The sequence below is a fragment of the Lactuca saligna genome, chromosome 6 (assembly GCF_052625555.1).
Source record: "Lactuca saligna cultivar CGN05327 chromosome 6, ASM5262555v1, whole genome shotgun sequence".
In the NCBI taxonomy this organism is placed as follows: Eukaryota; Viridiplantae; Streptophyta; class Magnoliopsida; order Asterales; family Asteraceae; genus Lactuca; species Lactuca saligna.
In genome coordinates, this window is record NC_136422.1 from 62,681,166 (window position 1) to 62,753,254 (window position 72,089).

The following is a 72,089-nucleotide window of genomic DNA, read 5'->3' on the forward strand; positions in this document are numbered from 1 at the left end:
TTAAAACGGGGTAAAAACGAGAAAAATAGACATTAGGAACCGAAACCTCTCGAGAAGAGAGAAGCTTCTTAGGACCCGAAGGTCCTCTTAGGGACTGAGAGCAAGGAGGAGCCGAACCCTCCTGAGCCGAACCGAACCTCGCCCTGGAAGAACCGAAACCGAACCCTGCTTAAGAGGAACCGAACCGAACCTCGCCCTGGAAGAACCGAAACCGAACCCTGCTTAAGAGGAACCGAACCCGAACCCTGCTTAAGAGGAACCGAACCGAACCTCGCCCTGGAAGAACCGAAACCGAACCCTGCTTAAGAGGAACCGAACCCGAACCCCGCTTAAGAGGAACCGAACCTCGCCCTGGAAGAACCGAACCCGAAGGTACTGTTCACCACTGTTCATTCGGCACCTTTCGGTCGGACGCGTCGCCTCTTATCTCCGGACCGAACCCCCTCTCGCCTTCGCCTCTCGCTTCCTCGCCCCTTTCGCTTCCCTCTGTTCGTTTCGTTTCCGGCTACAGCCCCCAGCAAGGACCGAACCTCGGCCTAGGGACCGAGAGGTCTCGCTGGGAATGCCTTTCTCCCCGGTTTTCGCGTAGTTTTGCATTTAAGGCCCGTTTTTAATTATTTTAACGCGGGATTGTCACCCAAAATCATATTTTAACATAATAAACTCTAAATATTCATAATTTAAACATATTTTTATGAAAATCATTATCTAAATAATAAAGATCTAATGGGGAATTTATTTAAGGTGGAGTGTTGACTTTGCCTTAACTTATGACACAAGCAACCACCCCACACCCACTCTATGACCAGCCATACCTCCCCACCTTACCTATGTCACTTCAATGTCCCCTTACACTTAAATTTCACTCACTCCCACGTTTTTTTGAGCTGGAACAAACAACCACACTCCTCATTTTCTCTCATTTCTCTCATTCCACAAAGTAACAAACACCACTTTTCTCTCAAACTTTTTCTACACAAATTTTCGAGATTCAAGGCTGATTTCAAGTGTTCTTCCACTCTTAGTAAGTAAAAATTCATCCTCCCTATTATTATTTCACTTCCTTCTACTCAAATCTTTGATTGCTTACACAAACTCCATAACTATAATGTTAGATTCTCGAAAACCTTCAAGGCATCTCCAAGTGTTCTTGAATTAAACACTTCCATTCTTCAACAATCATCTACTGAAATCACTTAAGGTGAGTTCATACCCCTACATTTTCATGTTTTCTCAAGTTTTCAGGGGGGGAATACAAGTTAAAACATCAAGAACATAACTAAATATTTCTAACAGCCTTCATCAGAAAAGTTCAACTCCATTCACGGACTGTTTTGGGCATCTTAAGCATTTTTGTTTTCAAAACTGTACAAGGTGCAAATAGTTCAAGTTTGTAGCTTTAAAATGACTACTTGCACATCTCTATACGATTTTTCTACAATTTATGGTGATTTTTACAAAACTGCCTATCATTTCAAACAACAATCCGGACCAGTCTGTGATTATGGACTTTTTCACCCAAGTTGGAGGTCATTAAAAATCGTGATAAAAATTATGAGTAAACTAGACACATTTTGTGAACTCTCAGAATTTACAGATCTAGTTTTCGACTTCGTATGATTTTTCTATGAGTTTTCCAAAACAGGGCAGAATGGCTAAAGTTAGCCAACAGCATGTAAATATCATAACACTTTGTATTATGTTGAGCAAAGTGTATAATCATAAGTTCTAATATTTGAGTGTGTTTCCTTGTTAGTTTATCATTATGAACTGAAACTAAGTCATTCATATTAAATATTATTCATTCATTTTAGAACACGTATTATGTAACTATAAAAAGTATAGTTTGATAAATTCACAACGCTAATACATTTCCATAAACGAATTCATACATATTACATACATTTTTGATAAACTATAATAGGTATAGTTTATGATACATCACTCAACACACTCGTACAAAAAGGGTACATTCATACAAGAAAGATTTATATCCACACACATTCCACGTAAACTTGTTAACCTATGTTGTGAGACTCTCTCTCTCCCCGTACGTCCGAGTGCGGGATATAATTCCTGGTAGTTATAATCAGAATCTCCTTGAGGGAGAACGTGATACTTGTATATAGATCTATATTGGGTTTGACACCCCACACCTTGCTGCTAGCTACAGTGGGACCTGCAGGTCTACGGGTGACAAATGTCATTTCATTTTCGCGATGCCTGAGAAACGTTGTGGCAGGTTTACATAGTCACAGTATGATTATAGCGACTCACCTAGGGAGTTAACAATTCATAAAGTTTACGGGATTTCATAAAACCGAAGTAGGTTTTAGGTTGATTAAAAATTTACTTTCCATATCATTTTAAACTCACTACATTTCTACTAAGTAATGATGATTTCTTATACATTTTGGTCTTTGGTTATAAGGCTACATTTTACAGATTTCAAGGAAAATATCGGATTTTTCTGAAACAAACGCGACATTTACATGTGAAAGACTTCTACTAAGTTTATTAATAAAAGCTTATGAACTCACCAACCTTTGTGTTGACACTTTTCAAACAACTTGTATTCTCAGGAAAACACTAAACAGGTAATCAAGTGCTTTTGAGGATGGGACGTTAAGGCGTCAAACTTTTCATATTTTGTCAACATATTGTAATTGATTTTGAAACATGTAATTCATACAAGTGATGTAACTTTTTCAATTATATATATGTTGGTTGTGTTTGCTTAAATTACTATTGAAATTGTGGTTATGATACTATACATGAAGTCCTACACCCCCGGACGTTTCCGCCATCCTTGGTTTGGGGGTGTGACAGTCGCCTACCTGGAATTCCAACGGTTTCCTTCGTTTATCAGCGTATCTTTTCTGTCGGTCTCTGGAGGCTTTCAATCGTTCGCGGATCTGAAGGATCTTCTCCATCGTTTCCCGTATGATTTCCGGACCGGTGAGAGTGCTGTCAAGAACTCATCCTTTAGCTAACTGGGTATCACCCACCTCAGCCCAGCACAGAGGGGATCTGCACTTTCGGCCATAGAGGGCCTCGAATGGAGTAGCCTTTATGCTCGTGTGATAACTGTTGTTGTAGGAGAATTTGACAAGGGGTAAATGAGTATCCCATGCTTTCCCAAAGTCGATCACACAGTCTCGCAACATATCTTCCAAGGTTTGGATAGTTCTCTCACTTTGCCCGTCGGTCTGTGGATGGTAGGTTGTACTCATGTCTAGCCTAGTTCCTAAGGAACTTTGTAGCGACTGCCAGAACCTAGAAGTGAACCTATTATCTCTATCGAAGATAATGGATAAGGGAACACCGTGTAGTAGTACAATCTCCCTAATGTAAGTTCTTGTAAGTTTCTCCATCTTGTCTATTTCCTTGATCGGCAGGAAGTGTGCAGACTTGGTCAATCTGTCGACGATGACCCATATGGTATCAAGTCCACCCGTTGTCTTGGGCAACTTGGTTACGAAGTCCATAGTGATCCGCTCCCACTTCCATTCCGGGATCTCAGGTTGTTGCAGTAAACCGGAGGGTTTCTGGTATTCGACCTTGACCTTTGCGCAAGTAAGGCATTTACTCACGAAGGTAGCAATCTCTGCTTTCATGTTAGGCCACCAGTATAGCTTTTTAAGATCCAGATACATCTTATCTGAACCTGGGTGTACAGAATAACGAGTGTTGTGCGCCTCGTTCATGACCAAGTCTCTGAAACCACCAAGTTTCAGGGTCTAGATCCGATCCATGAAATAATAAGCTCTGCCACCCTTAACCTCCAAGTTCTTATCCATTCCTCTCAGGAATTCACCCACCACATTTTCAGGCTTCAAAGCGTCGAGCTGAGCCACCTTAATTTGTGTGGACAAGTGTGAATGGATAGTCATAGTCAATGATTTGACTCTACAACCAGAATATTCCTTCCAACTTAGGGCGTCAGCTACTACGTTGGCTTTACCCAGATGATAACGAATTCCGCATTCGTAATCACTGAGTAGCTCGACCCACCGTCATTGTCTCATGTTGAGCTCCTTCTGATCGAATATGTGTTGCAGGCTTTTGTGGTCTGTAAAGATAGTGCTCTTCGTACCATATAGGTAGTGTCTCCATATCTTCAGAGCAAACACAACTGCTCCTAGTTCAAGATCGTGGGTCGTGTAGTTGACCTCATGTATCTTCAGTTGTCTCGAGGCATAGGCGATGACCTTACCTCGCTGCATCCGAACACATCCGAGCCCTTGATTCGATGCATCGCAATAGACTACGAAGTCTTCTATCCCTTCTGGGAGGGATAGTATTAGTGCGGTGCACAAGGCTCGTTTGAGCGTTTAGAACGCTCTCTCCTGCTTCTCTTCCCAGTCAAAGGCCACGTCCTTCTGGGTCAGTGTTGTAAGAGTTTTCGCTATGCGGGAGAAGTTCTGAATGAACCTGTGATAGTAGCTAGCGAGGCCTAGAAATTGACGAATTTATGTAGGCGTCTTCGGTGCTGACCAGTTCTCAATGACTTTGATTTTGGAAGGGTTCACGTGTAATCCCTCTTCATTAACCACGTACCCTAAGAATTCGACTTGTCGAATCCAAAATTCGCATTTCGAGAACTTCGCGTAGAGTTTCTTCGAACGTAATGTTTCCAGAACTTGTTGCAGATGTTGACTATGCTCCTCCTTACTACGAGAGTATATCAGTATGTCATCAATGAAAACGATGACGAACTGATCCAAGTAAGGACGATACAACCGATTCATTAAGTCCATGAATATTGCGGGCATGTTTGTTAATGCGAACGGCATCACTACGAATTCGTAGTGCCCATAACGAGTTCGGAAGGTTGTCTTCGGAACATCCTCCCCTGGCACTTGTAGTTGTGATATCCGGATCTTAAGCCGATCTTTGAAAAGAAGTTCTCCCCTTGAGGTTGATCAAATAAGTCTTCGATTCGAGGCGACGGATAACGATTTTTGATGGTAAGTTTGTTGAGCTCCTTGTAGTCGATGCACATACGAAACGATCCGTCTTTTTTCTTGACGAACAAGACTGGAGCTCCCCAGGGTGAGAAGCTTGGTCTTATAAAGCCCTTGCTGATCAGTTCGTTGAGTTGACAGGATAATTCTTACATCTCTGTAGGTGCTAGACGATAGGACGATTTGGCTACTGGGGTAGCCCCTGGAACTAAGTTGATTCGGAACTCGACTTGACATTGAGGAGGTAATCCTGGGAGTTCTTCTGGAAAGATGTCGGGAAAGTCGCGTACTACTGGAATGTGTTGAATGTCTTTCGTTTCTTGGCTCACATCGACCACATGAGCAAGGAATGCTCGACATTCCTTTCGCAAGAATTTCTAAGCTTGAATGCTCGAGATGATATGAAGGTTCGTGTCGGGTTTGTCTCCATAAACTATTAGGGTTTCGCCAGACGGTAGATTTAGGCGAACAGCCTTTTCGTAACACATGATGTCGGCACGGTGAGAACTCAACCAATCCATGTTGATAATGACGTCGAAACTTTTAATTGAGATCGGCATGATATCGATCGAAAATGAATGGCTGTCTAAAGTTAGGGTACACCCTACGAATATACTGCTAGTGCTCTCTGTCTTGCCATTAGCCATTTCTACAGTGAACGGTTCTTTAAGTGCTCGTGATTTTTGCTTAAGTAAATGAGCAAAATTTTGGTTCACGAAACTTCTCTCCGCTCCACTATCAAATAGAATGCATGCATAAGCGTTATCGAGGAGAAACGTACCAGTGACCACTGTGGGGTCGGCTACTGCTTCCTCATGGCCTATGGCCAGAACTCTTGCCACTCCACCGGCAAACCTTGCCTTTGGGGAGTTCCTTTTGTAGTGGCCTACCTTGCCACATCCGTAGCAAGCTTGGCCCACTCCTGCGCCGGGGACTTGGTTGATTGGCTTTCGCCGGAGCTTTATAGAAACGGGCAGTGTGCCCCTTTCTGTTGCAGTTCAAACACTGCATTTCCCGGCAGGCACCGATGTGATGGAAGTTGCATTTGTTGCACTTGGGCAAACTTCCAGCATACTGCTTTACCGGAGCAGCAGCGGCAGGTGCTATCGCAGCATGTACTGCCACAACATGCAGCTTTTTTGGCAGCCTTAGCCTTCTTCTTGTCATCCCAAAACTTCCACTTGGAATCAGCGGTTCTTGTGGGTTCTGAGATGGCTAGGGTTGTTGTTGTTGCGGCCAGGGTACAAACCCCATGGTCCATGATCCGTTGTGCCAATCGTTTGGCACTATCAAATGTAGCGAGGTGTGATGCCAAGACATTTCCCTGGTACGGTGGCACCAGCCCGCATATATATTGATATGTGCATATTTAGTGTGTATTAAGTATAGTTTTTTATTCATATATTAGCTAAATTATCGCATATTATGGACAAAAGGTACTTAAAAGTGTTAAATTATGTTTTTCAGTCCAAAGATGAAGCTCGGAAGCAAAAGGAAGCAAGAGAAGCGATTAGGAGCTTGAGAGTGGAATGAAGAAGAAAAACACCTAAAAAAGGCTTCTACTCGGCGAGTCGAGCCTGGACTCGACGAGTCCGGTCGAGGAATCAGAAGGATAATGATTCGGAATTCCAGATAGTTATCGCAATACGGAGAATGTGAGAGGGACTCGACGAGTCACCACTTGACTCGACGAGTCGGATCGCTTATTTAAAGATAACTCCACAGATCGAGAGAAGAGAATTCTGGGAAGTTTTAGAAGTGCTTTGCTGCGATAAAGAAGCCAGAAGAGCCCTAGAAGTCGACAAAGAAAGCTAGAATTCAATTCCGGGAGTAATTAAGGCGCAATTTCATCATTCTACTTATTCTTTTGTTTTGTCAATATGATTAAGCAACTTGAACTTGTTTGTTTGCTGTTATTTACTTTGATTATGAACTAAAATCTTTAGACTTCTTCTTGGGGATACAAAGTTGACAATATGGTTTGATTGATTGGTAGGATTAATTCCAAGTTGGTGAATTTTTGTTATTTTAGCTTGCTAAAGAACCTTGTGTATGAATAATAATTAATTTTCTGTTAATAGGAAGATAATTGATTAGCATGAACATCTATTGATTATCAACCTCATATGATATGTGACCACTATACTATATGTCTAGGATTAATGAATATGAAACTAGAATTAATAAGGAAATTGAGTAAATTCATATGCAAGCTTGTAAGATGACCATCAAACAAGAGGTTAATTAAGAATAATAAATTAATTAGCTATTGCAAGTCTAACTTAACCCGAATAATTAATCTAGTAAATATAATTAAATTAAGCAATTGGCCACTGTTTGAGTTAGTTTATTTGCTAAGGATTAGGGAAGTGAACATGAACCTAATCACTTGAATCGATAACCAACGAAAGAATTAATCCATTGCACTATTACCTTGAAATCAACCATAGAGTTAACCGAGTTGAACTAAACAGAAGTTCCTTTCCAATTATTGAATCTAGTTAAATTGTTATTTTCTAGTCTTAAATTAGTTATAGTTAGTAAGTTTCTAGTCTTGTAAAACTAGAGAAAAACCCTTATTTCTTAATCAACTTAGATAGAATTAGTTTTTAATTTAATTTGTCGTTCCCTGTGTTCGATACCCTGCTTATTTAGCTATACCACAATTGATAGGTTCACTGCCTTTTGTGTGTTATTTGATAATTAAAGTAGGTTTAAAACTAAGTGAGTTTTACACACATCAATATCTTTCAATCTTCTTTCCCTCTGTATGAACCATGTTGGGACAGAGAGCCACCAGTTCGCAGAATCTGGCGCTATAGGCTGTTACGTTGGAGCCCTTCATGGTTAGGCTCCATAGTTCTTCTTCCAGCTTCTGTATCTCGCCCCTCGGGCAGTACTCCTCAATCATGAGGTCTTTCAAAGTATCCCAGCCCATAGCATAGCCGCTATGAGAGATAGTGATTTAACATGGCTATTCCACCATGTAAGGGCTTTTATTTCAAAGGTGCAAGCTGCAAACTTGACCTTGCTCTCCTCTGGACAGGACCAAATATCGAAAATCGATTCAGTTTTCTCGAACCATTGTGAGAGGGCAATGACTCCTTCAGTCCCCTTGAAGGACAATGGCTTACAGTTGGTGAAGTCCTTGTAGGAGCACTCTTTCAAGCGCACCGGGATTTCACCATGAGTTGAATGGACAGGGGTTCCTCCTCCAGTAGAACCAGATGAATGATATTGAGCCATGGTTGTAGCCACAGCTGCAGCTACAACAGCATTTAAGGTTGTCGTGTCGAACTGAGGAGTAGGTGGTTGAGGAGGTGGAGGAGGTGGTGTTTTGTTATTAGGGTTTCTCCTTGGATTTCTGCAAGGCGGCATCCTTGATCTAAAAATTTATGAAGATGAAAACATTGATAAGAATTTAATGGGAGAATTGATGAGAATGACTCATGGACCAACTCATCATAGCCCAACAATACGATTGAATGTAGATCTAGAACCAATAGATGATCACATTTGGATAATAATTCCCATAAGATTAGGTACCTGTCAATATTACTGGAATTACAGATGTAACAAGTTCAGCAAAAACGGCCAACAATAGGAGGCCTTACATCAACCAAAATGGGAAATTGTTGATAGAATTACAACCTAACCAAGACCTAACAGGCCTATGATTTACAAAGATATGGAATTAGACCAGAGTTTTACATAACTAGGTTATATCCAAAAGAGAGAAGTTGATGAGAATCTATCGGCAACGAGAACTACCAGAGTGAGTTCTTGATCCAGACAAGAGACGTTATATGTCCCTCATGCGCCCATCAGTTCTTGCTTGCTGAGCTCGAAGTTCTCTGACTTCAGCTCGGGTTTTAGCGAGTTCCCTCCGAAGAGCTGCATTGTGAACCAGAGCCCTTTCGTGAACAGACTCTAGTTGGAGAATGAGGACAATGTTAACGCCAGAGTTGGCGTCAATCTCCAAGACTCGATTGATAGTTGATACCTAGTATCGTGTTCGAGAAACCCTACGAACCATGACGGGTAGGACCTTGTCAGCAGAACCTCCCTCAGTGAGGTTGTAGAAACTTCTGTCCCCGTTATAGGGAATGGGCTGACCCTGTTCCTAGATCCATGTATTCAAGTTTGTGCCCCACAGAGCTGTGGGTCCTTGAAATATGGGTCAGGGGTTGTTATTCGGGGCTTGACCTACTTGAGGTAGGTTGTTGACTTCGGGCTCAGAGTCAGATCCATCCGAAATCCTTCTGCTTGGTGATCATCCAAAGGGATTTGATGCTCATCATCGGACTCTGCTTCAATCCATCCAGCATTTCCATTGGGTGGAAAGTACAGGTCGTCATGATGATGGAATCCAGCCATGATATCTACGCGAGAAAAGGGGTAAGGAATTAATTAATAGATGAACTAACTAGATAATTATAAGGTGATCTTTATCAATTACTCCAATACTTGTCTAGGGCATACCAGTTATACGTATTCTGAAACATGATAGACCTTCGAATAAGTGATCCTAAATCTAAGCCCACATCCCAACGAGGACATGAAATAAAGCAAAGATTCACAGATTCTTAGTCTATGACACCCTAGGTACATATAACCTTAGTGTATCCACTAGACAACCATTGACATACCAATAAAGACCTTTAGTTCTCAGATAAGTAATTATAGTATCACAAAATACTCCTATAGTATTTTAAGTTTAGTGTTATGTTCTACTGTTCTTATTGTCGTAGTGTTGGTAAGTTTTTAGACTTGTTGCAACCTCACAACCATCCTTAGGCACATGCTAGTCACTCCTTGGATAATGTAGTTGATCATGCTACATCTTCCCAGGGTTGACCATATGTCTCTAAGTCTACTTGTGTTGTCCAACAATCGTAATACTTTTGTTCTGTCCTAGTGACACTGATTTCAGTATGAATGCAGGTATGTATACTTAGTTAAATATTTTATTACTCTTAATCAGAGTATTTTAATCCCTCTTGTGTTTATAGTTCGTATATCTTTTATGGGTTGATACCCTCAGTTCACTATAAACAATGCTCTGATACCAATCTGTCACACCCCAAAACCTGAACAGCGGAATCGTTCGGGGGTGGAGGACGTCAAGTATCACAACAATGCAAAGTAGTAAACAAGCAACAACATCATCCATTGCATTAATAATATAATTTCATACAAGTGTGTTATGTCAAGTTAAATAGACACCAAAAAGTACATCAAAATAAAAGAGGAGTCTTGAACAAGCTCCATCTTCTCAAAAACCTAGCACCGGTACCTGTCTACTGGTGACCTGAGAATACAAGTTATTTTGAAAGCGAGTATCAGCTTTAAAGCTGGTGAGATCATAAGTATATTAGTGTCTGAGTTTGTATGAAAGCATTTGTAAGATATTTGTAATGTATAAGTTTTGTAAAGTTTGTATTTTTTTTGAACTATCCTAGAAAACCCTATGTTTCCTACTAAGAGTAGCCTTCTACCAAAGCATCTAGTGACTATGTGTGTGTCTCTTGAAAGAGTGTGTATTTTCCCAAATCCAACTATCATTAACCAAAAATATAGTTTTTACATTACTGTGCATCGTGTGCATGTTCACGAAGTGAATGTAATGGGAAAAATATTATAGTACTGTAGTGTTGTATTAAGTAGCTACTGTTGTACTAACTACCTTAAGCAATTGTAAATTTTAAGGTAACATGTGATCGGCATGTATCTTGCTAACGACTCAATAGTAAAACGACAATATAAGATGCCGTAAAAATGACGTTTGGCACCCGTAGACTCGCAAGTCCCACTGTAGCGAGCAGCAAGGTGTAGGATAGTCAATCCAGTATAGATCTATACTCAAACTCATACGCTCCCAATTTAAGGAGATTCTGATACAAAAATAGTCATGGCAGGTAGTGCCATGCCCTATTTAATGGCTCACATAACTGTGTTAATGTATATGTAATGTATATGTGTGCTAGCTGTATTATGTGTTCTTTCTCTATGTAGCATGTATGTTTGTTTCTCATCATAGTGCCTTTTGTTTGTTTCTCATCATAGTGTTAACATGTTTTTATACCCTTGCTACTCAAGGGTATTGTATCCTTTGACTCATGTATGAACTGACTCATTGTAGGTTTCATTGTTCTAGTACTAGTATTAGTATCATCTAAACTACTCCTATAGTAGTTTACTAGCAATGTATGATCATGTTTGAATACCCTTGCTACCCAAGGGCATGGAATGGTTATGAAGGAAATAACCTTTTATATCTATATACATATACATAATATATAACTAGGATTCAAACGACCTTCGGACAACTAACCTTGATACCTTAAGTCCACAACCAAACAAGGAACATGAAGCAGGGTAGGCTAGCAGTCCTAAGTCCTTTCAGTCCTACTTATATAACTATATCTATACAGATACACCGAATATAAGTGTAAAAGAGTTTAAGTAAAGTATTTGACAAGTAAAAGAGTTTGTAAAACAGTTTTGAAGTACAGCAGTTTGGTAAACAGTTTGAACAGTAAGAATCCACTAGTTTGGTAGTTATTAATCACATGTGATTGATATAATAACTATAAGTATTCAATTTGTATCCCCCCCCCCCCAAAATAAAACATTTAAAAGGTTAATTAAGGGGTATGAACTCACCTGTAGTGAGTGGTTTGGATGAACAGATTGTCTAGGATGATAGGTGTCAAGTGAAGGCTTGAACACACACGCAGATCCTATTTTACATATAATGATACATATATGAATAAAATTAGTGTTTAAAGCAACTAATTATTGAAGTGGGACCACCTTAGGGACTAGTAAACACTTATATTGTAGTGTTACAACCATATATGATTGTATGAAGGGGGCATGTGGCTTTACAAAGGAGTGTATGGTCAAAATACACACTATATGTATGTGTGCGGCCAGGTGTGCGGCCATACATGGTGTGTGCGGTTGGGTGTACGGCCGTACACCTAGTGTTCTTGGTGTTCTTGGTGTAAGATGTTACCTTTTATGAAGATCCTCAAGGAGATTTGGATGATACTTGAGAGGATTTTCGGGTCCTAGCTTTGTGGAAGTGTAGAAAGTGTTCCAAATGGCTAAGTGTTCTATATATAGGGCGAGTGTGCGGTTGGGATGGGTGTGTGGCCGCACACACCTTGTGTTGGTGTGATTGGCTCAAATGCAAGGCGATACACCCACAATACCTATCCCACGACTCCTACCCTGCTTATACTAGGCTTTAAACACTCTATTTGACTCCAAACAGTGCTAGAAAATAGCAAAAACGAGTTTAACTTTGATAAGAAATGAAGAATGTAAGCTAGAAATTTTTGGGTTGTCACAGAAAAGATAGATGGTAAAGGTTTCAGCTTTATACCTCAAATGAGTTGGAAATGTGCCAAAACCTATGGATCTTCTTGCTTCCTCTGAGTCTCTCATGCTTCCTTCTTCTTCTCTAACCTCAAGTACACATAAAACGCACCAAAAAGCTCAAGAACACTCAATAATTGATTAGGGTTTCGAGTTAGGGCTTCTCTGGACTGGGAGGGACGATAAAGGCTGGGTTGGGACAAGATAAGGTGTTTAAATAGGATGCAAACCCTAAATATTAGGATTTCATCCAGACAGTCCTACTCACCGAGTCGGGCTCTCCGACTCGTCGTGTCCCAGTGTAAAAACATACAATTAATTAAATTTAAATACGTATCGGGAACCGAGTGTTACATAGTTGATATGTGTAATTAACTAGTTGAATAAAGTAAAGAGCATTTGGATTTTGTCCCCCCTTGACCTTGTGGTCGAAAGTCAAGAGATATAGTCTTGAATTGTTTTTTCCTTTGTTTAATCTTTACTCCATGCTTGCAAGAAAGCTTACTCCTTTGACTTTATTGTCTTACCGTTTTTCTACATTAGAAGATATATCAAATAAGGACTTGAAAGCATTTTGTAGTTTGTACTTCTTGGCTTCTTTTCTTATTCTTTAAAGCAAAACCGAGAGCACATAGCTCTCTTTGGGGCTGCCATTTTTGAAGATTAAAACCTCTTTCTCCCTTCTTCCTTTCTTGTAAATGGAGCATGGAATAAAGACAAATAAATTTCTTTCTATTTAGACTTTTTAGACATGTCTTATAGCTTAAAAGTAACTTATTAACAAGTGTATACTAACATATTTTTATGGTTAATCTTGCTTGTGGATACTTCTAGAGAAGCTCTTCATTGATTTGTTTGTCATCTTTATCAACTTCCTAATTGCCAAAAGGAACCAAAGACTTCAAAGGTTGTAACTCTTCCCTTCTATGGTTGTTGTTTTCTTTCCAAACTTTGCAAATTGATCTTTTGGTGGGAATAAACTAGTTTTATTTTGTTCAAAATTAAAGTCTTTCATTGTCATCTTTGTGTTTTTGAAACAATTTTTGAATAAAAATCCCAAGTGGGTGGGGCGGGCTTCAGTGTTGGACTGTTGGCGTTGGCATAGGTATGGTGTAGGGTAGGTCTCGGGTGGGGTGGGGTGGGTGTGGATAAGTTGGCAGGTGAGATGGGGATATGATGATAATATGTTTTGATTTAGATAAAAATTAAGTGAGAGCAGATTTTTTTTCTTTATAATAAAATGTAATGAATGAAATCCAAAATCTTTGTCTTTAACCGAAACAATAACCAATTCCCATGGACATAGAATTTAATGTAACTTAAAAGAATTTAACTACTGATTTTGTCGATCAAATGCATTTTTTACTGGAGTTTACATTCCAATTCTTTCAAAATCTAATTCTTACAAAATCCATGAACAAAACACACCATTATTTATGTTTTATTAGGATTAATTATCTAATTCTCATTATTTAATATCATAAAATTGTTTTTAGATGTAATGTACAAACACTCGGACATTGCATCATGGCTCAATATAAACAATCCGTACAAATTTATAGATCAAATTAACAATACTACAATCTCGTAGTGATTTCTAACTAATAAAAGTATAACTCTAATAAAAACTCTATACAAAATATGAATCTTATGATTATTTTAAGACAAATCAAAATCCAAATTATTAGATCTACTGAATAGAGTATACTTTTGTTGCAGGAAAAAGAAAAAAAGAATTCTAGCCTTGCTTATTATCAAGTGGATCTTTCAATGACAAAAGTTCCTTTAACAAAAGGGCAAAACACCCCAAGGAAAAAGGAGAGAAAAGGTTAGAAAAACATGAGTCATGACAGTTACTTATGAGTAATGACACACATACTATATATATTCTTGTAAGTTAAAGAACAGTTAGAAAGATTAGAGAATGTGCTGAAACTAGATTTTGCCTATCAAAATAGCAAATTGATGACTTTTGTAGGTCTCCTTTTCCTAACTTTTGACTAATTCTATATAATTTATTTCGACAGCTCACACTCCCAATCATCTTCTCAATTTATTTATCCTTTGTTTGTCTCTTATGCTTCATTAATCCACCTCTATTTAATTGTATGTCGAGTTTCATGGCTTGATTTGGGCCATGACATCTTTACTTCAAAGTAATCTTTCCTTTGCTTTATCGAAATAGAAATCAGATTCTTGATCTTGTTGGAAGGAATTACTACTAGTTAACATGGTTTCTTGTGTTTTCCTAATATTCCTTATCTTGGAGGGCAGAATTGTCAATAAAGATTCATGAATGCTTCTTTCTTCCTGTCCCTATTTCTCTTTAAGAAGAAGATAAAGGTTACAAAAAAACTGTCTTGTCTTATTCCTTTCTCTTTTAAAATAGTAACTCAGGAAACAGAGATTTGTGGATAATAAATTCATGTCTTGAGAACAAATTCTTGTTTGGGAGGTATTCTTTTTCTTCCTTTCTTCATTCTTTGCAAAGCATCTGGTCTCAAATTTAGATTTCCTCTGCTTTTAGCAAGAAATCCGAGTTCTGGGTCATCATTATTTGCCTCGAATTCTTCTGGGTGATCTTTATTTTCTCCCAAGATTTCACCTTTTAATGAATCTTGCCACTTGATTTGTTAAAGATGAGTGCCAAATTGCCAATATCGAAATATTGAAAACAAAAAAAAAAAAATCCCAATTCTCTTTTAGGGATTTAAGATCGATGTTTGGGTTTTTGTTCTTGTTTCTTGATTAATGGGTTGAATTTGTGAGTTTTACAGATGAGTGATTAGTTAATGAAGAGTATTTTCATGAGGGTTTTGTTCTGCAAGATCCACTGTCCTTCATTCATATGTTTCTGCAAACCTTCAACTGCTACTCATCTTTACAATTCTGGCCCTTTGAAATTGGAAAATTCCCCTCATGTCCCTCCTTCATCTGTTGTAATCGATCCATGTGATCAAAATCATGTTGAAGAAGTTATTGAAGTCAATAAAGAGATTTCCGAAGATGAAAAGCAAGAACCAGAGATCGAAACTATTGTTCTCAGAAGTTGTATGAAGAACAAGTGTGACCCCGAATCAAGATCGCCAATTGAAAGAAAAAAAGTGCAATGGATGGATAGTTTAGGCAAACAACTTGTTGATATCAAAGAATTTGAATCCAGGTTAGTTTTCGTCATCAATTTACTTGTAGTCTATCGTGATTTTACATGAAATTCACTTCGATTATGATCTAATTTGTTACTTTTTATTACAGTGAAACAGGAGATACAGACAACGAAGACGATAATGGAGGTTGTTTTTGCACGATTCTTTGATGTTTTAAAACCATCACCATGTCGATAGAATAAGTAAAGATCGGCTGTAAGTTCGTCCATTCATTTACTCATTGAATTGGAGATAAAGATCGAGTGTCTTGCAAAGATCTGAGCTCCATTTTTAGATTTCATTTCCTAATTTATTTTCACTCTGGCTCTTCTGCTTTCTGATGTAAGAATTTATGTTATTAACGAGCTTCTTTATGTTCTTCATCTGATAATGAAAATCCCAGTAAAGTTTGTTGCTTTTTTATCATTTTATTGTACTTTTATTTCGGATTTCGCCTTTTTCTTGAGTTTCTCGATAACCCTTTTGACAAAAATGGGGATTTATGCAAGAACAGAAACGAAATCTTGATGATTAATACTATAAACTATAAAGATATAATCTTGTGTTTCTTTTTATTTTACAAATTACAACACATTTTCACCAGAATTTGAACAGATGTAGAAAATTCAGTGAGTAGCCCATGATCAAGATCGATGAAAAAAACCCAACTGGAAATCCGATCCAAGTTCCCTCCCACATAATCCATGAATCTTTCTTGTCTTCTTCATCTTCTCCTTCTGATGATGTAACATCCTCTGGACATATGATTCTAATCTGCATGCCACATAATCCACTGTTGTTTGCAAAATACTTCAACTCATTCATCGTGTTCATCTGTCCACCCACCGGAATCCTACCTGTCAGCCTGTTATTGCTCACATCAAGAATCGTAAGTTGATCAAGCTTTCCCAGTGATTGAGGAATCGAACCCGAGATTTTGTTATGTGATAAATCCAAGCTCTCTATTCCTTTCAGATTCCCAAAAGTCACCGGAATGTTCCCGGAGATTTCATTGTGTGAAATGTTGAGAAGTTTTAAGCCTTTGAGATTGCCTAACGATGCCGGAATTTCGCCGGAGATTCGGTTTTCTGACAAATCCAAGAATGAGTAGATGTCTAAGCTCCGACTTGATAGCCCTCGAAAAGAGTTCTTCCAGTTTAATATCAAGTCTTGAAACTCGATTAAGAAGTTGAAGATGTCATACGTTGGTAACAAGTCCGGAGTGTTCATCATTCTTGCTAGGTTTCCGATCTCCGGTGGGATGATTCCGGCGAGGTTGTTCCCGGAGACATCAAGAATCCGGAGAGAAGTGAGGTTGGAGATTGTTCTTGGGATAAATCCTTCAAGGGAATTGTTTCTTAAGCTTAGAACTTGCAAATTCGGGATTTGAGGAAGAACTTCGTGGAAATTTCCGGTGATATCGTTGTCATGAAGATCAAGATGTTCGAGGTTGACCAAGTTGGTCAAATTCCGGGGCAGATTGCCGGAAAATCTATTCCCGCCAAGAGATAGAATCTGAGTTTCTGTGGAAAAAGTCACCGGAATCTCGCCGGAGAATTCGTTGTATGACAAATCGATGAAAGCAAGAAGAGGGTTATCTCCAAACACTGGGAATTTGTCGCCGGAAAATCTATTTCTAGACAAATCCAGAAGTAGTAACCGGTAAATATTTGATATAGACATTGGAATTTGGCCGGAGAAATTATTTCCCGACAACATAAGAAGCATGATTGCTCTGGCGTTTCCTATATTCTCCGGTAACTCGCCGGAAAAATTATTCCGGGACAAAGCAAGAATTGATAAACTTAAAGATTCAAATAAGCGAGGCGGGAGTGATCCAGTAAGCTTGTTATCTGACAAGATTATGCTTCCGATGTCCATCTTAGCAAGCCAATCGGGAAATTCCCCCTCCAATTGATTCTGGCTCAAATCAAGAAGATTCAAGTCTTTCTGTGAAGAAATCCATTCAGGAATCTCACCGGAAAATCCACAGGAAGACATGGAGATCTGTTCTAGCTTACATTTTGGAACGATTTTTGTTTTATTATTCCAAATCAAGCGGTTACCTTTTCCTCCGATGAACAATTTCTTTAAACTTCTGATGTTGAATAACCATGTTGGGATTTCTCCGGCGAGCATGTTGTTCTTGAGCTGAAGGGTTTCTAACTTTCTTAAGTTTTGCATAGATGGTGGGATTGGACCCATGAACTGGTTCTTACTCAGATCAAGAGTCGTCATGTTGGGTAGTCTTCCTATGCCAGAAGGAATTTGGAGGGAGAACGAATTTCCAGACAAATCTAGGGATTCTAAATCCTTGAGATTTTCAACCGAAGAGGGGATTCCACCCGAAAACTGATTCTTTCCTACCCAAAGTTCCCTTAACTTCGTCAGATTTCCAATTTCCTCTGGGATACTTCCGGTAAGAAAATTCTCATTCAGTTTCAAGGATTCAAGATTCCGAAGGTTTCCAATTTCAGAACTTAAACCACCGGTGAGACTGTTGTTGCTTAGATCGAGAAAACGAAGAGATTCAAGTTTGAAAAGCGAAGGAGGAATCATACCCTGGAAACGATTCACACTCAACGATAATGTTGTCAAATTCCGAAGAGTAGCCAGTTCAGGCCCTAGTCCTCCTTCAAGGTAATTGGTGCTCATGTCCAAGTAACGTAAATTTGTTAACCGGAAAAGTTGGGCTGGAATGGAACCATTGAAGCTGTTCTGCATCATGTCAAGATGAACAAGTCCGGTGAGGTTACCAAACCCATCTCCGGGGATCTCACCTACCAACGAATTCATGGAGATATCGAGTACCTTCAGTGACCGGATTTCGAAAAGGGGATTCAGGATATCGGAGAACACCGGAACCAGGTCAACAAACAGGGGAACGACGGCGTCTAGGTGGAGCTCGGTGACGATTCTGGTTTTGTTTCTGGTTCTGGTGCAATTGACACGGTCCCAGGAGCAACAATCGGATTTTGGACTCCATGAATCTAGTTCTTCGAATGGTACATATTCATCGGAGTTGGGGTCGGAGTTGGAATCGATGATGGTGGTGATGGTGGATTTGAATCGAAGAAGAGCTTGTTTTTGATGAATCGGACAAGAGAATGATGGGATTGGAATGGAATTGAGTATGAACAAGAATGATAATATTGACAGTGATGTTGTCAAGGCAGCCATGGCGGTTTCCGGCTGGTCTTCCTTCGATTTATCTCTTTACAACGATGGCGAGATTATAAAGGGATTAAAATTCTGTGTTTTCATTTTTACTAAATCCAGAGTAATGTTGTGTGTTTATTGAATGATGTACAAGTTATATAGCATATTTAGTTTGAAGTTGGTGAATATGGGAGTGAAAAAGGGATTAAAGTCGTCGACTAATTCTAGTCAATGGGTAGTGTAGTAAACTAGTACTAGAGTTTGAATATCGAGATAAATGGGTCCCAGTACCAAATTAAGTCAACTTCACTTTATAAAATTCTCATTTTTTCTTTTTATATTCAAGAAAACCGTAAATGTTTAATTTCTTAGGGAAAATGATTTAAAAGCCCAACGAAGTTTTCAAACCGTTTAAAAAACTCTAATAATGTTTTGTTTGTTCAAAAAATCCCAACAAAATTAACATTTTATCTAAAAAACTCAACTAATTTACACTTTCTCGAAAGTCAAATAAGAGAAACAGATGGCGTGGCTTATTACCGTATCGGAAAAATGACTTGTTAGACCAACGAAGTTTTCAAAACGTTTAAAAAACTTCAATCACTTTTTGACTGTTCAAAAAAAAACCCAACGAACTTAAACAAAACAAAATTGGAATTTTCTGAACGGTTTGAAACTTTGTTGGACTTTTTAGACAAAATGTTAAGTTCGTTGAGTTTTTTTGAACAGACAAAACATGATTGGAGTTTTTTGAATAGTTTGAAAACTTTGTTGGGCTTTTAAGTCATTTTCCCAATTTCTTATAAAATAACGTTTTGATCAAATTCGTGGTATATTTGGCAACGAATTTATAAAAATAAATTTAAAAATCAGCTTTTAAGAAAAATGTTTCATAGCTATTTTAAGTACTTTTAAGAGTTGTGTTAACTTTTATATTTAATATTTATTATTATTTTATATCTTTCAAAAAGCTTACATTTATTTTTATCCAATAAAAGCTATTCTTTAGCTTTTCAACTACCAACTTAGAACATTAAATAATTAAACAAGTATCCTAACTGACTAAAAGACACATTTACACTAAAATGTTTCTAGTCCGACGGTATCTGGTGTTGGCATCCCTCCTTGAGGTTGGGGGTTCAAGTCTCGTGAAGAACATAGGTGGAGAATTAAGAGTAGTGTAGGAGTAGAATAGATTTACCGTTTAAAATTAAAAATTAAAAAAAAAAAAAAAAAAAAAAAAAAAAGACACATTTTCACGAGATATTATCAACATTAGGTGTGAGACCCATGTATTACATGGGTTTAATTAAAAAAATATATGAAATTTTAACAATTTGAAAAGTTTGAATTTATAAGAAAAATGAAAAAAAATTTGAATTATTAAAATTATTGAAACTTTAATGTATTGAATACATTACATACATAAACTCTTTCTAATAAATACTTTACATATATATTACATTACACATTAAATGTGGAATTTTAATTTAATAAAATGAAAAATATAATAAAATGATAAGTGGAAAATAAAAAATTTAAAATTTTTAGAAAATATCATGTGTTCAAATGAAGGAGAAAATGATATATAGCAAAAAAAACCTTCATTTATTATAGTAGATTCAATCCTTGCAAAAACATATTGTATGATTCAAAAGTCTCTATCACAAGACTAACCTATTATGTTTAGAGGATCGAGTCTATTAGAAAATAAAAAAACATTATCATTTGTTATTATTAAATAGTCATATATTAAAAATACATAATTCATTATTACATTATAATAAAAGTTATAAATTATACATTAATATTTTTAAAATGAACTTAAATTCTAAAATCTAGAATATATGATCGGTCTATTATTAGTATAATTATTATTAAATAAAAAAAAAAACCGTTTCTTCAAGTTTAAACTATAAATATAAATTTATAAAATATTATTTGATTTCATATATTAATATAAATATAACACATCAATATAATATAATTATAATGTTTACTTGGTACTACCACTACTATGTGCTATCCTAACTATTTGAAGAATTATCTTAATATTCTTTTTCAACTTATATATTTCAATAACTAATGCAAAATACGCATCGTTTACTTTGGTCAATCAAGTCAAGGATCAATGTTTTTGTACCTTTAATCTTTTTTGAAGTCCGTGATCGGTTAATTACTTTTGTGACTGTAAGTGTAAAACGTAATGTTCCCTTTTTTTCTATTGGAAATAGTGAAAAAAATATATTAAAAACAAACAAAACCACAGTTAATATGAAGCTAAAACCTAAGCAAAATAACAAAAATTCACATACAAGTTACATGAGCAAATGAAGAAACATTCTAGTCGACCCACCTACAAACATATATCCTACTTTTGTAATTGCACCAAACAATTGAAAAGGAAATAACATTATCAACAATTATGGTAGAGGAAGTTCCCGCTTTATCGAAAACATTGTTGTTTCGTGCCTTTCAAATACACCATAGTAGACAATAGAAGATTGCAATAGTTATCTTGTGTTTCCTTGGACAAGTAAAATGTAGCACTTTGATACGTAATTTAATTCAAGTAATTATCATGTTTTGACCTGGGATTCGGCGATTTGGAGGCCCAACTCGTCGAGTATAATCGACTTTGGACTCGGAGGTTTAGTGACCTACTCGACGAGTCGGGAGACCAACTCGACGAGTAGGAGTTGTCTGGACAAAACCCTAATTTTTAGGGTTTGCACCCTATTTAAACACTTTGTGAGGCCTCCACCCTAGCCTCCATCACCTCCAGACCCTATTCACAAAACCCTAGCTAACTTTTGAGTGTTCTTGAAGCTACTTGGTGTCATTCTTTGTGTTTGAAGATTAGAGAAGGAAGAAAATACTTGGGGGTTCAAGAGGAAGTCAGTAGATCCAGAGATTTGGTTGTATTTCCAGCTTGTTTGAGGTAAAAAGCTCCTACCTTGACTTCTTACTTGTTAGATCCACTTTAGGGCTTGAAACTTGACATCTTTGGGGAATTTCTAAGCCATTTCGGGTTTCAGAGTGTAATGAAGAGTAAGGGCTTCAGATCTTGAACCTTGGAGGATTCTCATGGCATAAAGGTGCCAACTCTATGGCCATGAGAGCCCCATGCAACTTGTAGACCTCATTTTTGGGTCTTTTGAGCTTAAAGACCCATGCATGGACGTAAAGTTCGTGACTTTACGTGTTATATTGTAACGCCCATGTTTCTAGACTAAGCACTAATTTAATGGTGTAATAGTTAGGGTCAACACTTATAACCTACTTTGAAATAATAAATAGGAATTATTTGAATATTATGTGATTTTATGTGCCTTATATTTAATTATAAGATATAATAAGTTAAGAATAAAAATAAGCGTCAAAAATAAAATAATAGATAGGTCCAATATCTATAAAGAAAGTTGTAGTTGTTGGGACAAGGATTCCGGAGATATAAAGTACGCCGAAATTCGAGTTATAATGAAGAAGATATGATCTGTCAAAGTTTCGCGTCAAAACCTGCACGACACTGGGAAACATAAAATTTAGTTTATGATAAGCTACTTTTTATCCTTAGGAGTCTAAATTAAAGTTGTAGAGTACGTCTCCACCTATGCGTGGATATAAAGAACGTCAAAAACGGAGTTTGTATGCAAAAGTTATGACCTTTCGAAGATACAGTTGTCTAAGAGCATGACATGTGTTAGAAACCCTAAATTGACTGCACTCACGATGTGAGCCTCTTTTCTCACGACGTGAGGAGTCAAAAAGCCACATTTCGAAGCTAGAAGTCTACGGGAACGATAACTCAAAAGCTCACGACGTGAGTAATGAATTCTCACGACGTGAGGAGTCAAACAGACACTATTCAAGCCTAGAACGCAGATGTTGAAGCTACAAGGTGATTCATCCATGGCTCACGACGTGAGCAATGAATTCTCACGACGTGAATGAGCCGAAATCAGCCTATAAATAGCAAGTTCGACCTCATTCACTTCTTACACCAAATCTTCCTTCTCTCTCTCATTTTCTCAAGCCGTTCCGCGTCCCGAGCCCGACGATCACGAGCCGTTGACCGTTTTTAGATTCTATCTACTCCTGCTACTAAAGTGAGTGCATATTTATTTTCATCTTACGCATAGATATGAAAGTATTTTATATAAATTACATGCTATGTGTGCATATTGTCTGTATACTTGTTATCTATGTTAGACGAACACTATTATACATGTTTTAAATGATTTAAACTGTATATGTATTTTATATCTACAAATATGTTGGGGGTAAAACATGGGTAGATGAAATAGTTGGTGTGTGATGAAATAAAATGATGAGAGGCCTCGATGTTGCTGTTGATCCAGTCATCTAGCAGAGTATAGATGACAACCACGGACTATTCTAGACAGTCAAGTGGAACGCTAGCAGGCCTGCAACCTCTAGGTGTTTGTGAACGATGTGTTCGATGGCGTACTCTATCCCCCTCATGGTTTCCTTACGGACATTTATTGTTGAGGAAACCCTTTAGCAATAGTGTCCATCCCGATGATAATCCTTAGGCTAGATCCCTTACGATAGGTGTTTTAGGGACGTAAAGTGAGGATAACGGGAATGGGTAATCGGGTTATTGTTGGTTGATGAAATTATTAAAGTTATTTATTGCGGGTTGAAAACCCTATGTGCTCACCAGGCTCCCAAGCCTGACCCACTCAGTTTTCTCATATACAGGTAGTGGAAAGAGAGCACAGGAGTGATGATCTGATGAGAAATCAATGGATTATAGGCTACTAGAATAAATAGATATTATAATGCCTATGTTGCTTATGTTTATGCTTTTGATCTGTATCAACAATGATATCCCAAAGTTCTTAATATAATACATTTCTACGGAAATGCTTTGATAAATTCTTTTTCATATTTTTTTTTTGGGAACAAATTCCGCATTATATTTCTTTAAAAATATACTCTGATTTTCAAATAAAGCATAAACAAATCGGTCTTTTATGGCCACGAATTTGGGGTTGTCACATATATCGACCCCAGAAGGTCAGATCTACCCTTTGGATGAGATGAGCTCAACAAAAATCGAGTTTATGAACATGGACTTTAAGGGACTCGGCGATTCGGGTATTGGTTCCCCAACCTTTTCTGTTTCTGAGGAATTTGGTTGAGTCTAGAAGAGGAATCAACAAGATGGATGTGATTATGGACCTGGAAATCATGGGACTCAGCAAGCGTATGAGCGGACTCAGCAAGTCCAAGGCAATCTCCCAACCCATGAAGACAGACTCGACGAGTTGTTCGTATAACTCTGTGAGTCATAGACTGGACACATTCATATGATGAAGATAAACTCAACGAGTTCAAGGCTGAACTCGGTGAGTCGGTTGAAGATGGTCCCTATATTATGGTTGAAGGAGGACTCATTAAGTTCTCCCTAGACTCGATGAGTAGAGTCAGGGGTTGTATCATTTCGAAAGAATATGGACTCGACGAGTTGGTGGACCAACTCAGCGAGTCAAGTCAACTGGATGTTGACTTTGACTTTGACCCGGACTGGAGTTGAACTTTTAAGAGAAAGGTGTGTGGACACTACACGACATCGAGGTGGGTTACCTTTCAGTAGAAATGGGTCTAAAGCACCAAGGTCGGCCCACTAGTAGTTGATTATAGTTGAGATGATTGTCTTTATGATAATTGTTTGGTTTACTACTACCTGATATGTGTATGTGCTAGCATGATTATGTTGTATGTGATAGTGGTAGTAGGAGGGGACTAGTCCCCAAGTTCGGTTGTTAGAACCGAATGGTAGGTCGGGCACCCCAGATATGCCTGACAGTATGTTTATGTTATGATATATGTGGTAGTAGTGATAGGGGTGAAAAATTCCTCGAAGTTTGGTTGTTAGGACCGAAGGGTAGGTTAGCACCCCCAGAACGGCTTGACATGGGTAGATCAGCACCCCAGAACAGTTTGACATGGGTTGGTCGACACCCCAGAATGGTCGGACCGGGTAGGTCAGGCGCCTTAGAATTGCCCGACAGTATGTATGCTATGTGACTGTTTGGTATGTGGTATGATGGGGGAACTCACTAAGCTTCATACTTACAGTTTTTAGTTTTGTTTCATGTACCTCTTCAATGAAGGGGAAAGAGTCGGCGCGGTAGCTATACATCACACGCACACCAGATTTCTGCACTATGTGATTCATGGGATTGTACTCTGATTTTATTACTGTTCGATGTTTTGAATTTGAGACATGTTCATGATGGTTTATGGATTGATATGATATCGACAATGTTTTCAATAAACGATTTTATAAATTACTTAATTAAAAATGAAATTTTTGGCCTCGAAATTTGGGATGTTCCAAGATGCTATCAGAGCCTTGGTTTGAGGGATCAGACACACCTTCGGGGGTGCCTGAACTCAAACCGAGGGTTTGAAAAGTTTCACAAGAAAATGTTTTCTAAAATTTAAAGTAAGAAAGTTTTGAGAATGAACAAGGTGTGTGATGTGCGCGACCGGCCGAGCTCAAGTAAGTATTCCCCAAGATACCCATACATTTTATATTATATTATGATATGGTTATGAGAACTGCATGCTAGATTAGGACTAAGGATCTAGGGAGGATCCATTTTATGCCTGCTATGTGTATATGAGAACTGCATGCTAGAATAGGGCTAATGATCAAGGAAGATGCCTGCTATGCCTTTTGTGTATGCTTATTGAGTTACATGATAGCCCGGATAGGATATGTTTGGGACGGGCTACTCAATGCCCGAATGTTGCTTGCTTTGTGATAACAGGAGTTCTAGTTATTTTTAGTTAACTAGTAAATGGATACATTACATTACATATTGTGAGGACTAAATAATTTCAGAAGTTTATGTCTAGCCCTATCTCGCAGCTCTTATCTGAGTCCAACCGTTGTAAGGCAGGACCTCTCATTTAAAGAATTATCTGGTCTTAGTGATATGTAATGGTATCCGCAAGCTAGTTAGGTGAAGGTGGCAGGAACTTCGTATGCAGCTGATGGCGGAGAATAGGTTGGATGAGTTACCCTAGGGTATCGATCAGTGTACTCACGAGCGAAACAGAAAAGGAAGCAGATAGGGGATTATCTGTAAAGACCTTAAGCAACGACGGGCAATAGCTGCGACACGTAGGTATTAGAGGTGACAGGGGTCTATTAGCGGCGACATACTAGAGGGAAAAATATGCGCATTTTTTCGTTCCTCTACGACCCTTGGATTGAAAGGAAATCAGACGGATAGGGCTCAGTTGACGCATATTGCTATTAGGTATTAGAGACGACATGTAACGCGTCTATTACATGTTGCCGCTAATACCCAGTGTCGCCGCTAATGCCCCCATTTCTTGTAGTGGTTTTTCATTAGACCAAGTCCTAATTCTTCAACTTGTGGATAACGAAACTGGAGCGACCCATTCGAATCCATACCCATGAACAACTTAACCCATCAAGATTACCCAACAACTTATTCCTTCAATTCGTCAAAAGGTGGAGGCTTCCACCCTTAAACCACCGTGAACCACCACTGGCAGCCACCTGCCACCATAGGCCACCATGAACAAGTGGTTGTGGGTTCCTTGCTAATGAACAGTTGTTAATCATATATATATATATATATATATATATATATATATATATATATATATATATTAAAAAACTAGTTTTGGGTTTTATTCTGCATGCTTAATATGGCAATGTACTTTTAAGTTGTGGTGGTTTGACCACCACTAACCACCATAACACCATCAATAGAATGCTAATAGGAGGAGGAACTATGAATGACCTAATTTTCCAGTCAAGTACTCAATTTAAGTGATTAATCGGTTAAGTTGCAAACTTAACCCACATAATGATATTATGATCTTATGGAAAAAGAGATCGTGGTTTCAAGCCTCTTTTAGACAAACCATCAATTCATTAAGTCTAGGTAGTCAATACATATTAAGAGTTTCTTATATGACCTTTTAATCTACCAAAAAATCAGAACTCAAACTTAACTATTAAGTTCTTAATAGAACACCAAAAACCACTTAAAAGCTTAATGACACATTTTTTCAATTCTGCCCTTCAACTAAAAAAATTCATACAAGACTATCAAAGTCTCTAAAATTCATGAGACCTAATTTTCTTGAAAGCTAAATGTGTCTAGTTTTTGCAGACTTTGAATCATTTTTCCAAATTCCAACTCCTTGAAGGATAGAATGGTCAATCTTCTCTAACTGTATGTGTTGTCATAAATTTCATGCACTACCTTCTAAAAATCATAATATATTCATTAAGACTCTAAATGCCAAAATTACAACGAGTATAGTTAGATATCGATATGTATTTTCCTCGATATCAAGGTTTGACCAAATTTCTAGTGAATTGGTACAGTTTATTCTAAGAGTATCGAGTGGTCCTGAAATGGACCGCATAAAGTCACTAACTTGTCAAATTAATATAAAATTAACCAAAAATAATTAGAAGGAGATCCTTATATATCTAAAAAAGGTAAAAGATGAAATTTTATCAACATAATTTTATTAGAATTTATTAATGAGTAGAAAAGTATCAAAACAGGTCCCAACAGATCATAAAAATCAAACAGAAGATAAAGGAATAAGTACATGAGCTATATTAGCATAAATGCATCAAATTAAACTAAATAACATTATAATGGTTGTGTAGGTTCTCGGAAATGGAAGGATCCATCAAGTTCACATTAGTTAAAGTCTCAAGTGCAATGAGATGGGTTAAACTAACTCTCATTTTATGTAGGCTGATTTTCATTCTTGTTTATCCGACTCTCACATGAAAGATGATGGCCCAGTATTTTCCTTGTCAGATTACTAGTCGGATGTTTTCCCCGATTTTGCTGCCAATAAAGGAGTGTTCTTGCTTAAAACAGTTGGAACTTTTTGTAGGCGGTCACTTCCTCAGATCCATCAACTCCTTTGTTAGAGACAGATTTCCTACATTGGGCCCTACTTGCTGATTTCAAGCTAAAAAATGTGTGGATTTCCCTCAAAATGAGACAATTGACCTAAGTGATTCTCTCTCCTATCAAATACTCAACTCGCTCTCTATAAGATATGTCTTTCCTACTTCTGAAAAAGAGGTTAAACGTCTTCTAAACAATAGGCAACATGTATGAGTTCGAGTTGTGATAAGGTGGCGAGTTTGGAGGAGAAAGTCCGTGTATTGGAGTAGGAAAGTCAAAACATGGTGGCAAAACTGGAATCTGAGGTCAGGATTTTGACAGTGGAGAAACAAAAAATTGAAAGTGCACTGAAGGGTGATTTGGTAGGGGTAGAGAGCAAACTGTGGTGTGTAGAGCTCCAGGTGAGTGATTTGCAGAGCCAAGTGAAGCATCTTGAGGAAGCTGTTTTGGCATCAGATGGGCGATTGATTTGTTTGGAAAACGATAAGTTGGTGTTTTCGGAGGAGCTTGATCGGTATCACATTCAATTATAAAGCCATCAGTCTTATATCCAATGATTGTTGAAGGAGGCATACTCGGGCACCGAGTTCATCTCCTCCATTCATCTTAATATGATCAAGAAAACATCTAGGTTCAATTAGCTTGTGTTCAGTACGGTCTTCATAAAAGTTGTGCCAAGATGAAGAGTAAGTATCTATCCCAAGTGAACTTGCACGACTGAGCTGCGCTGCGTTTGCCTAGCTAGGTGAAGGACGTAAAGGAAGAGGGCCCGCAAGTTACTTATTTTTGATTCCCAGATGCATTCAAATAACAAATAAGCATAAGCAGTAAATCGTGTGCATTTTTGTTAATTTAAATTATTAAAAAAGGGTTTATATGTAATTTACTAAAAAAGGAATTGAATCAGTTTACAAATTACTAAATCGTGTGCATTAACTGCTTTAGCGATAACTTCCTGTATGAACACATTAATCTTTACGCAATTAACTTCATTGCTTTTACTTCTTAGATTGAAAAAGATAACCGTTGATTTTAAAAACATTTAATTACCATTTGAAAAGATGTCTATGCAAGAATTTGAAAAGTCATCTTCTTATGATTTTAATCATGAAGGGCATAAATCATTCCGATGTTCAGCAATTGAAATTTCAGAATCATCATTAATTGAATATACTGAAAGTGATAAAGGCAAGTTTTCAACCATTATTTTATTATATATTATTGATTGATTTTAAAAGAATATACTAACTATTAAAATAGATGGTTACGCAATCTTTTAAATCATTATCTTTTTTTTTTTGTTCCATGAAGCAACTGCATCTTTCAATGATTCAGCTATTGAAATTTCCAAATCAACATTAATTCAAGACACCGAAGGTGATAAAGTCAAGATTTCAACCATTATTTTATTATATATTATTGATTGATTTTAAAAGAATATACTATCAACTGAAATACATGATTACACAATCTTTTAAATCCTTATGTTCTTTTTATTTGTTCCATGAAGCAACTGCATCTTTCAATGATTCTGCAATTGGGACTTCACAATCAACAATAAACGAAAATTATAAGGGCAAGTTTTCATACTTTATATTAAATATATATATCTATATATATAAACTTCAATATATAGTTTTTTGAAATTTTGATAGGAAAATCAACCATAGACAAAGGAGAACTGTATCATCCAAATGTTCAGATTTGATTCCTAAAAAAGGAGAAATTGTGTCAACTATAGATGAAAGAATTGAAATGTATCGAACATATGGAAAAGCTGCTGGTTTTGGAATTAGATTAGGATCCACAACTACATATGGTGACTACAGTCTAAGAAAAAAACATGTAAGATGCAACAGATATGGACAACCAAGAAAAAAATCCATTGATACTCTTACATCTAAACGACTGAAAAAGCAGGAAAGAAAATCATATTCAAAAGTTACAGGATGTATGGCGATGATTGGTTTTGATAGAGATTATAAAACAAATACTATTACTGTATATGCATTTGAAGAAGCACACAACCATCCACTTACTGAATTTAATGAAGAAAGTCTCTGTTCTCATAATCATAGACTTAGTATTTCTGATTAAGAACTTATTTTCAAAGCTTCAACTCTCAACATTGGTGCAACTAAAGCACACAAGATACGAGCATCATTAAAAGGAGGATATGATCATTTTCCAGCAACAAAGAATGATTTCAAGAACTTTTGGAGAGATTATACCAATATTGTTGGACCCAATGATGCTCAATGTGTTGTAGACCAGTTGATAATTCGCAGGGATAATTATCCAAATTTCCATTTTGAATATAAGTTAAATGATGAGGAACTAAGTGCTATGTTTTGGGTTGATGAAACAGGAAAAGAAAACTACTCTAAGTTTTCAGATGTTATTTCAATGGATGCAACGTACAGAACAAACAGGTATGATTATATATAATAAAATATAGTATATATATGTTTATATAATTTTTTAAAAATTTCAGGTACAATATGATATTTGTTCCTTTCACTGCTATTAACAACCATGAGAAGACAATCAATGTTGGAGCAGGACTAATATCAGATGAAACAATCGAGTCATACTCCTGGTTATTAAAAGCTTTTCTATCAGCACATAAAAAAAAACCAACCATGATTTTGACAGATATGGATCCAGCTTTAACTTCTTCTATATCAAAGGAGCTTCAAGGATGTACACACAGATTATGTATGTGGCACATAATGTCAAAAATGCCTTCAAAGGTAATATATTAGTTTATTCATTAAATTTTATATATCTTATGTAAAAATAATAATATCTACACATTTTAAATGACAGAATGAACCCAATGTAGTTTCAAATTCAGATTTCAAGAAACGCATAAATCAACTAGTTTGGAGTATGAATATTGAACCATCAGAATTTGAGTGTCAGTGGGATATGATGTTGGATGAATTTGATCTGAGGGAAAATAAATGGTTAGATGATATGTTCAGCAAGAGAGACAAGTGGATTCCTTCATACTTTAGAGATATACCTATGTGTGGCCTTATGAAAACTACATCTCGGTCTGAAAGTTCAAATTCATTTTTCAATGTTTTCGCCAGTGCAACAAACTTACTTGTAAACTTTATGTTCAATTTTGACACTGCACTTTCAAAGCAACGTCATGAGCAAAAAAAATTTGATATTGCATCAAGAGATACTTCTCCCCAACTTTTATTTGCTCCTGATCCTTTGAAGATTGAAAAACATGCTTCATTAGTCTACACACGAGAAGCATTCCTTAAAGTCCAGAAACAGATTAAAAAGGCATTTTATCAGTGTTTTCAAAAGACTTCTATCATAGTTAATGGCTTTCAAGAATGCACAATCGTTTACAAGGAAATTAAGTCAGGCAAAAGACCCGAATTTAAGGTTAATTTTAAATCTATTTATTGATGATATTTATTTAAAATTATTTTAAGTTCTATCTTAATATTTGTTTAATCAAATATTGTGATTATCTTTCAGGTATCTTTCAATGCACATGAGCAAACAATTGATTGTGCATGTTTGCATTTCCAATTTTTTGGAATACTATGTAGTCATGCTTTTAGAGTTCTAATAGATTATGACATATTCGAGATACCCCAGAAATACATTTTGGATCGATGGAAAAAGAACATAGTGGATATTGCTTTTCAAAAGGTAAACCAAAGATGGCAAGTGTGCAATACAGATATTTCTAATCTCCTGCAAGATGCTTTTTCATATTATGAGAAATGCATTGATACGGTTGTTCATGACAAGGAAAAATTACAAGAATTGGTGAATGCTCTTCAAGAATTAAGTGTAAATTGTGGAAAGGATGTTGCATCTAAACCAAGTTCAAATCCAATAAAAGAAGTTGTTGAAAATGTCATTGGACTTCATATTGCAGATGATATTAAAATCAAAGTACCTAGTGGGATAAAAACAAAAGGAAGTGCAAAGAGAAATAGAATCAAAAGTGCCGCAGAAAAAGCAATAGCTAAATCTCTTCGAGCAAAACGTATATGCAACGGATGCAAGCAATTAGTCAACCATGATAGAAGAAACTGTCCGATAAATCCTTCCAAAGTCCTTAAGCCTTTCAAAAAACAACAATAAATAACTTATTTTATTTTTTAATTGTATGTACTTATAGTGCTTTATATTACTAATATTAGGGTTAAAACTTTGTAATGTTTGTTAAATTTATCTGAATGTTTGTTTCAATGTTTGTTACGTATGAAACGTATTTACTTTTGACCAACATTGCATCATTTAAGGTTCAATATTCATACTCAAATTTTAAAAAATTATTATACTCCAAACATCATTGAAACATCAATACAAAACTTATTATAATAACATCAAATAAACTTTATGCAAAAGCGATATGACTATTTCATAAAAATCATATAAAAAACATCATTAAAACATAATATAAAATCTTATTCCAATTACACCTACAACCCATACCTTATTGGAAAACAAATATATAAAAATTAAAAGAAATCCAAAACTTATTGTAATAATAAAAAATAAATTTTAATGTCATTTGTCATAAGGACAAATTCTTATATCATGAAAACCAACTCTTTTGCAGAACTTACAAAATCTCTTTCCTTCAAATTCTTCATAGCAACTCCTCTGTGCAACTCTTTTGTCATATGGACAATTCCTAGAGTCATGATCCACCAACATTTTACATAACTTACACAAACTCTTTTCTTTATTCTTAAACTTTTTTTCATGTAAACTCTCCATTCTGTATATTTTTGATTATCTTTTAGACATATATAACCCACACAACATCCAAAATATATGTTAAGACATTTTCAATTCATCAACTAACTATTCACGAATTGTTCTCCTTTCACTTACATATTAACCATTCTTAAAAATATTTACAAAACTAATTTAATAACTATTCACGAATTGTTCTCCTTTCACTTATATATATACATATATAACAATACTTGTGATCTAGCCAGGCCGTAACCAGCACGAACCAGATCCGACCGAACTTGGTGGAAAATATGAACCGAACCGAACCGCCAATTAATAACGATTCCCGGTTCCAAAAATCCACAAGAAAATCGTCTCGGTCCAGCCGATTCCCCGATGCAAATGTTCATCCCTACTTGTCACCATTACAAATGAAACAAATTGTAACTTTAACACATAACTATACAATTTAACAAAACATCATTAACACATCGAGTTTAAAACATGTCTTACATTTCATCAATTCACATCTAACAGTAAAGATAACATTATATTATCTACCAAACACTTATAACATACCAAACTAAAACTAAACAATAACACAAACCACTGCTACTGCATAATACTAAACACATTCACTTATGCAACCTACCACTGCAGATTACTAATTTAACCACCATTACACCTTTTCATGGACCAAATGCTGAGAGACGCGATCCTATGTTAATAATAGCCTCATGATACATAATCCGCCTATCATTAGCAGGCATCCTTTGATATTGATTAATTAGATTAACAACTTTAGGCTTCATTATGTTCACCTCACTCAACAGTATTTTCAAACAATACCTCCTTCGGAGATTCCTTATTTGAAGTAACTGTTCAGCACCTTCCCTTTTTAAACCACAACACCATTGTGCTAACGGACCTCCTTTATACGTTTCCATATGCCTCATTAAAAAAATACCGCAATCATTAGAGTTACCTCTTGTTTTCCAAGTCATATATTGATCTACAAAATCAATCTCATATTGAACCGCAAACGCCATATTATGATTTATTTCTTGTAGATACCTTCCAAACATATATTTCTGCATTGATATATAAAATTATTTTCACTTTTCAAAAAATATAACACAAATCCATTATAGTAAAATTAAAAGTTAATTAAATACAAAATCACTTACCAAATTAAGCATAAGAATCGGATATGGTTCGTTGGAAAAACTGTACAATATGTTGTCCAAAATCACAGCTTTTCGATTCTTAAAGTCATAAACAAACACAAAATAGTGATTGTTTGAACGTGCAGGAAAAAAAAACTGGAAATCAATATCATAATTTCACTAATACCCTTTATTCTTTGAAATAAATAAATAAATAACATATTACAACATTACCATATCAATTCCTTTCAACCTTCTTCTATCTTGAGATACACCCAAACAGTGAACAACATTCTCTTTGAAAATTTGGTAATCTTGTTCAGTTTTTTATCCTTTTATGTGCATAAATGAAGGATCCTACATATTCAGAAAACACTAACTATCAATGTCATATCCAAATAAATAATAAAATTAAAAAGAATATGAGGTTTATCAAAACAGACGTCTTGAAAAAGAAACATGAAGGAGTGTCCATATTTCTTAATCTCTCATCATAGTTTAAAACATCGACAAAGCAATCAATTGTACCAGAAAAAAGATGTTCATGCGGGTATAAACTCTCAAACATATGGCGTTCTCCACGTTGACCTGATATGCTTTGAAATAAGTTGTCCCTACAAAATTACAATATAAATATTAACACATGATAATTTAATAATAACATTTATTAATATAGTCTAAACATTACATTGGATCTTGGCATAAACTGAATACCCAATTCGATATGATATTCTCCTCCCTCGTTAAATTTGATTCAATATCAACAGCACGAATAACAAAAGGAGACCTTCTCACCTGTGGTAACATTTGGTTTCTCTTTGGCCTTGATTTTTTATCCGGTTGACTTTCAACTCTTTTACTTAAATAACTTGGAACATCCACTTTGTTACCGATTAAATTCACTGGCGATTCAAATACCACTGAAGACTTTGATTTATCTTGAATTTCAATACCCGAACTCAAACAACCCTTTTTTGGGGTACACATCTCAGATTCTATTCCTAAATCAAATGATGGTACATCTTCATTCATAAAGTTGTCTCTTTCATCGTTCTCACCATACAAACGCCCATTATTTTTTCTATAAAACCCTTTCCCCATTTCCTTATATGTGAAAGACTTATCCTCAAAAGTAATTTTCCTTGATAATGAGTCAGACCTTGAATCATTCTTAAAATCACTCTGTTGGAATTTTGAAATATCAAAAACAAGTTGTTCTAATTTCCCCCTATAAAAATGAAATATTTGATGATTTGCATGCTTTTGCAATGCCATTTCCACTTTCTTGGACAAGTCAGACACGGCCCACTGAATATCTGACTGAATATCCTGTAAATATAGTTACAATACATTAATAAGGCATTTCCAATTTTAAAATTTTTAATAAAAAAAAAATACAATTACTCAAACTTACTAATATGTATCCACTTTCAAGTTCTTCATCACCCTTTTCAGCATCAACTCCATTACCGAAACCTCCATTGGCCAATTCCTTGCTCTCTCTAAATTTAAGTTGCTCTGATGTCCAGAAATTAATTACAGGATATCTTCTCACAATTGACATTTCCTTACATTTAATCCTATCAACATAAAGCAACTACACAATACAATTTTAATTACAAACCGACATGTTATTAGTAATTATTATTATATATACTAAACAAATAATTTAATATCATATACCGTCAGAAATTCACATGGTCCATTAAAAAATGTTTTTATGTCATTCTTGCTCCATATCGATTTCTCCTCCTTCACAGAGTTCAATATATATGAACACCAATCAATTTTATCTAACTTAGATGAACAAGACAAATAAGGAAGTACTTTCATATTACATCCTCCTTGTTTGGTACATGATCCAAAACATGTACAAACCAGAATTATGAAATTTGCAATGAATACCATATCAGCTTCACTTCTCTCTACTATCTTAACCACCAAATCAGAAGGAACTACTAATGACAATGGTTTTTTAAATTGCTCTTTCCACATTTCAAACCAATCCTCATTGCCACGAACACCTAGACAACTTATCTGCTCAACACCCAAAGGCAAACCTAGAACCTTATTCACCTCTTCTCTTGTTACAGCAATATTTCCAACATCACTCTTAATCACCATCTCCTCATGATCAAAAGAATCCACAACAAAGTAACATAATTTTGTTGGTATACTTTGAGTCTTCATATCAAGCAATGACCCAAATCCTATTCTTCTTACACAGTCTTTTTGGATCTGATTCATAGAATTGACAGCCCCATAAAGAGAATTAAGCGACACGCGAGCATACAAAGATTTCACATTCCCAGATTTACCAGCTTTTTTTTTTATAACTTTTCTATCAGATTTGACTATGAACTTCTTAAAACCCTTAATACTCGCCTCTTCATAATCAGAATCACTTGAAAAATCATTTTCACCTACAAAACATAACCAAAAAATACAATAATAAAATATATGTAACCGGGACCTTCAAATGTTAATGAATGTGTATTACCGTATACACTCTTTTTTTTCTTTTTTTTTTTACTTTAGACATTGACTTCTTAATCTGATGTCCATCTTTCTTAATCTTCAAAGAATTACTCGAATGTATTTCAACTGTATTCTTCAGATCTGACAATAGTTGTACATATAAAACAACTTAAATTTATTTAAAATTAAATGTAAAAACTTATTTATCAACCACATACCTTCATCAAAATTTCCCCCCTGACTATGTATATTATACAAAACAGAATCAAAAATTTCTTCATGATCTTTCTTAATCTTTGAAGACCCACTAGAATGTATCTGAATTGGATTTTTTATATCTGACACAAAAAAGTCATCTGGAATTTCTTCGTCATCTTTCTCAATCTTCACAGAACCACTTGAATGTATCTCAATTGTCTTCTTCATATCTGATACAAAATATAAATTTAAAACCACAAAGTTTTGATCAAAAAAACTACAATGTTTTGTATAAACCACAAACCTTCATCGATTAACTTTTTCTGGAAAAGTAAATGATCAACTGAACAATCGTCATCCGATTCTTCGTCATCTTCAATTTCAATTGGGTTATCAACAGAGTTTAAGTTCCGATTAATATTTCCTTCAGATTCCATTTGCAAAACCTTCTTTTTTTTCCTTTGCGTATTAGCCCTTTTCCTACTTGAACTAGCATCCAAGATCGCTTTAAACGCAAACATCTAATTCGAAAATACTAACATACCTCCAAATAAGACAACTTCTTTGTTCTTGTCGTATATTCAGATTATATTCACGCTCCAGGATTTGGGAAGTTACTAAAGTTCTTCGACATTCAAAAGCCATCATCCAGAAATTTGAAATTGAAAATCTTTAATCCAGTTACTAGTTACTACCCACGATTACATTTCCCTATATATAATTACTTTATTGCCCTTATATTTTTAATCAACAATTTTATATAATTCAAAAATAAAAATATAAATCACATACATGTGTCTAATTTTTATTGGTTCTTGCATTTTCACATCTTCTTTCTTTTTTCACATGAACCTCGTTGTATATATATATATATATATATATATATATCCATTCCGAACGTGGGCTACTCTCAAGTAACGTGTTTTATGGTCGAGTTTAATGTCGATTTGTCTTGACCATGCTAAGTTTGAAGTTAAGTTTATAAATTTACACAATATTTGTGGTAGAATTCTTTGAGGTCGGTGCATCCTGACCGTAAGTTTAGACTTAGTATTAAGGTGCAAACCTAATCCCACATCGGCAAAAAAGAAAAAGTAAATGTAAGTATATAAGGCAATGGTTAATCCCTTTCTATCACCAATTGGTTTTAGAAATTGGAATCCATTGTTCTTTCTATGTTGAACATGATTGGGCTAGTAGTCATCATTATAGATGGTATAGAGATATGGTCATAGCCCGGATAATGTGGTCGGTGCAAGTGATGCAATCCCCAGAAATTCTTCGTCTAACGAAGTTCATCCTGAAGCCTTGTATCGGCGGTATTAAAAATGATTGGATCTAATGAAAAGTCCTTGAAAGGAAGGCCAAAGGAGGAACTTGGGTTTGAGCGGAGGATTATTGTTAGATGTGACTTGAGCGTTTGGAGGCACTTGGAGCAACATGGAACATCATGTTGCGTCATGTAGAAGGAAGTTGTGCCATGTATCGGAGAAACACTCTAAAAGATGGGAAGAGGCCCCAAACCGATCATATTAACCCAAATTAATGAATTACTACAATTTCCTCCATGGAACACAAATTTTCCAAACAAATTCATAATAAGACCACTCAAACCCAAAAATTCCAACACCGAGGTTACAAACCCAAACTCAATGATGACCTCACAAGACTAGGACTCCATCGTTATAAAACCTAGAAATCATACCCAAAGACTGATGATCTCCTTTCGATATACGTATTTCCCAATCCCTTCAACTAACAACACCGCCATCTACGAACCAACGGATATCCAAAACATACCGGTAATAAACACTTAACTAATCCCTTATATAGAAAACCATGCCCAAAAGGGTTTCTGTTGCTCATTTGATTTCTTGCAGAATCACCACTATCCCACTGCTCCCACGAGCATACTAATAAACGAAACATAACCTTAGATCGAGTTAAAACCTCCATTCTGCTTCAGGTGCACATCCATCCGATAGATCATCCCATGGAATTCCGAATTCCGTAGCTCGACATCTCCAGAACCAATACTCCATCACTCCATCACCGGTAATCCAACTCATAACGAACAACTCTCCAAAAATAACCAAAGACCCGCAAATGCATAAACACAACAAGGAACTTTAGATGCGTAAACATGACCTTCCAACAAGTCAACATTATACCCAACATATAGTCTAAAGCCTGTCTGCCACTAGGCAACCAATAGCATTACAACGATGCTCCAAAACACCCAACCGCGCCAAAGTCCAACGAACCAAAACATAAGAGTCTCAAGTACACAACTGTCGGGTCCAACCCTCACAAGTTGTGTACACACCGGTTCATGATACGTCGCGACACCATCAACCATTGGAATGATAAGATCACAGTACAAACTCGTTCTTGTCATCACTCCTCCACGGGCCTGAAGACTCATGATCAACACCTCCATGGGGGGTTTAGAGGGAGGACAAAGTAAGCAGCTGCACAGGACCTAATTTTTTTATTATATATTTTTATTTAAAAATACAAAATTATAATAAAGACAAGGGCTCTTTTTTTCTTATTCGTCCTAAGCCTTTAAGAAAAATTCATTTTTCAGGACCGGCCATGAACACCTCAGTGGGCCTATAGGTCCTCGACGATCATCCCACCAATCTGCAAAAACTCAGTTAACGTCCCTCACTACCACTGTCGAGAAACCGAACACATCCTGCCAACAAGGCAGTTACCAACAACCGGCTACGGCCTTACATATTCCAACACTTCAAACGTTTTCTCAACGTATCCTCAACATCCTTGCTGAGAGAACATATCGGTCACTATATCTAAAGAGTGAAGTACATCTAGATCCAATATTATACTATAACCAAACGAATCTCTATCCTTCCCGAAACATCCAGTTGGGGTCTAAAATGACATCATCGGATCCAAATACCTTAGGAACATCAACCACTAAAGTCAACATCCTAATCAAAAACTAAAAGAACAGCCTTGGAGAATCTAAACAGATTTCTGAAAATGCACAACTAACACGTAAAACTCTCGAAATCACCCATGATTATGTTGACCGAAGCCAAGCTGGATCGACCCAATCTACCATTTCCGCCAAGGCGGCATCCCAAAGTTGAACTTCATACAAACTCAATGTCACACATAAAGGACTTGACAAACGTTGCTTTGTCATCTGAAACAGTTGATTACTAACTGCTAGAAACATCATTTTCATAATTAAACAAACCGAATGCACACTCCCCACAGAAGCCCCGAGTACATACCTAACTTAATTTGGCAAGAGTTTGACACCTTACATGAATTTCCAATAATTCCCGCTAAAGATTCTCAAACAATCTTAGATGACGAAGGACACTGCCACAAACTGACTGAAAATGAGCCAATCTTTAAAATTCATAATTCTCATATAGTAGTAATAAAGAAACCCGAGATGTAATACTTCTATCTTAACAATCATAATCTATCTGAAAGGTTGTGTTCCAAACATCCCTTTTCTTACTCACAAATGACAATAACCTGGACCAACCCACATAAAATCAACACTCACAAACCGAAACCAATTTTTTTGGTTTTGAACTTTTGATCAGCGCATGTTTAACAAACAATTTAATTCTTTCAAACTTCATGTTTTACCTCTTAATTACAAGAGGTATTATAAATGGATATTCATAAAAGAGAGATTTAAAAAGCAAGCATACTTGAAACCAATCAAATCAAAAGCATCTTTGAAATCAATTAATACTTGCCAACACCCTAAATCCACCCTGCTTTTCTAGCACCTATGTAACCTTGATCTAGATTTTACAAGACATAAAAAGAGAGAAACAACTAACTCAGAACATAAAATGAGACCCAAAAAAAACAAACCATAATGGAAAAACTTTCATCTAAAAGAAAAACCTAACCAAAGATCTCTAAGAGTCCTCAAAAAAACTGTTTGTAACTAAAACCACTATAGGAGGAGAGACTATCATCCTCCAAATTTACATTTTCCCTATTTTCTCCATTGCAACCTTTTCCTTCTTTCAAAAACCAAATCATGAAAGATTCTTGATTCAGATCCCACAATTTCTCAAGGCAGCAGTCAACTCATTTGCGAATTTTCCAGTCAAACAGCCTCCTGCCGCCTACACACACCACCGCTAACTCAGCAACCATTTGCTACTTTGTCTTCAACATTATCCGCAAGTTTCACCTCACTCACCTTAACCTTAACATCTTTGTCAACTTCATTTCCCAAATCCGCCACATCAGCGGTGGTCATTGGCGGTACTACCACCACATCATCAACCACCGGTTTCCCTTCCCACGCCTAACAAATACAAACAACAATATCAACCCAACACCAAACCACAATACCTTAAAAAAACAAAAAACAAATAAAAAACCACATACTTGTTTCTGATACTGCTGTTGCTTTGCTTTTTTCTCCTGAATCCTCTTCTGTCTATCTTCATAAAACTCAAAATCATCCAAAATGCATTGCTTGCTTGAATGCTCTTTGAATATCTTAATCATCTGCAATCCTTGGTCCAATTTCACCTGAAGAAAAAAAACAAGTCAAACTTTAACAAATTTTATAAAAATATTGATGACAAATGTTGTAAAGAAACTCAAACTACCTCTTGAGTGTCCCTGCTATTTGTAACAGGTTTATTCTCATTGTTTTCAAGAATAATATGTTTCAACAAACTGTTTGGAAGATCCTTAACAATATGCCACTTTACAGGAAAGCAACCAATCCACTTGTCTTGTTGCCAGAACTCTAAGCTTTTCTCAAAATCAACTGGCCCTATCATCTCAGCTACACCCACAAATTGTCCACTTGTATTCACCTTTAAAAATACAATCAATAACCATAAAAAACAAACACTAGATACTGAAAGAATAAGCACAAGGGTAAAATTGTAGTTGTAATAGTTGTAATAGTTGTAATAGGTTAATAAATACTTACTGAAAAGAAAAGAAAAATAGGGCATCCTCCAGATATCTGCTGAGCCTCATGGTAAGCTGCATCGAGTTTCTTGTTTCCATTTTGTGTGCTTGCCCAAACATTATACTTGATGCTCTTATGAACATCATCTTCACTGTAGGATTTGATAATGAAAAACTTGGCATTTTCATAAGTTTCGGGAAAATCTGCTTGGTTGTATTGTTCTCTGTCAGGAGTCAAAATGACTTCTTTACCCTCGTCTTTCTCAATGACATCAGTAGATGGCAAAGGTGTAATTTCTCCCTTTACAGCAATAGTAATGGGAGTGAACCCCTTTTGGTTCTTGATGCTTCTTGCTCTTGGACCCCTGTTGAGCTCATTTAAACCATCAACATTCTCATTGTTGTAGCTAAAGAAACCGTTGCCTCTTCCTCTAGGTTTGAACTTGTTATCATAGGTTGACCAACCTCGTGAATTACTTTGTAAATCATAGCCATAGCCATAACCATAACCAGATCGATATGTGTTATTCCCATATTGCCCATATAGCTTGTTTGGATACATTCTGTTCATGTATGCATTTGCTGTATTCAAGGTAGACATCGGTCTTGGACTCTGCATAGCCCAAAACAATCAAATTAACAAATGAAAAAGTCAAAAATAACAAATACCCACATCTCTAAAATCAAGATTATACCATGATATGAGAATTAGGACGAACGTTTTGAGTTCTTGATGCAACTGGAGCATTTAAGTTGTTTTTTGTTTGGGGATCAGGGTATATTGGGGTATCTAGCCATGGGATAGGTGATTGAAGCCCATCATAACTGTATCTTCCAAAGGCTCCATTTGGATTGAAAGATAAATTCTGATATGAAGTTGGCCTCACAGGGGTAGAACCAGTGTTCCCCTTCACACCATTTGTGTTTCCTTTAGTTGTGTCCAAAGATAAAGCAGGCTCCTCTTTAGTTGCAGTGACATCACCCTTTGGAGGGGCAGAAGAGTAAGGGGTTGTAGTGGTCATTGGTGGGAAGTAAGAAGTGGGGTACTGGTAATGTTGGGCCCCATAGAGTTGACCATCTTGACCTACTGTTGGCATATGTGAGCCAGCAGGAGAATAAGGTCCATATGGTGCATAACCATAGCCATAAACACCCTGTAATGAAACCAAAAACAATATACAATGATAAACATGTTTTCAAGTCAAAATATAGACAAAACTCAGAGAAGGAAACAGGTTCTTACATGAGATAGATCAACTCCATCAGGGTTTACATATCTTGAGTAGTCATCCCAATCAGTGGTAGTTCCATCGTAACCTATACAACAGAAAAGAGAGATCAAGCAATTGTAAACGTTGAGCATGTGAATCGAACTAGAGTTTCTTGATGGGTAAATCGAACTAGAAACATATACTATTGCAGTCAATTTAACAGAAAAGACACTGTCAAATCAATGAGTTTCTTGATGGGTAAATCGAACTAGAAACATATACTATTGCAGTCAATATACCTCCATAGTAGTAACCTGAAGCATAACCATTTGGATAATAAGCCACTGCTGGATCCATGAAATCCGGGATCAAAGGGGTTACAGATCTATTAGCAGGTTGAACAAGACCATTCCCAGCGTCCACAGAAGACTGCAAAGATAATCATAAACCGAAAGCCACATAACTAAACTTCTGAAATTTCGATTAATGTCGACAAAACAATGATACCAAGAAATCTTCAGATATTACCATATGACAAAAAATATCTCACCTTCTTAGTGGGCTCAGGAATTTCAGTAGTCTTAGTTTGCGAATCAAGTGATAGATTCTTCAGCAAATCAGAAGCTTCTGTATATAAAGTTAAGGATAACCACTTGTTTATCAAATAAACTGTTACAATCAACAATGGAATCAAAAAAATACGTATCCGTACTTACTGTTAAACCTAAAACCCTAAGAACCTGACGATATAAACCAAGATTCAGTGGCAAAATTACAACATAGAACATTCTATTTATGCAGCAGATAGACAATTACGTATAAAGATCGCACAGAAGCGAGATCTTCGAGAGAAACAAGAAACCCAATTCAAATCGAGAGAAAACAATAACGAATCGTAAAAAAATTACTAGCAAACATAGGATACTATCTGCAGGAGGAGCCATGGCGGCCATGCTGACGATAGAGATGATAGATCTTCAAAAACAGGGTAAGAAACCCCAAATTTTGTTGGGTTTTTGGGAGGGAATTGATAGAGAGTATGGGGGTCTCCGCCGCCACAAATTTGCGAGGGTTTAGGTTTTTGAAGAAAGAGGGTTTTGATCGATTGAAAAGTGGCGTTCAAATAGCACCACGCCCCTCGCACATATAAGTACACGTTTGGCCCTTCTAGTTTCATAGTTACTGTTTAGACCCCTTGCGTCGACACAAAAATCCAGTTGGCAAAAGTGTTTGCCACGTGTTTCGATTTCGGTGGAATTTTGCTTGTTGATGTGGAAAATACGGTTGACCGCGAGTTCGATTTGTAACCGATATGTAGTTAAATATTTTGTTGTGAAACTTTTATATAAGGTTAGGTTATAATACGGATATTATAATGTTCTTGGTTATTTTAATAAATTGATTTATTAATTTAAAGAAAATAGAATATGTCATCTAATTTTAAAAAAAAAAAAAGATGAACATTATATATTTGCATTATCTTTGAACTAGATGAGGAGTCTCGTGTTGCGGGGATGAATCTAAACAGATATGATCTTTTTTGGCATCGGGTGCTTTTTATGAATATGAAAAATTACATTTTTGGGACGTTAACGGCTCATCCTTTTGCTATAAGAATATTGACCAATCATGTTTTATAAAAATGAGGAGCCCCGCTTTGCGAGGATGGGTTTAGACAGCTTCGATCATTTTGGTCACTACGTGTTTGTTATCGTAAATACAATACTATTTATTTTACAAAAATAACCATTTTACCCTTGTTTGAAATTGATAGCAATGTTTTGTGGAAAAAATTAGGGAAAGTTATATACGATTAGGGAAACAACTGCAACACAAAGAGGTATGATTTTATGAAAACGAATAAAAGGATAACTTTTTTTTTGTTTCGTACTTTAAAATTTTACAGTTTTGAATTCAAATATAATAATAAAAAACTTATCACATGTAATAGATATTTAATTATAATTTTGGTATTTCTATATGTTTTGTTTGTCATTCTCTACCCCACCCTACCCCATGTAACTCCAAAAAAAATTATATGGTAGTAAATAAGGGCAGTTTAGTAATTTTACTTTGTTATATGTTCTTGGATCAAGAAATTTGAGTCGTTCGGATTGTGTGTGCTCAGTAGCATGAGCAGCAAGATCAATCAAAGCAGGCTGAAATAAATATGGAAACATTGGTTAATTTTAGTTATTATTGCAATAAATCCAGACAAAGGGTAAAATGGGTATATACTATTATTGAAATAAAAAAAGCTAACTGTGTTCGTTTATTCAAGACTTGCTCGGGACGGTTATGTGATTTACACTGCTCTCTCTATATAATTCACCATAAAGCAAATATGATTTATAAAAAATCAATGAAGGGCAATTTTGTTATTTGCCATTATTTACATTCCAAATCCTCTGATAGATTTATAAAGCAAACTGAAATATACAAAGTAATGGAATTGAATTTCATTACATTTCCTGCCAAGCAAATGCTAGACATATCCAATTACTTCAATTCGCAATTCTTTGACGGATTCCAGTTTCTTCTAAAACATCATGTGAAACAGACACATCCTAACTGTATAAAATTAGGCAGGTGGTCGAGAGAGATTAAAAATAGCATATTTATCAGGCTATGTGTTTGTATATGTTTGTCTACATATATACATGTCTTGTCACACCCCCAAACCAATGATGGAGGAAACGTCTGGGGGTGGCGGACTTCATTTATAGTATCACAACAACGAGTATAATAGTGCTCAAAGTAAATACAACCAATCATAAATATAATCAGAAAAGAATTACATGGTTTCAAGTATTACATATTTCAAGGTCTATCACGACATGATATAAAAATAGTTGTTCAACATCGTAGCATTTCATCCTCAAAAGCTTGTGATTTCCTGATTTCGTTGATTCCCTGAGAATATAAATAGTTTTGAAAAAGTGTCAACAATTAAGTTGGTGAGTTCATAAGGTTTTTAGATAAAAAGTTTGGAAACCGATCTTTATAATGAGTTGTATGTTACCAAGAAAATCCAATATTTTCCTTAATACGTAAAATATAGTCTTAAATATCAAAACTAGAATGTACAAGTATTTTCTATGCTTAAAATAAGACATGCAAGTTCAAATTGACCTAAACGCGTTTAGTTGAAAGAAAAACCTGGTACTTTGTAATGTACCTTTTTTATGAAAACCCGGTACCGTATGGTCGTACCTCGCTTAATGTATAACCTGGTACCGTATGGTCGTACCTCACTTAATGTATAACCTGGTATCATATGGTCGTACCTCGCTTAACGTGAAAACTTGGTACTTTGTATTTGTACCCCATTTATATGAATAATCCGGTACTTTATAGTTGTACCCCACTTAATGAATAAACCCGCACTTTATAGTTGTACCCCACTTATGAATAAACCTTTTGTAACGCGTTCGAAAAGTAATGGATCATAAACTATACCTATTATAGTTTATCAAAACGTTTAAATGGAATAGTTATAACTTTGTTTATTATGGATAACTACTATATTTGTGAAGGTAAAAACTCTTTTGTTTGCCGATATATATGTATATATACCTTTTACTAAGGTGAAATAACATGTAATATAACAACTAATTAATTATCATACTTATGAGGGTAAAAATCCATTTGTTTTCTGATGTATGTCAATACCCCAAGACGAAATGACATGTAATGTAAAAACATATATTCACATAATGATACGCACCTTGTTCAACAAGTTACAAGGTGTAAATGAAGTTGATAGCATTTTTCTACTGCTAACATTTCTATTACTGTTCTTAGAAAATTTCTAGCAAAATCATCAAAGGTCCAAATCAGAATCCATAAATTCTGATAGTTTGGGAAATGAGTCTAGTTTGTTCATAAATTTTATTATGATTTTTAATGACCTCCAACTTGTGTGAAAAGGTCCATAATCACAGACTGGTCCGGATTTGCTCTTGAATGATAGACAGTTTTGTAAAAATCACCATAAATTGTAGAAAAATCGTATGGATATGTGAAAGTAGTCATTTTAAAGGTCTGAACATGAACTATTTGTATGTAAAACAGTTTTGGAAATTAAAATGTTCAAGTTGACCAAAACAGTCCGTGAATGAACATTAACTTTTCTGTTGAAAGCTGTTAGAAGAACCTAGTGGTGTTCTTGGTGTTTTAACTTGTATTCCCCCCTTTAAAACTTAAGAAGGCATGAAAAGTTAGGGGTATGAACTCACCTTGTGTGATTTCAATGGATATATGTTGAAGGAGAGAAGTGTTCAACTCAAGAACACTTGAAGGATTGCTTGAAGATTCGAGAACCTAACATCCAAATGATGGAGTTTGTGTAAGGAGTCAATGATTTGAGTAAAAGGAAATATAATAACCATAAGGAGGGTGATGATACTTACCAAATGAAGGAGAAAAGGCTGGAAAATGCCTTGGAAATCTCGAATTTGTGTGAGAGAATTTGAGAGAGAAGTGGGTTTGATCTTTTGGTAGAAATAAGAGAAATGAATGAGAATGAGGAGAGAGAGAGAGAGAGAGAGAGAGAGAGAGAGAGAGAGTTGTTCCAGCTCTAAAACATGGGAATGACTGAAAAAATGATGAGAAAGTACCTTGACATGACCAAGGTATGGTGGGAGGAGTGGTTGGCCATAAAGTGGGTAAGGGGTGGTTGCTTGTGTCATAAAGTAAAACAAGGTCAACACTCCACCTTAATTACTCCAACCACTAAATCTTGGATAAGATTTGCATTAAAAACGTGATTATTTAAGACATATGGGTCTTAATATGTTAAAATAAAGTTTTTGGTGAAAATCCCCCGTTAAAATAATTAAAAACGGGTTTAAAACTGAGTCGTGGTTGGAAACCGGGTGGAAAAGTGGGAAATCCGAAGTTGTGACAACCCGAAATTTCCATTTTGTATGAACATTATCAAGTCAATAGAAGTTAGAACAGTCGCAGTGAATTTTCAGATTTTTTCGTATAAGTTTGAGTATTTCAGGGTTTACACTTAAGGAGATATTAGGAGAGTGGATGCACTAGGCTTTTGTGCAACTCTGTTTTTCCAAAACTCTATTATATTAGAGTTCATTTCGTGAATAAAATATTTTCTACCAAAAATACCAAGACTATATATAGAATTCTGAGCCATATTCATTCATTAGTTACATTTCCAACTAGAGAAAAGTCATTTTCTCTCTCACGGATCTTCGGGTTTTCATCCCAAATCATGAGTACCTCTCTCTAGTTGTATTATATGGCTTATAATGTGCTTAATAACAGAGAGTTCATAACAAAACAACAAGATTTGAGAGTTTACCGCCCAAGAACACCTTGGGGAGTAAACTCTTTTATAAGGGTAAAATGATGCCTAGTCCTTTCCCCTTGATATGTAACTAACTTAGACTTGTATGTTAGTGTATATAATACTAGAAATCATCCATGAACACCAAGAGTAAGTTGTTCACGGCCCAAGAAGTTCTTGGACCGTGAACTCCAAACTCAAGGGCCAAAGAGTGCCTTAATCACGCCTAAAGCCTTGGAACAATAACCTTGATTTACTCCTAGTTATTTAGGGACTTTAAATCATCAAAAACCCATCCCAAAGAGAGATTACGGCCGTAATCTCTTATGGTTTTGGTCATTGGGGCCGTGAACTCCTCAAAGGAGTGTATTAATGCCCTAAACCCTTCCAAGGATTAAACCATCAAGTAGAATTGCTTCTAAGGATCATGTAACACTTCAAATCACAAAATGACATAAGGCCTAGGAGCTTACGGCCGTAAACTCAAGGGTTTACGACCGTAAACTCCTTGTGTAAGGTTTATTGGAGAGTAAACTTATATATGGGGTCCTTTGGAACCCTAAACCCATTAGCCTTGTCCCACAACAACTTAGATGCAATCCTTAGGGCTTATAACACTTATATAAAGTGTTTGTCATGTTCTAGGGTGTCTTAACATTTTCAATTAGTAGTTTAAGACTAATTGGGTGCATATATGTGTGATTATATGTTCATTAGGATCATAGTGTGTGTACAAGTCCTCACTTGACACCTAACAATCCTATATCGTTCAGTTCATCCAAACCACCATCTTCAGGTGAGTTCATACCCCTTATCAATGTTTTAAATGATTTTAAATGCTTTAATGGGTGGAATACAAGTAGAAAACAACATGTTATTAAATCACCCATATGTATTTGTAACTGTGTTTTCATCCAGTAGATATCACATACTTCAAAATGTGATGCACAAAATGGTTTTATGTCTTAATTTTACCTTGTTAACAAAAGTATTACGTTTGAAATGTTTATTAAATGACATCAAGTCATCGTTAATTATTGTTCAAAACTCATAGATGTGTTATGAAACCATTTTATCTTCTTGAACAAAACTATATCTATACACTTATGTTCTTATATATGTATTGATGTTATAGTTTTCAACCTTCATTCAATTTCCCACACTCTTGTGTAGCAAGGGTGTATAAACCTGCATGGACAATAAATTACCTTCCAGTTAAATATTACAGGGATAGTTATGAGATACATAACATTATTCCTATTACAAGGAATTACACCAGAGTCAGTTCATTCATGAGTCTATACTATACATTACATGTTACATGAATACGTCTACATCGATACACTTACATGAATACATTTACATATATGCATTTATTTGTATGCACTTACATGGATACTTGTACCTAGATTCACTAAGATGATTTACTAGTACATTATGTGTAAATTATCCTGCCTATCCAAGTTCAACGGGATATCTAGACGGGACTAACCATTCCGGAACCCACCTGTTAGCGACAGTGGTAGATGAACATCTACGGATGCCTACGATTATTACTTATACTAGGGGCTCCTTTACGGGACTAACCATTCCTTTAACCTGTTGTTCGCTATAGAGGTAAATGACCATCTACAGATGCCTACGGTTAATACTTATATTAGGAGTACCTTTACGGGACTAACCCTTCCTTAAACCTGCTGTAGCTACAGAGGAAAATTGAACAATCTACGGAAGTTCAAAGGTTATACATTTCGCTTGACGCGATGTCGTGTTAATCCTAATACAAAAGGATAACACTTACATGATTACATTTTTCCTATTACTTTATTTTGTGATACATTCACATAAACGACGAGTTAGACTAAGTACTATTAGTAATAGTCAAAAGGAAGGAAAAACTATCATTTCTATAGCAAAACATTCGGGTCTGGGTTGAAGGCTACATTTCATACTAGTAGGAAATATGGGATTTTCTAGGGTTTTCATACTTATATCAACTATTTCATTCAAAGATTTACATATCATATATAACAGCTTTCTAAAACAAGACAATGACACTTAAATACTTATGAATTCACCAGCTTTAGGCTGATACTCGCTTTCAAAATAACTTGTATTCTCAGGTCACCAGTAGACATGTACGATGGCCAGGTTTTGAGAAGACGGAGCACAAACAAGACTCGTTTTTTATTTTGATTGTATATTTTGGTGTCTTATTACGATGAAATAACACACATGTATTAAAACTTTACTTTTAATGCAATGGATGATGTTGTTGCTTGTTTACTACTTTACACTATTGTGATACTGTACATGACGTCCTCCACCCCGGAATGTTTCCGCCGTTCTTGGTTTTGGGGTGTGAAGAAGTTAGGGGTGAGGTCTCGGTCTCAGCAGCCTAAAACCGGAGTGATTTGGTTGCTGGTGCGGATCCGAGGGAGAAAAGGGAGGTTGCGGTCCGAAGGCGAGGTTGAAGCGGGGCTTGGTTCCGGGTTTGCAGCTTCAGCTCGGTGGTTGCGGGCTTGATGACTGCGACTCTGGGCTTCGGCTCGGTGGCTGCATCTAGATGGTTGCGGCTACCTAAGGGCCTCAGTTCAGTCTGCTTACGGTCCAAGAGGGTTCGGTGGCTGCGGTTCCTTCAGAGGGCTTCGGTTTTGGTCCTTGGGGCTTCGGCTCAAGGGAGGTTTCGACCCTATGAAGGGGTTTCGGGTCTTTGGGGTATTTTACCCGTTTTAACCTCGTTTTAAGCAATTTTTTTACCCGGTTAAGGGTCAGGATGACCCGAATGATTTCAACAAGTTACGGGAACTTTTGGGAGAGGTTTGGGAGAGCTTTCAAATAGAAAGAGATAGAGTGAAAACGATTGAGAGAGGTTTCATTTGTGACCTTTTTGAGCATCCGGTTTCGCAATGCAAGGTCCAAAAACCCTGTTAAGCCATGTTTTAGTGTCCTACACACTCCCAATAAGTGTGCAATAGTGTTTTATCTATTTGGTTCATTGTTTAGCACTATCAAGGCTAAGGAAAAGTAAACACGCGGATTTTTCCAAATGATGTTTTCTCATTAAAATAGCGAGTTGTTTAGTAATTACATAACATAAACCCTAGTATACAAGGGTTAATTGAGTTGACTGGTTTGACTTGTTGACTTTGTTTGACTTTGACTCGACTAGAATTTGACGGTTGTCACATCATCCCCCTGTTAGAAGGAATTTCGTCCCGAAATTTGCATTTTGGTTGGGACTTCAAGAGTTCGGGAAGAGATGTGGGTATTTTTGTTTCATTTGATCTTCGCGTTCCCAGGTGAACTTGGGTCCTCATTTAGCGTTCCAACGAACCTTCACTGTGGAAATACGACTTTGTTTCATTCTTTTGATCTCTCGATCCATGATCTCAATTGGTTCTTCGACGAAATAGAGACTCTCATTAACTTCAATTTCGTCGGGGGTATCATGAGAGTCTCGTCGGATATACACTTCTTTAGGTTTGAGACGTGAAAGGTAGGATGTAAGTTATTAAGTTCTTGTGGTAGTCAGATTTTGTACGTCAGTGGCCAATCCTGGCAAGGATTTCAAATGTCCCGATGTACATCGGGTTTAGTTTCCCACGTTACCAAAATGTATCATTCCTTTCCAAGGGGAAACTTTTAGTAGTACCCGATCTCCGACCTGGAATTCCAAGGGTTTGTGTCGTTTATCCACGTAGCTCTTTTTTCAATCTCGGAACGCTTTTAGTCTTTCTCGAATTTGTATGATCTTTTCCGTTGTCTCCTTTTTTATTTATGGTCCTGTGAGGGTGTTATTTGGGACTTGTCCTTTTGCTAACTGTGTATCTCCCATTTCGGCCCAACACGGTGGTGAGCTGCCCTTACGATTATAGAAAGCTTCGTATGGAGTGACCTTGATGTTAGGGTGATTGTGGTTGTTGTGCAACAATTCAATGAATGGTAAGTGGGCATTCCCACGCTTTACCAAAGTCTATCACCCAAGCTATTAGTATGTCTTCCCAAGTTTGGATGGTTTCCTTTGCTCTGCCTGTCAGTTTGTTGGTAGTAGGTCGTACTCAAGCCTAGTATAGTCCCTGCAAGGGTTGCCAGAATCACGAAAGGAATCTACCATCTCCGATTCCATCAACTTCAATGTCTAATTCCAGTTCATGGGATAACATGCCCCACCGTCCGTGCCTTCTAGGTTCATGTGAGCGGTGATGATTGTATGCTTTGTGTCGTGGGGATAGTGTATCTAGACCTCTAGGGCGAATACTACCGCTCCTAGTTCGAGGTCATACGTGACCTAGCCGCGCTCGTACGTCCTTAGCTGTCTTGAGTCATAAGTAATAACTTCTCCTTGGAGCGTTGGATAGGGCCTGCTGTAGTGATCCTTGATTACTTAGATCGGTAAGGAGCATGTGTGTTTGGTTTACACGACTACACTTATCCGGATGATAGGACGTTCACTCGCCCTCCTGGTAGCCTGGTCCCTAAGTTCCTGACAGGACTCGTACCTGGTCCATCTATCATCAACTTGCGTATATAGGTCTATGTAAGTTTGGCGAGACAGTTGGATGGGTGAATCCGCCCCAAGTACAAAACCAGACGAGGAACAAGAAATAGGGCGGAAGCAAACATCCAATGTTTGTATAATCTTGATTATATATAATCCTCGTATATACACTTAGTAGTGATAGACTAACCATATTCGTCCCAAGCTTCTGTGCTTGAGCCTTATCTGTTGCATGCTTGAAATTCCGGGAGGGTCTTATGGAATTACTTTTGGTAAGGTTTCGGAGGGTATAATACACCTCTGGTGAGTGTTTTTGGGGTTTCGCAGCGAGAGATGGCCCGGAGGTCCGTGCCGGATTCATGTTTATGAGAGATGAAGGTTCCGATATTTAGCGGGTTAAGTGAAAGGTCTTTTCGTAGCCGTTAATTCGGAAGGGTGAGGACTATACCAATCGAAATCTAATTATGACAACAATATCTTTTTAGGTATGATATGTGTTAAGTAGTATTCGTAAGAAGTGTTCATTAGAGGGATAAAGTCTCTTGTGTTTCTTTTCAGTGTGTTCCGTTTTGCTCGATGTTATTATTACCGCAGATGGTTCATACTACAACAACTAGCACTGGTAGTGAGTGGGTTCTAATAGCTAACAATGATACTTGATATCATGATCCCTGACAGGTCACTCTATGGTCGAGCGGTATACGTAAGTCGCATGTAATTTGATATTGGTGAAAACGTCGAGTGGGGGCTCCATTCAAATCCCACTGCTAGACATGGAACAGGAGTTAGGATGGAATTATTTGATTTCAGTCTTTAGTATTTGGATTATAATTAATCCCGATGTATGCACAAAGTCATCACGGCTTACAGGTAATGATCCTAAGGTTATATGTGAACGTCTTTGATTTGATTTGTACGAGAGAGTATTTTTAATTACTTTTAGAAAGACAGAAATTTTAGCAATCATACCAAATTCATTACAAACATATGGTACTTAAACGTTTTTGTCGTTGGAAACATTACAAATGTCCTAATAGGCTTCCGCTGGCTCAGTGGTTACACTCCTCCTGCTCCTCTATAATTCTTCTCGGTTGGACAATCTCTCTTGAAGTGTCCCGTTTCACCACATAGGGAGCATACTGGACTTACACCAGTATTATTGGTTGAGGCGATGCATTGGGTCGGGGTCCTGCAGAAGCGGACAATATGCCTTTTCTTGTTGCAATTGATACAGCGTGGAATCCGGCAGGCTCTTGTGTGATGGTAGTTACACTTGTTACACTTTAGAAGTGTTCCCATATATTGCCTGTATGGTGCTTGAACGATAGATGTTGTGGCTGGTGTCGAGGCATGTGTTGTGATTGCTGTCGTGATTGTAGGGGTGGCCATGGGTTGTTGTCTTTTAGCGAATCTTTGAGATTGGTTGCGCTCCTTTTTGTTCCAAAACTTTCACTTCTTATTCATAGGTTTGTGGCCTGAGGCATTTTCGTTGGTAGACACCCACTGGTGTTCTTGATTGTTATTGTAGTTAGTATTTCTGACACCGTCTCCGCGCTTGCTGGCGTGGTTAGCATTGAGTTGCGCCATGACGGCTGCCGTGGCTGCAGCTTGAAAAGTAGTAGAGTCTATCTGCAGGGTTGGCGCCTTGCTAGTTGGTTGGTTGCCTCTTGGTGAAGTCATAGTTATGTTTCAAGATGAAAAATGACTTCGTGAGCGGGGATAATTATCTCAAGTGCATTCTTATGATTCATACTCACATATATAAATTTTTGCACATTGTTGTACTATTCTTAGTGTTTCTGCTAACGTTCCTGAGACGGAGTTATGGCACTTGGTAGAAGTAGGTTTCGTACGAGCGTTAAACTTTACTCATCTTAGGATCGTGTTTGCCCAAGCACACTTAACTGGGGAGTTTTGATAGAATCCGGTGCATTAGTGCTGGTATGATCGCACCCTATAGATCTACGAAGAAGGCACCTTTCCACTAAAATGTTTAACGGTTAGACGATAACGAGTTTTTAGAATGACTAGATGTCACGAGTTTTCTAACTAAGTCTATCTTAGTTCAACTTGTAACATAATTCGGTTGTTTATGGTGTTCTAAAAACAATTCATAACGAGAGCCTATATATGATAAACTCATGTATTTTAGTAGTTTTGTATCCAAGTGAAACCTTGAAATTTGATCCAAGCTAGGTCTTTCTTACTACCATTTGATGTATGCTTAGTGGTATGATTAAGACTTAATAGGCCTTTTGTAACAACCCGAAATTCAGGTACCTCTAATTAGCCCTTCATTTTTCTTTATGTTGTCATTTTGGGCTTATGTGTTAGGCGAGTACGTTGGGCGTACAAGGAGTACGTTGCGCGTACTCGCGCGCCTCATTTAAACGCACCATCACTTGGGTATGCTGGGCATACCCAAGGCTACGCTGGGCGTAACCGGTCGAGACCCAAAAACCCTAATTTAGTGGTTAGCTATAAAAGGAATGAGATGGCTTGGTTCCTCAGCCACCATCCTTCAGAAAGAAACCCTAAGAGAGTTGTTCCTTCGTTCATAGCTTTTTTGTGAGTGTTCTAAGCTTGGTGGTGTCATTTCAAGGTAGCAAAAGAGAAGAGGAGTCCATTGTGGAGGCTAGAAGTTGGTGTTCAAGTGTAGATCCGTGGATAGCAAAGGTTGGAGCTTCTGTATAAGGTAAAAAGTTTGGATATCGACTTGTAGTTCTTGTGGTATGCTTTATGGACCATTTTCTAGGGTTTTGGTCCCAAAGATGGAGACTTTATGAGCAAGTAGCCTCCATTGGCTTAGATCCATCATATTTCTGGTCCATTTGAGTTGTAGATTCATAAAAATGTAATCTTGGACGTGAATGATTAGCCATGCATGAGATCTAGATCTTTTGAGTTGAAATGGAAAGGATTAAGGAGTGTAGGAGCCTTTACAACCATGCCAAGGCTTAAAGGTTTCAACTTTATGGGTAAGGAGGCTTAAAGAGAGCCAGATCTAGAAGTTAAAGAAGTGTCCTAACCATTTAAGACCAAAAATAAAGAATGGCTGAATCTGAGTGTTACGCTGGGCGTAACTCCCAGTACGCGCAGCGTACTGGGTGGAGACCCCAATTGTTGATTAGCGAAGTACGCCCCGCGTACTGAAAGATGTTGACTTTTGTTGACTTTTAGGGTTTTGGTCAACATGTGGACTTTGAGTCAAGGAAGGGTAAAATGGTCTTTTACCCCTCTGAGGAATAATAATATGGGTAAAGTCTAGTTGTGTAAGTCTATATTAATTAAAATAATATTTCGTATGATTAAGCGGGGTTGGGATTCGGAGATAGCAAGCACGCGAGATTCTAGACTTTCCACGAGGTGAGTTTTCTCACTATACTGTACCCGGAAGGGTTTTATTGTGTGACTGGAAGGTCGGATATGTTTTGAGTTGTATGCGTTGTATATGATAAGTTAATCGTTTGTATGTGCTATGTATGCTATGCTTGATCTGGGCCGGAAGGCATTATGCTATGGGCCGGGAGGCATATATGTTATGGGCTGGAAGGCGTTGTGATCTGTACCGTAAGGTTGACGCGGGTAGGACTGGAAAGTTTACCAAGTCGGGACAGAAGTCCCCTGAGACACATGGACCGGAAGGGCGTATGTGCGTAAGTAGTATTTTGGGGGAACTCACTAAGCATTTATGCTTACAGTTGTTGTGATATGTGTTTCAGGTACTAGCGAGGACCGTGGGAAGGCGCCGACGTGATCTGTACACACTGACGAAGGAATTGTTTTATGATCTTGGGATGTATTTTGTTACGATGACATTTGTTATACATGTGATTTCAGAATATTAAATGATGGTTTATGTTGTTTGAAAAATGAAAAATTGTTTTGAAAATTCACGTTGTTACACCTTTGAGTCTGATGGGTATGCCGTAAGCCCATTTTGTTAATATGATTCTAGAAATTTTGGTTTCAGAGAAATTTTTTACCTAGATGTAGGTCTACACCAGATTATTGTAAGGAAAAGTTTTGATAGCAACTAGATCTCTTTATTAGTACAACTGCTTAAATCGTTGTGTCGTGCTTACACCTATAATAGAGTAGAACTAACGCATACTCATGAACTTAATTTACAAAGTCTTGTGAGCGGTATGAACTCAATCATGACGATCTGTCCCTTGTGATCCCTGAGGCAAAGTTGATGCATCTTGCAACTTTGTCAGTCGACGCTGGCTGCAATCTTCCTCTCTTTGAATGTCGTGTGTCTACCCTGTTACTCTATTACCTCTGCCCGAGCGGCGATAAGGTCCTAAAAAGAGAGTTGGTCTCTGAAATAGTAGTCTCTTTCCGAATCTCGAGTACGTGAGACGGCGGGGTCCGTAGTAGCACTCAATTTTTGAACTCGGTTTGCAGTCTCCCTATGTTAATCCCCGATGTTCGCGACCCGCCGGGTCTTTTGCTGGGAGGGCTCTGTCATTCGGTCCCCCGTGGTTGAGGTCATATCACCCTCGTTGGTCTCCACATGGTAAATTTGTTGTCATTGTCGTCGACTCCAACCCTCGATCACGGTTGCCCAATAGGGCACAGGTACGATGTAGTCGAAACGGTTCGCGGAAACCCTAGCTATGCATGGAGGGTTGATTACCTCCGGTTCCGCTTCTGATTCTTCTCATAACCATCCACCATTTCCCTGGCTGGGAAAGTAGGGGTCGCCTTGTAAGTAGAATCTTGCCATGATACACGTGCGAGAATAGGAGGGATTGGAAGCGTATATTAGTCGTATTCCTAGAAATACTTATAGGGGTTTGATCCTCATTAGTTACTTCTATAATGACGTAGTGCATACTAATTACATATAACAAGGTATGATAGACCTTATAATAAGTGATCCTACCGTAGGTCCACATCCAAACAAGGAAAAGGAAGTAAGGCAATGACCACATATTCTAAGTTTATGATTTCTAAGTTATATATAACTTTAGAGTATCCACTTAGTGACTATAGACCTATTATTAAGGATCTGTTTAGTTTTCACATAAGCTATGATATTACAAGATACTCCTATAGTATTTTAAATGTTAGGTTTGGTTCTTAGTAACTTTCGTATATGGGAAGTTTTTAGGCTTGTTTCTCACTACGACCATGCCTTGGCATACCATAGTCACACCTCAGATAAATATAGTTGATCAAGCTATATTCATCCCAAGTCTGGTTACATATCCCAAGGTCTACTCATAGTGTCCAATTCCTCGTTTTACTTTTGTATTGTCCTAGATAATGATACTATACTAGTATGTATGTATGTACTCATACTTTTAACAAGAAACTATTTCATTTCTAAAAGTATAATTGTTTTGAAAACTTTAAATCAGGTACTTTAGTCCCAATGTATTTATAGTTTGTATATCTTATGTATTTCGATATAATTAGTTCACTATAAACAATGCTCTGATACCAATCTGTCACACCCCCAAACCAAGGATGGCGGAAACGTTTGGGGGTGGAGGACTTCATGTATAGTTTCACAACAATGTGTATAATAGTGCTCAAAGTAAATACAACCAATCATAAATATAATCAAAAAGGAATTACATGGTTTCAAGTATTACATATTTTAAGGTCTATCACGAAATGATATAAAAATTGTTGTTTAACATCGTAGCGTTCCATCCTCAAAAACTTGTGATTTCCTGATTACGTTGATTCCCTGATAATACAAGTAGTTTTGAAAAAGTGTCAACAATTAAGTTGGTGAGTTCATAAGCTTTTTAGATAAAAAGTTTGGAAACCGATCTTTATAATGAGTTGTATGTTACCAAGAAAATCCAATATTTTTCTTAATACGTAAAATGTAGTCTTAAATGTCAAAACTAGAATGTACAAGTATTTTCCATGCTTAAAATAAGACATGCAAGTTCAAATTGCCTAAACTCGTTTAGTTGAAAGAAAAACATGGTACTTTGTAATGTACCCTTTTTGTGAAAACCCGGTACTGTATGGTTGTACCTCGCTTAATGTATAACCTGGTACCGTATGACCGTACCTTGCTTAATGTATAACCTGGTACCGTATGGCCATACCTCGCTTAACGTGAAAACCTGGTACTTTGTATTTGTACCCCATTTATATGAATAATCCGACACTTTATACTTGTACCCCACTTAATGAATAAATCGGCACTTTATAGTTGTACCCCACTTAATGAATAAATCGGCACTTTATAGTTGCACCCCACTTATGAGTAAACCTTTTGTAACGAGTTCGAAAAGTAAATGGATCATAAACTATACCTAGTATAGTTTATCAAAACGTTTAAATGAAATAGTTATAACTTTGTTTATTATGGATAACTACTATATTTGTGAAGGTAAAACCCTTTTGTTTGCCGATATATATATATATATATATATATATATATATATATGTGTGTGTGTGTGTGTGTGTGTATATATACCTTTTACTTAGGTGAAATAACATGTAATATAACAACTAATTAATTACCATACTCATGAGGGTAAAAATCCATTTGTTTTCTGATGTATGTCAATACACCAAGACGAAATGACATGTAATGTAAAAACATATATTCACATAATGATACACACCTTGCTCAACAAGTTACAAGGTGCAGATGAAGTTGATAGCATTTTTCTAGTGCTAACATTTCTATTACTGTTCTTAGAAAATTTCTAGCAAAATCTGTGACAACTTGAAATTTATTCCGTCACTGAAACCCATTTTCGTTAATAGAACTCGTTTTTATTAAAACTTTTCCGTTAACATTGGGGTCAAACAAATTAAAAATTAGAACTTTTATTATGACTTCATAAGGATCGGAACAAATTAGAAACACGTGAAACACCCTCAATATTCTTTTAAAAAGTTTTAGTTACAAACAAGTCAAATTACGACCATTTAATCGGGTACGACTATTAGCCCCGTTTAACGTCGGTATCGGGTAGATTTCCATCTGGCCACAAACTCAAACCCTATATAAGGGTTAAGTGGTCACCAAATTAAACTTTTTACCATTCTAGTCTCTCTCTCTCTCTCTCTCTCTCTCTCTCTCTTCAAGGCCCGATTCTTCCAAAAATGCGCAAGTTTTTGCCCCCAAATTGTAAGTTCTCTTACCCTAGATTGTTCTAAAGCTCATTACATGTCTATATAGCATGAAAATCATCCAAAAAGGTCAAGAACAAGGAGTTTACGGCCCAAGAACCCTCTTAGGTCGTAAACCCCTAAAAGGGTGCCAAAATGCCCCTAAATCCCTTCCTTAAGCTTAGAGGCTAACTTAGAACTTACCCTAGAAGTGTTTTAGACATTAAACATTAAGTTTGGAGGCTTGAAAGAGGGTTTACGGCCCAGGAACACTCTTAGGCCGTAAACTCCCTCAAATGATGCAAATTAAGCCCTAAACCTCCTATTTAGCATTGGACTTTCACTTAGAAACTTGTAGGAGTGAGCTGATGTGACAATCGTCAATCTTGAGTCAAGTCAAGTCATCAAGTCAAGCCGGTCAACTCTATTAAACCTTGTGTATTAGGGTTTGTGTTATGTTCATACTGTATAACTTGCTATATTAATGGGAAAACATCACTTGAGAAAAGTCTTGTGTTAAAAATTTCCTAAGCCCTAGTGCTAATCAATGAACTAAACTGATGAAAACCATGTTGCATACTCATTGGGAGGGTGTGGGATCCTTAATCATGACTTAACGGGGCTCAAGAAACTTGCATTGCGGAGCCAAACACCCACAAATGCCATACTTGAAATCTCTCTCAAATATCTCTCTGTATGAGAAATCTCTCCAAGAATGTCAAATCTCTCCCAAATCTCTCCAAGTATGTGAAACCTCTCTCAAATATCTCTCTGTATGAGAAATCTCTCCAAGAATGTCAAATCTCTCCAAGTATGTGAAACCTCTCTCAAATATCTCTCTGTATGAGAAATCTCTCCAAGAATGTCAAATCTCTCCCAAATCTCTCCAAGTATGTGAAACCTCTCTCAAATATCTCTCTGTATGAGAAATCTCTCCAAGAATGTCAAATCTCTCCCAAATCTCTCCAAGTATGTGAAACCTCTCTCAAATATCTCTCTGTATGAGAAATCTCTCCAAGAATGTCAAATCTCTCCCAAATCTCTCCAAGTATGAGAAATCTCTCCCAAATCTCCCTCAAATAGTTCCCGTAACTTTTTAGAATCATTCGGGTCATTCCGGACCTTAACCGGGTCAAAAACGGCTTAAAACGGGGCGAAAACGAGAAAAATAGGCTTTAGGAACCGAAATCGGAATGAGAGGCCTCTTAGGACCAGAACCGAGCCTCTGGTGGCTGAGGCGTGCGAGACCGAGCCTCGGTCTCTGCCTCTCTCGGTCTCTCTTCTGGTTGCTCTGCTCCTCTCGGTCTCTACCCGCCGCTCTGTCTCTTCTCGCTCGGTCTCTACTCCGCCCCTCTGTCTCTTCGCGCCCTCTGTTCTCTCCTTCCCCCTCTCGGTTCCTTCCCTCTCTCTTCTCCCCTCTCGGTTTCTGCCTCCCTCTCTCTCGGTTCAGCACCAGAAGGCCGAACCTCGGCCAGACTTCGGGAAATTGTCACTTTTAGCCCATTTTTGATATTTTTAACATTTTAAGCCCGTTTTTCGTGATTTTAAAGTGGGATTTTCTCCAGAAATTATATTTTAACATAATAAACTCTAAATATTCATAATTTAAACATATTTTTATGAAAATCATTATCTAAATAATAAAGATCTAATGGGGGGATTTATTTAAGGTGGAGTGTTGACTTTGCCTTAACTTATGACACAAGCAACCACCCCACACCCACTCTATGACCAGCCATACCTCCCCACCTTACCTATGTCACTTCAATGTTCCCTTACACTCAAATTTCACTCACTCCCACGTTTTTGAGCTGGAACAAACAACCACACTCCTCATTTTCTCTCATTTCTCTCATTCCACTAAGTAACAAACACCACTTTTCTCTCAAACTTTTCTACACAAATTTTTGAGATTCAAGGCTGATTTCAAGTGTTCTTCCACACTTAGTAAGTAAAAATTCATCCTCCCTATTATTATTTCACTTCATTCTACCCAAATCTTTGATTGCTTACACAAACTCCATAACTATAATGTTAGATTCTCGAAAACCTTCAAGGCATCTCCAAGTGTTCTTGAATTAAACACTTCCGTTCTTCAACAATCATCTACTGAAATCACTTAAGGTGAGTTCATACCCCTACATTTTCATGTTTTCTCAAGTTTTCAGGGGGGGGATACAAGTTAAAACATCAAGAACATAACTAAATATTTCTAACAGCCTTCATCAGAAAAGTTCAACTCCATTCACGGACTGTTTTGGGTATCTTAAACATTTTTGTTTTCAAAACTGTACAAGGTGCAAATAGTTCAAGTTTGTAGCTTTAAAATGACTACTTTCACATCTCCATACGATTTTTCTACAATTTATGGTGATTTTTACAAAACTACCTATCATTTCAAACAACAATCCGCACCAGTCTTTGATTATGGACTTTTTCACCCAAGTTGGAGGTCATTAAAAATCGTGATAAAAATTATGAGTAAACTAGACACATTTTGTGAACTCTCCGAATTTACGGATCTAGTTTTCGACTTCGTATGATTTGTCTATGATTTTTCCAAAACAGGGCAGAATTGCTAAAGTTAGCCAACAGCATGTAAATATCATAACACTTTATATTATGTTGAGCAAAGTGTATAATCATAAGTTCTAATTTTTGAATGTGTTTCCTTGTTAGTTTATCATTATGAACTGAAACTAAGTCATTCATATTCAATATTATTCATTCATTTAGAACACGTATTATGTAACTATAAAAAGTATAGTTGGATAAATTCACAACACTAATACATTTCCATAAAAGAATTCATACATATTATATACATTTTAGATAAACTATAATAGGTATAGTTTATGATACATCACTCAACACACTCGTACAAAAAGGGTACATTCATACAAGAAAGATTTATATCCACACACATTTCACGTAAACTTGTTAATCTATATTGTGAGACTCTCTCTCTCCCCGTACGTCCGAGTGCGGGATATAATTCCTGGTAGTTATAATCAGAATCTCCTTGAGGGAGAACGTGATACTTGTATATAGATCTATATTGGGTTTGACACCCCACACCTTGCTGCTAGCTACAGTGGGACCTGCAGGTCTACGGGTGACAAATATCATTTCATTTTCGCGACGCCTGAGAAACGTTGTGGCAGGTTCACATAGTCACAGTATGATTATAGCGACTCACCTAGGGAAATAACAATTCATAAAGTTTACGGGGTTTCATAAAACCGAAGTAGGTTTTAGGTTGATAAAGAAATTTACTTTCCATATCATTTTAAACTCACGACATTTCTACTAAGAAATGATGATTTCTTATACATTTTAGTCTTTGGTTATAAGGCTACATTTTTCGGATTTCAAGGAAAATATCGGATTTTTCTGAAACAAACGCGACATTTACATGTGAAAGACTTCTACTAAGTTTATTAATAAAAGCTTATGAACTCACCAACCTTTGTGTTGACACTTTTCAAACAACTTGTATTCTCAGGAAAACACTAAACAGGTAATCAAGTGCTTTTGAGGATGGGACGTTAAGGCATCAAACTTTTCATATTTTGTCAACATATTGTAATTGATTTTGAAACATGTAATTCATACAAGTGATGTAACTTTTTCAATTATATATATATGTTGGTTGTGTTTGCTTAAATTACTATTGAAATTGTGGTTATGATACTATACATGAAGTCCTCCACCCCGGACGTTTCCGCCATCCTTGGTTTGGGGGTGTGACAGCTAAGGACCTCAAAAACAAAGGATAAGGGGTGTCCAAGGGTTTACGACCGTAAACCATGGTGTTCACGACCGTAAACTCCCAAGGAGTGGTCCAAGGACTGCAAACTCCAATAGAGTGTCCCTTTTGAACCCTAAACACCCCTCAAGCCTTGAAATTGACCTTAGAACCCTTCCTAGTGATACAAGAGACCTTAAGGCACACAAATACACCCCTCCCATGAGTTTATGGCCGTAAACTCATGGGGGAATTGGTCCCTCAACTGCAAACTCACCTAAGGTGAGTATTTGAGGAGTAAACTCCATAATGAGGCCTTACACTCCTTCCTTGCAACCCAATAGTCTCCTAGCACCTGACCAAAGAGTTTTTCTTCGCATTAGGATGTCATTACGTGTTTAATTAGTATTTTAATCACTAATTATATGTAAACATATGTCTTCATATGTTACTAGGGTCATAAAGTGTGTTCAAGTCTTTACTTGACACCAAGCACACATCCGCCACTTCCACCCGATCCACTCGCTACAGGTGAGTTCATACCCCTTAATTAACCTTTCAAATGTTTTTAAATGTTTTAGGGGGGAATACAAGTTGAATACAACAAGTTATAGTATCAAATCACATGTGATTTATAACTTGCAACTAATAAGGATTTTTCTATACTTTTAACTACTTGTCAACAAAACTGTTTAAATAATTATCAAACACATTTTCTATGTTAAATTGATATTAAACTATTTTCCAACTGTTTTAAACTACTTTTCTTTTAAACTATATCTACACCAATATACTTATATAAGTAAGACTTGAAGGACTTAGGGTTGATAGCTCGCCTTACTTCCTGTTCTTGTTTGATTGTGGTCTTAGGGTATACTGTTATCTGCCTGAGTGTTGTTGAACTCTTAGTTATATATCATATATATTTGTGTTAGATATGAAAGTCTTCACCTTATTCAATACCTTTGTAAATCAAAGGCATGCAATCCCACACTCTATTTAACTATAATATGTATAGTTAAGACTACTGCTCATTACCCCTATCACTATGATACTCACTATAATTACTACTATTACAAGTTAATACATGTTAAAGAGAACACTATGTTTACTATACTAAAAGTTCACTATACTATAATACAAGAGAATACACTAATCCCGAATGTGACACATTATCCCTCTATACGGCACTCTACTGTGTGAATACCATGTAACCAGAGCTTCCCGGAAGGAAAGCAACACTACATGTATAGATCTATACAGGACGGACACTATTACATCCCGACTGCTAACTACAGTCCGAGCCGACTAGGCCCAGGGGTGATAAAATATCGCTACACTACGTATGACCGGGAAGCTCATCGGACTCTCTATTATCACTCAGTTTGGTTACATGAGAGATCACATCCATATCCAAATTAACACACTAAGAATTAAAGGCTAAGCTAACTTGCCGAAGTAAATAAATATATATTACTAATTGAAGTTTGCAACACTACTACATCCAGCCGACAATATCTTTCCTCATCTACTTTACTTGAATGAAATCTTTTACCTTATTTTTATAACTGAAAGTTTCAATAGGAATACTTTTACACACTCGAAGGATCAAACTTACAAATGCTCAAATCTGGAAAATATAGGATTTTCTAGGGATTTTTACTATTCTCAAACATTAATCACAACTTTTATATTACATGATTATAAACACTTTTATACAAGCAACGAAACTAAATTCTTATGAACTCACTAGCTTTATGCTGATACTCGTTTTCAAAATAACTTGTATTCTTAGGTCAAAAATAGACAGGTACTGGTGCAGCTTTTGAGAAGATAGAGCATATATAAGACCCATCTTTTATTTTGTTTATACTTTTGGTGTCTATTAAACTGTACAAAACACGCTTGTATTTACTTACTATATTAATGCAATGGTTGTTGTCGCTTGTTTATACTATTATGCAATTGTTATGATACTGTACATGACGTCCTCCACCCCAGAACGTATTCCGCCATTCTCGGTTTTGGGGTGTGACAGATTGGTATAAGAGCATTGTTTATAGTGATTCAAGTATATCAACCCATAAAAGATATACAAACTATAAACACTTCGAGACTAAAACACTCTGACCAAGAATATATACTTTTAAATACTAAAATATTTAATTAAGTATATATATACATTGACAAATACAAATGGTCAATATCATACTAGAACATAACAAAAGTATTAAGATTGTTGAGCAGCACAATTAGGCTTAGAGACATGTAGTCACATATGGGTGGATGTAGCCTGATCAACTACATTTTCCTAGAAGTGACTAGCATGTGCCTAAGAGTGATTGTGATGTTGCAACAAGTCTAAACAAAACTTACCAACACTACCACAAGAACGTTAGAACAAGAATACTATAGGGGTATTCTGCATTCTAGTAACTACATACGTGATAACTAAAAGGGTCTTTACTAGTAGGGCAATAGTTGTAAAGTGGATACACTACGGTTACATGTGACTAGGTCGCTATCGACTTAGAATCTGTGACCTTTGCTTCATTTCCTGTTTTTTGTTTGATTGGGGATTTAGAGTTAGGGTCACTTATTCGAAGGTCTATATTGCTTCGGGTACATGTAATTGGTATGCACTATGCAAGTATTGGGTCAACTAATAACGATCATCTTATAAGTATCCTAGATTAGTACGTTTATTAACCTTTCTTTCCCCATTCTAGCGTAGATAGCATGGTTGGCTTCCACCTTCCTGACGATTCGTATTATCCGAACCAAGGCAATGGAGGATGGCTTGATGTAGAGCAGAAGATGATCACCCGATCCCTTTGGATGATCACCATGCTGAAGGCTTTTTGGATAGCTCCAACTCTGAACCAGAAGTCAACAACCTGCCCCCAGTAGCTCCAAACCCTAATCCCCGTCCGGCGTTTCAAGGTCCCACTCCCATGTGGGTAATAACCTTGAACCGATGGAGCGATGAGCAGGGTTAGCCTGTACCTTTCAACGGAGACCGAAGCTTCTACAACATAAGCGAAGGAGGATCAGCGGAACGAGTCTTACCCTTCATGGTTCGTAGGATTGCCAGGAACACCAAACAAGGTCAAGCAGCCATTGGCAGAGTTGTGGAAATTGATGCCAACTCCAACCTTAACAATGTCCATATCCGCCAACTGGAAGAAGTCATGGATAGGATGAGGAGGACCAATGAGGCTCTGCAGCAACAATTAGCTGCATCCCGAGCCGAAGCTAGAGAACTCCGAGCGCGTCAAAGGGTTCAGGAACGACATCTTCAGGAAGTTGCACGCCAACTGACTGATCTTAGGATTCGCCCAATGAGTAGGCGTGGCCAGTAGAAGATATCTAATTATCTTTCCCTTTTGTTTAAGGAATAGCCTTTTCTTTCTATGCTCGATAGAGCACTTGTCTGTAAACATTCCTAACTTTGAAAGTACTCTAATTAGGCCTCTAGGCTGCCAACATTTTCCCTAATGGTTTGATGTAAGATCTACTATTATGTCGCTTTTCCCTAATTCATTTTACATCATTAATACCAGTAATATTGGTAGCTACACACTTTGTGAGAAAGTCTGAAGTTTTGTGTTTTTCTACTCTATTGCTATGATTCTATCTGATAACTGAACTATGTCAGTTTGGTCTGTGAAACTCTCACAACTTATTTACAATCGATTTTTACTATTATCTTCATCTTTATAAATTTCCAGTAAAAGATGCCTCCACGCAAGCGTCCGAACAGAGGCAGACCTGCAACTCGAACTCCACATCCACCACCTCCTCCTCCACAGTTCGATCCTGTAATGTTTCAAACAGCTGTAACGGCAGTTGTAATAGCCGTTATGGATCAAATGAATTCTGGTGATGCCAGTGGAGCTGGAATGGGCATCAACTCCAGACATGGTGAAATTCCCTCACGTATACAGGGGTGTACTTATAAAGATTTCATGAATTGCAAATCGACATTTTTCAATGGGACCCGAGGAATCCTTGCTTTGTCCCAATGGATTGAAAGGACTGAAGCTATCTTCGAAATGTGCTCATACCCCGAATAAAGCAAAATAAAGTTCGTTGCTGCCACTTTCAATGAAAGGGCCTTGACATGGTGAAATGTCCATGTCAAATCACTCTCCTTGGTAACAGCCAACGCCATGGGCTGGGACACACTGAAGGACCTACTGATGAATGAGTACTGCCCTAGGGGCGAAGTTCAGTAACTCGAAGAAGAACTTTGGAATCTCAAGATGAAGGGGACCGACATAATAGCTTATACTGCCAGGTTCTGCGACCTGGTAGCTATGTGTCCTAACATTATCCCTTCTGAAAGCAAGAAGATAGAACGATACATCTGGGGTTTAGTGCCCCCGTATCGAGGGAACGTGTTAGCATCACGCCCTATGACCTTTGATAGCGCCAAGGAATTGGCCCAGAGGTTAATTGATCATGAAACTCCCTCCACCCCATCAACAACCATGACGATTACCACTGCACCACCCAAATCAACCGACAACAAGAGGAAGCATTGGGATCAGAAGAAGGGCAATAAAACTCAATCCTCCTCCAAAAACCAACAGATGGTGGCCATCCATGCTGCCACCACTCCTACTACCCCCGTACCAACCAAATCCTATGTTGGAAACTTACCCAAGTGTCCCAAGTGCCCCTTCCATCACAACGGCCCCTGCCGTGAATTGCACTGCACTAACTGCGATCGGAAGGGTCGTGCTGTCCGGTTTTGCAGATCCCAACCCAAACCTATCTCTCAATTCCCCAGCTCGGGGGTGAGCCAGGCCTGCTATGGCTGTGGAGAGGTTGGTCATTTCAAGAAAAACTGTCCAAAGGCCGGGAATACGGGAGGAACAGGAAGACTACTCGCTATTGGCCACAATGTGGAGAGGTTCCTTCTCAACAACTCTTATGCTTGTGTCTTATTTGATAGTGGAGCAGAAAGAAGCTTCATAAACCAAAACCTTAAACACTTACTTAAGCAATCCCCACAACCACTAAAAGAAACATTCGTTGTGGAAATGGATAACGGAAAGACAGAGAGCTCTGACGAAATCTACGTAGATTGCACCCTCACGCTAGATGATCATTCATTCCCAATTGACCTCATACCAGTATCGATCAAGAGTTTCGATGTCATTGTGAACATGGACTGGTTGAGTCTCCATCATGCTGATATCCTGTGTGTCGATAAAGCAATCCATCTAAACCTACAAAATTATGAAACTCTGTTAATCTACGGAGACTGACCCAGTACGAGGCTTCGCATCATCTTGAGTATTCAAGCCCATAAGTACTTGCGTAAGGAATATCGTGCATTCCTTGCACACGTTGTCGACATGATCCAGAAAACAAAAGATCTAAAAGACTTCCCCGTCATATGCAATTTCCCCGACGTCTTTCCAGAGGAGCTACCAGGTTTACCTCCCAAATGTCAGGTTGAGTTCAGAATCGACCTAATCCAAGGGGCTACCCCCGTAGCTAAATCTCCCTATCGTTTAGCTCCTACTGAAATGCAAGAATTGTCCGGTCAGCTTAACGAGTTGCTCAACAAGGGCTTTATAAGGCCAAGCTTCTCACTCTGAGGAGCACTGGTCTTGTTCGTAAAGAAGAAGGACAGATCATTCCGTATGTGCATCGATTACAGGGAACTCAACAAGCTGACGGTCAAGAATTGCTACCCTCTTCCCCGTATAGACAACCTATTCGACCAACTGCAAGGGGCGAGTTACTTTTCCAAGATTGATCTTAGGTTCGGGTATCACTAGTTACAAGTGCTTGAGGAGGATGTTCCGAAAATAGCCTTTCGAACTCGTTATGGACACAACGAGTTCGTAGTAATGCCGTTCGGACTGATCAACGTGCCTACAATATTCATGGACTTAATGAATAGGGTGTGTCGTCCTTACTTGGATCAGTTCGTTATCGTCTTCATTGATGGCATACTCATCTACTCACGAAGTAAGGATGAGCATAACGATCACCTACGACAAGTCCTAGAAACCCTACGATCAGAGAAGCTATATGCGAAATTCTCGAAGTTCGAATTCTAGATCCGAAGAGTCGAATTCTTAGGACACGTGGTTAGCGAAGAGGGAATCCACGTGGACCCAACCAAAATCAAAGCTATTAAAAACTAGTCAGCACCAAAGACGCTTACATAAATTCGTCAATTTCTAGGCCTCGATGGCTACTTCCGCAAATTCATTCAGAACTTCTCTCAGATTGCGAAACCACTCACCATATTGACTCGAAAAGGGGTGACATTTGACTGGGGAGAGAAGTAGGAGAAGGAATTCCAAACCCTGAAACAAGCCTTATGCACCGCACCAATACTATCTCTCCCCGAAGGGACAAAAGATTTTGTGGTATACTGTGATGCATCAAACCAGGGGCTTGGTTGTGTTATGATGCAATGATGTAAGGTCATTGCCTATGCCTCAAGACAACTAAAGACACACGAGGTCAACTACACCATACATGACCTCAAATTAGGAGCGGTCGTGTTCGCCCTAAAGATCTGGAGGCATTACCTGTACGGTACGATAAGCATGATATACACCGACCACAAAAGTCTACAACACATAATCACATATTGGTCCAGATTTGCTCTTGAAATGATAGGCAGTTTTGTAAAAATCACCATAAATTATAGAAAAATCATATGGAGATGTGCAAGTAGTCATTTTAAAGGTGTAAACCTGAACTATTTGCATGTAAAACAGTTTTGAAAAGTAAAATGTTTAAGTTGACCAAAACAGTCTGTGAATGAACATTAACTTTTTCTACTGAAAGCTGTTAGAAGAACCTGGTGGTGTTCTTGGTGTTTTAACTTGTATTCACCCCCCCCCCCCCCCTTAAAACTTAATAGAGCATGAAAAGTTAGGGTTATGAACTTGCCTTGTGTGATTTCAGTGGATAGATGTTGAAGGAGATAAGTGTTCAACTCAAGAACACTTGAAGGATTGCTTGAAGATTCAAGAATCTAACATCCAAGTGATGGAGTTTGTGTAAGGAGTCAATGATTTGAGTAAAAGGAAATGTAATAACCATAAGGAGGGTGATGATACTTACCAAATGAAGGAGAAAAATCTGGAAAATGCCTTGGAAATCTCGAATTTGTGTGAGATAATTTGAGAGAAAAGTGGGTTTGATCTTTTGGTAGAAATAAGAGGAGTGAGAATGAGGAGAGAGAGAGAGAGAGAGAGAGAGAGTTGTTCTAGCTCTAAAACGTGGGAATGGCTGAAAAAATGATGAGAAAGTACCTTGACATGACCAAGGTATGGTGGGAGGAGTGGCTGGCCATAGAGTGGGTAAGGGGGTGGTTGCTTGTGTCATAAAGTAAAGCAAGGTCAACACTCCACCTTAATTACTCCAACCACTAAATCTTGGATAAGATTTGCATTAAAAACGTGATTATTTAAGACATATGGGTCTTAATATGTTAAAATAAAGTTTTGGGTGAAAATCCCCCGTTAAAATAATTAAAAACGGGTTTAAAACTAAGTCGTGGTTGAAAATCGGGTGGAAAAGTAGGAAATCCGAAGTCAGGGGCGAGGTCTCGGTCTCAGCAGCCTAAAACCAGAGTGATTTGGTTGTTGGTGCGGATCCGAGGGAGAAAGGGGAGGCTGCGGTCTAAAGGCGAGGTTGAAGCGGGGATTGGTTTCGGGTAGGCCTGTCAAATCGGGCCATCGTGTCGTGATTTTGTCTGACACGACACGACACGACACGACGATGTTTTTCGTAACACGAACATGACACGACACGATGTCGTGTTTTTTTTCACCAACACAAAAACGAATCAATTAAAAAACGACAACACAACACGACACGACAAAGATAATATTACATAATTATTATTTTATTTAATTCATATTTAATCATATATAACACGATAAAAATGACAAACACGAAAAACACGACAAACACATGCTCAATCGTGTCAATTTCGTGTGAATTTGTAAACACGAACACGACACGACACGACATCGTGTTTTTTATACTTGACATGAACACGACACGAAAACGAATTCGAATTTTGATTTCGTTCCGATTTCGTTTCGTGTCGTGTATTTTTGTCGTGTCGTGTCATAAATTGACACCCCTAGTTTCGGGTTCGGCAGCTTCGGCTTGGTGGCTGCGGGCTTGACGACTGCAGCTCTGGGCTTCGGCTCGGTGGCTGCAGCTGGATGGCTGCGGCTACCTAAGGGCCTCAATTCAGGCTACTTCCGGTCCAAGAGGGTTTGGTGGCCGCGGTTCCTTTAGAGGGCTTCGGCTCAAGGGAGGCTTCGGCCCTATGAAGGGGTTTCAGGTCTTTACGGTATTTTACCCGTTCTAACCTCGTTTTAAGCGATTTTTGACCCGGTTAAGGGTCAGGATGACCCGAATGATTTCAACATGTTACGGGAACTTTTGCGAGAGGTTTGGGAGAGATTTCAAATAGAAAGAGATAGAGTGAAAACGATTGAGTGAGTTTCGTTTATGACCTTTTTGAGCATCCGACAATGCAAGGTCCAAAAACCCTGTTAAGCCATGTTTTAGTGTCATACACACTCCCGATGAGTGTGCAATAGTGTTTTATCTCTTCGGTTCATTGTTTAGCAGTATCAAGGCTAAGGAAAATTAAACACACCAATTTTTCCAAATGATGTTTTCTCATTAAAATAACGAGTTGTTTAGTAATTACATAACGTAAACCCTAGTATACAAGGGTTAATTGAGTTAACCGGTTTGACTTGTTGACTTTGTTTGACTTTGACTCGACTAGAATTTGACGGTTGTCACATTTTTTCAAACAACAATTAGTGGCTCGTATTTCTCATCTACAAAACCACAAACAGAGATATAAGCAGATGTTTTTTTATTGTGATAAAAATGAAAAAAAATCGACACCATATTTCAGCAAGATGAATAAGTAAGAGAATTAAAAAAGTCAAAATTGAGAAGATATGTCTTCATCACCAACTATTCTGCTTGTATACCCAATCAATTAAAGGAAATTCTAATCCGTGAGCATTACATGTTTATATACCCACAAAAAAGAAATAACAAATTTATAGTTTACCTTATTTCTAAAGTA

General features: G+C 37.2%; 5 protein-coding genes across 5 annotated transcripts; 2 read left to right on the forward strand and 3 right to left on the reverse strand.

Moving 5' to 3' along the window:
- Positions 1 to 14,499: 14,499 nt before the first annotated feature.
- On the forward strand, positions 14,500 to 15,925 carry LOC145001970 (uncharacterized). Its single transcript, XM_078961294.1, has 3 exons — positions 14,500 to 14,808; positions 15,131 to 15,516; positions 15,609 to 15,925. The coding sequence occupies exons 2-3, from the start codon at positions 15,146 to 15,148 to the stop codon at positions 15,667 to 15,669; spliced, it is 432 nt and encodes a 143-aa protein (XP_078817420.1). The 5' UTR covers positions 14,500 to 14,808; positions 15,131 to 15,145; the 3' UTR covers positions 15,670 to 15,925.
- An 87-nt stretch (positions 15,926 to 16,012) lies between these two features.
- On the reverse strand, positions 16,013 to 18,784 carry LOC145001969 (receptor-like protein 46). The gene has a single exon (XM_078961293.1). It carries the CDS (start codon positions 18,677 to 18,679, stop codon positions 16,097 to 16,099), a length of 2,583 nt encoding a protein of 860 aa, XP_078817419.1. The 5' UTR covers positions 18,680 to 18,784; the 3' UTR covers positions 16,013 to 16,096.
- A 9,889-nt stretch (positions 18,785 to 28,673) lies between these two features.
- On the forward strand, positions 28,674 to 31,734 carry LOC145002648 (protein FAR1-RELATED SEQUENCE 6-like). Its single transcript, XM_078961877.1, has 8 exons — positions 28,674 to 28,800; positions 28,924 to 28,989; positions 29,123 to 29,192; positions 29,268 to 29,674; positions 29,726 to 30,044; positions 30,107 to 30,365; positions 30,442 to 31,020; positions 31,117 to 31,734. The coding sequence occupies exons 1-8, from the start codon at positions 28,674 to 28,676 to the stop codon at positions 31,732 to 31,734; spliced, it is 2,445 nt and encodes an 814-aa protein (XP_078818003.1).
- Positions 31,735 to 35,286: 3,552 nt separating this feature from the next.
- On the reverse strand, positions 35,287 to 36,802 carry LOC145002068 (uncharacterized). The gene is made up of 4 exons (XM_078961371.1): positions 36,484 to 36,802; positions 36,200 to 36,409; positions 36,004 to 36,122; positions 35,287 to 35,926 (listed from the first exon to the last, which is right to left on the reverse strand). Exons 1-4 carry the CDS (start codon positions 36,698 to 36,700, stop codon positions 35,858 to 35,860), a joined length of 615 nt encoding a protein of 204 aa, XP_078817497.1. The 5' UTR covers positions 36,701 to 36,802; the 3' UTR covers positions 35,287 to 35,857.
- A 3,078-nt stretch (positions 36,803 to 39,880) lies between these two features.
- On the reverse strand, positions 39,881 to 43,435 carry LOC145000164 (YTH domain-containing protein ECT4-like). Its single transcript, XM_078959356.1, has 9 exons — positions 43,254 to 43,435; positions 42,879 to 42,955; positions 42,628 to 42,757; positions 42,361 to 42,434; positions 41,813 to 42,271; positions 41,137 to 41,730; positions 40,805 to 41,017; positions 40,578 to 40,724; positions 39,881 to 40,494 (listed from the first exon to the last, which is right to left on the reverse strand). Exons 1-9 carry the CDS (start codon positions 43,279 to 43,281, stop codon positions 40,330 to 40,332), a joined length of 1,887 nt encoding a protein of 628 aa, XP_078815482.1. The 5' UTR covers positions 43,282 to 43,435; the 3' UTR covers positions 39,881 to 40,329.
- Positions 43,436 to 72,089: the final 28,654 nt, after the last annotated feature.

Coding starts and splice junctions, on each gene's coding strand:
- LOC145000164 (XM_078959356.1), bottom strand. CDS start 43,281: ATGGCCGCCATGGCTCCTCCTGCAGATA. Junction 42,956..43,253: donor CATGGCTCCTCCTGCAGATA/GTATCCTATGTT, acceptor CTTTATATACAG/AAGCTTCTGATTTGCTGAAG. Junction 40,725..40,804: donor ATAGCAGGGACACTCAAGAG/GTAGTTTGAGTT, acceptor TTTTTTCTTCAG/GTGAAATTGGACCAAGGATT.
- LOC145002068 (XM_078961371.1), bottom strand. CDS start 36,700: ATGTTTGCGTTTAAAGCGATCTTGGATGCTAGTTCAAGTAGGAAAAGG. Junction 36,410..36,483: donor GAAAAAGTTAATCGATGAAG/GTTTGTGGTTTA, acceptor ATTTTGTATCAG/ATATGAAGAAGACAATTGAG. Junction 35,927..36,003: donor GAAAAAAAAGAGTGTATACG/GTAATACACATT, acceptor TATGTTTTGTAG/GTGAAAATGATTTTTCAAGT.
- LOC145001970 (XM_078961294.1), top strand. CDS start 15,146: ATGAAGAGTATTTTCATGAGGGTTTTGTTCTGCAAGATCCACTGTCCT. Junction 15,517..15,608: donor ATCAAAGAATTTGAATCCAG/GTTAGTTTTCGT, acceptor TTTTTATTACAG/TGAAACAGGAGATACAGACA.
- LOC145001969 (XM_078961293.1), bottom strand. CDS start 18,679: ATGGCTGCCTTGACAACATCACTGTCAATATTATCATTCTTGTTCATA.
- LOC145002648 (XM_078961877.1), top strand. CDS start 28,674: ATGTCTATGCAAGAATTTGAAAAGTCATCTTCTTATGATTTTAATCAT. Junction 28,990..29,122: donor ATTAATTCAAGACACCGAAG/GTGATAAAGTCA, acceptor TGTTCCATGAAG/CAACTGCATCTTTCAATGAT. Junction 29,193..29,267: donor AACGAAAATTATAAGGGCAA/GTTTTCATACTT, acceptor AAATTTTGATAG/GAAAATCAACCATAGACAAA.